Source organism: Zootoca vivipara, chromosome 2 (genome assembly GCF_965207765.1).
Source record: "Zootoca vivipara chromosome 2, rZooViv2.hap1.1, whole genome shotgun sequence".
In the NCBI taxonomy this organism is placed as follows: Eukaryota; Metazoa; Chordata; class Lepidosauria; order Squamata; family Lacertidae; genus Zootoca; species Zootoca vivipara.
The window spans coordinates 102,431,689-102,482,377 of NC_142584.1; the positions used below are offsets into that span (position 1 = coordinate 102,431,689).

The window sequence follows — 50,689 nt, forward strand, 5'->3', positions numbered from 1 at the left end:
GCTTTCGTGCAATGCCATCGAACCTCCCCAACCAACAGAGTGAAGGCTCATGAAGCAGCCAGTGCTGTCTATTCCCCCCCCCCAAAAAAAAAGTGTTCAGGATGAATGCTCAATGAACCAGCTGTTTGGAAAAGGCCCCTATTGGAGACACCAAGATGTAGATAGTGCAGCAAACCAAAGTGGCCTAGTTAGATGCTCTTTGGAAACTCACATGGCAGAGCATATCCAGCCCCTCTTGTTTATTCTGGCAATTAGAGGTTTTCTATATGTGGAAGTTCTATTCTCAACTGTTCTAGCAAATAGCCATTGATAGACCTATTTGCAATCCACTGGTTTAATATATTTTTTAAAACAAAACAAAACAAAACACTATACACAGCAGCTGTCATTACAACACCCCTTTGCCAATAATTCCATAAGCTGATTATGCAGCACATGAAGGTGCAAACAAAAACCAACTAGTCCTCAGAATGCCACCTGGCTATTTTTTCTAAACAACCTAGGATTTCCCCCCGCTTGCTTTAGGTTTTTCATTTACTACCTGGCTATTAAAGTTGCACCGTTGCCTCAACAATTAACCGGTTAAGGAAACCCCCAGTCACAATCATTTTGCACAGCAATCGCATCTCTTGCCACCTAAGGAGTCGGCTGCGAATGGAATCTGCATCCCGTTTTCCTCTTCTATATAGCTCAAATGAAAAGCTAGCTGAGCCAATTGACAACGGGTGGCACCTGCAGGATCCTGAGGATCTTTGCCGTGATTTGGATTTCTAGCTCTCATGATTAGGGAGAGCAGAATCTTTGCTCTGCGTGCAAAACCCCTTGTTCCTTTTTCCTATAGCCCCACCGCCAGAAGCCGCAGCCTCTTCCCCACATCTCAAGTTAAGGAGGAGACCAAACCAACTCCAGGAGACCAGAAGAGCAGAGCGGGAGAGCAGGGAACGAAATCCAAGTGCAGCTGGAATGCTCAGAGAAAAACAGCTGCTTTTGGGATTCCGTTGCCCGCTAACACGCTGCTGTCGTTGTCGTCATCATCATCATCGAAGAAGCTGGCTGGCTGCAGAAGGAAGGCAAGGTGGTAAAGAGGCAGGATCCATCGCTGAAGGGAAGAAGGTCACACACCGTCAACCCCCATGAGCTGAGATTTATGCAATGAGCGCGAAGACAGTTCCAAGAGCAGCTATGGGCTGGCTTCTGTGCGGAGGAGCTGCTACAAGTCCTGTAAGGAGAGAAAACCCAGCCAGGGTCAATAAGTCCTTTGGCAGATTCCTCAGCAACACAGAGCATATTTTTTCCAGAAGTCCCTCTTTAGTTCAAGTTGCTGTTGTGTCCTGACTTGGTATCAAATGCTACCTGCCTGATTTTACTTATTTGTCTGACTTTATTTGCCTGACATTACTACCTCCGCTGTTGGAGGCACTGAGTGGCTGATCCAGTGAGGTTAGTCTTATGTTCTTATATTTTCTCCTGTGCTTGTCTACAAAGGAAAATCATGGGCACCCTGACCTTTTTACACAGAAGCTAATTTAACTGCAAGTGGAACTTAAGCCCACGCAATCAAATAATGATGCCCTGGTTAAGAATGTTGGACCTTGGAGACCTCGGTTCTACGAAGCTCCCTGCATGGCCTTGGAACAGTCTCCATCTCTCAGCCTAATCCACTTCGCAGGGTTGTTGTGAGGATAAATGAGAGAGGGATGCCGCCTTGAGCTCTTTGGAGGACAAACGTATCAAATAAGATAAAAGCGTTTAGGTTCATTGAAGAGACTGCTTAAGGAGACTTGGGGGGGGGGGGGCGTGTTTAACAAATTGGGCCGGATGGCACTAAGGTTTTGCACAATGCTTGCGGTCCTTTGTGCTGTTTCTCCTGTATCATCTGCACTGATCCTGCAACTCTGTTTGAACTAAGAATATGCAAATGGGTTAGAATTATTATTATTATTATTATTATTATTATTATTAAGCAGTAAATAGATCATAGAATCATAGAGTTGGAAGAGACCACAAGGGCCATCCAGTCCAACCCCCTGCCAAGCAGGAAACACTATCAAAGCATTCCTGACATATGCCTGTCAAGCCTCCGCTTAAAGACCTCCAAAGAAGGAGACTCTACCACACTCCTTGGTAGCAAGTTCCACTGTCGAACAGCTCTTACTGTCAGGAAGTTCTTCCTAATGTTTAGGTGGAATCTTCTTTCTTGTAGCTTGAATCCATTGCTCCGTGTCCGCTTCTCTGGAGCAGCAGAAAACAACCTTTCACCCTCTTCTATATGACATCCTTTTATATATTTGAACATGGCTATCATATCACCCCTTAACCTTCTCTTCTCCAGGCTAAACATACCCAGCTCCCTAAGCCGTTCCTCATAAGGCATCGTTTCCAGGCCTTTGACCATTTTGGTTGCCCTCCTCTGGACACGTTCCAGCTTGACAGTATCCTTCTTGAACTGTGGTGCCCAGAACTGGACACAGTATTCCAGGTGAGGTGTGACCAGAGCGGAATACAGTGGTACTATTACTTCCCTTGATCTAGATGCTATACAGTACTCCTATTGATTCTGCCCAGAATTGCATTGGCTTTTTTAGCTGCTGCATCACACTGCTTACTCCTGTCAAGTTTGTGGTCTACCAAGACTCCTAGATCCTTTTCACATGTACTGCTCTCAAGCCAGGTGTCACCCATCCTGTATTTGTGCCTTTCATTATTTTTTTGCCGAAGTGTAGTACTTTACATTTCACCCTGTTAAAATTCATCTTGTTTGCTTTGGCACAGTTGTCTAATCTGTTAAGGTCATTTTGAAGTGTGATCCTCTCCTCTGGGGTATTAGCCACCCCTCCCAATTTGGTGTCATCTGCTACTATTACTAGATGTGCATTTATAGTATAAGGAGAGCACTGCGGGATCACATCAAAGTTCCATCTACAGTACTCCTAATTTCCCTTTTCTACAGTGGTGAACCAGCTACCCCTATGGAGCCCACAAGCAGTACCTGAGTGCAATAGCCCTCCGCTGCTGTTTGTCCCCACAACAACTGGTATATTCAGAGGTACACTTCCTCTGAACCTGGGGGCTCTATTTAGAAAACATGGCTCATGGCCATGGGTAGAGCACAGATTTCTTGAAAGAGAAAAATCATTTGAAAGTCCCCCATCCCACGCCAATCAGCTGATGCCACATCTCCTCTCTGCAATTTCTGTAAATTAATTAATGTGTCGTGTGAAGAAGAAGCACTTCCTTTCAGGAATCAGCCCAGCCCAGGTGAGAACAGCAAGGTGGGGGTGGAGGGGGGCAGAGAAATGAGAACACCTCCCAGCCTACAATGCACTGTGGCTTGTGAGTGCTGCTAAGCAATGCAGGAAGGTGGAAGGGAGTTGGTTGTGAATGGACCCTGCAAGGGGAGCTATGGTAGAGGAAAAGGCAAACAACAAGCAAAACCCCAACCAATTTCAACATCACTTGTGCAAACAGACTCCGCAAGGAAAGGTGGCATTCCCACCCCCACCCCTTGATCTTCCTTCTGGCTGTTGTGCCACACAACTCCCCACTGTTATTATGCCCCCTGGGATGCAGCCAGGCTTAAAGCTCAAACAAGAGGAGGTAGATTTGCCAGGGTCAAATTTCAAATCTTTTATTGTTATTCCACTTCCTTGTAACCCTTTCCTTTGCAGAGCAGATGCATGCATTGTACTCTAAGCAGAAAATTAGAGAAGGAGAGAATCAAGGTTGGGGGGGGGGGAGAGAGAGAGAGAGAGACTGTCATAGGAAAAGGGGTGGAAGGAAAAGACCAATTTGCATTAGAGTCCGGTGGATTTTGCAACCCACACCTGTTGTTCGTGCTGAAAACACGAAGGCCAACCATTAAAATAATCCGCAGAACAAACTGCCTTCTCTCGAATTTATTTATTTTTTAAAAAGAACCTCCTACAGGGTAGGGTGCCACACAGCAAACCCAGCATCTACACTGCCCACTGGTTAGACTGGACCCAGCAAAACTATTTCCCATGCATGTATTTGCCAGTTAGCAGTGCAGGAGGGAGGGAGGCTGCCCCCCACCCCACCCCTTCTGGTGATTCTGTCCTGCAACATTTCTCTCCTTCTCCTCCCTGGGGCCTTTTTGCAAGCCTCACACTCAGCTGGAGAGGAAGGGTAAGAGGTTGGTGGGTGGCGGACCCTCCCTGCTGCTGAATGTCCCCTGCAGGTATTCCTTGCCCAACAAAAGAAGAAGAAAAGTGTTGCACACAGAGACCCACATCACTCACAATTCCCATCTTTTTTCTAGGCAAATAAGCCCAGATGGACCAGCGGGGGAAATAGTAAATGGGCGCTGCCAACGAGGGCTAAAGGAACACATTCTTCTTCCCCTGCTCTGTTGCCTCTGCTGCCTCCTCTGTGCTGAATCCTAGAATGTAAGCAGCTTGGGGCAGAGACCTCTCTTCTTGTTGTCCCCCTGTAAAGGCACAGTGCACATGGATGGAACTAGCTAGCTAAATAAATAGGCAGGTGGTTTAGACCACAGCACCACCCGCGTCCCGTGGGAAGTGTAGTACAACAACACCCACAGGGTCACACAGGACACCCCCCCCATCTCTGTTCTAGCTTGCGTCTGTCAAGGCCCCTAGGCTTCCCTAGGCTTCTTCCCAGACCTCGGCCTGTGCCACAAAGACACTCCTGTCTCTAGATACTGGAAGAGATGTTAATCCCACCCAAAATGACAATGTTCTGCAAACAATCCAGCACCTTTATTCTGCAAGCAGTTAGAAAGATCATGGGCTGGCCATAACATAGAAAGGGAAATGGAAGCTGCCTCATCCATCTAGCTCCTTATTGTCTACACTAAGGGCTTCTCCACACTTAGCTTTTGCCCTGTTCTGACCAGGAGCTCTGGAGCTTTCCCCGCAAAAACCTGCTCTTTAAAGCTGAAATGCAGCCAACAGCAATTTGGGTTTTCTGCTGTTTGCTCTGATTCAACTTTAAAGAGTAAGTTTTTGTGGGGAAAGCTAGCAAAAAAAAGGGGATGGCACTCAGACACATTCTGCCACTGAGCTACGACCCTTCCGTACAACTGGCTTTAGCAGATACGACAACTGACCTTAGCAGTGGTGCCTAGTGGACATCAAAGCTGATGGGGTGACCATTGAAAATAAACACACACTTTTTTTCTGTGTAAAGGCAGTGCAGCGCTGTGGTCTTTTAAGTCAGGGCAAATGTACCTGCACCATTTATCCCATTCTCATGTGACCACTGGTAAACAGATTAAGGGAGAGTACCAAGCACGTTGGGACGCGGGTGGCGCTGTGGGTTAAACTACAGAGCCTAGGGCTTGCTGATCAGGAGGTCGGCGGTTCAAATCCCCGCAACAGGGTGAGCTCCTGTTGCTCGGTCCCAGCTCCTGCCCACCTAGCAGTTCAAAAGCACGTCAAAGTGCAAGTAGATAAATAGGGAGCGCTCCGGCGGGAAGGTAAACGGCGTTTCCATGCGCTGCTCTGGTTCTCCAGAAGCGGCCACATGACCCGGAAGCTGTACGCCGGCTCCCTTGGCCAGTAAAGTGAGATGAGCGCCGCAACCCCAGAGTCGTATGCGACTGGACCTAATGGTCAGGGGTCCCTTTACCTTACCAAGCACGTCAGCCATGCTTCTTACAGCGAATAGTTGGCGGACTCTTCCACCACCTAAGAAAAGCAACTCCCTTCCAGCCAAAGGTCCAACTTGTATTCCTCAATAAAAACTGGCCAGACTCCTTCAGGGAAAGTTTGGCAGCAGTAACTTCACTGCGCCTCCTTTTCTTTCTTCCATTTTGGACTAGAGTGATAGCCATCCCTCCCTCCATAGTCCCTAGGAAGTCAGTTTGCTTTGTGCTCTACATACAATATCTCCTGGTGGCAGGCTCTGGAGTAGGAGGTCGGCTGTCACTTTTGTACGCCAGGAGATTCTAACACCTCTGGAGCCTGCCCTGCTGATTTATATTTTTTACATTGATATCACACCTTTTTTTCTCCAAGGAGCTCAAGGCGGCATGCATGGTTCTCTCCCTCATCGTCAAATCCCCACAACAACCCTGTGAGGTTGAGAGGCAAGTGATCGCTGGCCCCAAGGTTCACCCAGTGAACTTCACGGCCGAGTGAAGGGATTTGAACCCTGGCCTCCCCCACTCTGTTGCTGTGCTGGTGCTTGCATGCTTTCAGGGGAGACGCTACCATTTGGGCCTGCCTCACAACCAAGCCCTTCCTAATTTAAGCGCTACAACGCACACCGCAAGCCTCCCTTCTGCTTCCTACTGCGCTGGAGCTGTGGTTTCCGTTGGGGGCAGGGGCGGCCTAACTCGAAGAACACAAAGGGTGCTGCAATCCTGTGCAGGGTTATTTGGGGGCGAGGCCCACTGAGCACCTCAGCCCTTTCCCCTTAAGTAAATGAGCATAGGATTAGGCTAACTAAAGTTTGTCATAGGTATGAGCTTTCGTGTGCATGCACACTTCTTCAGATGCATGCACACGAAAGCTCATACCTATGACAAACTTAGTTGGTCTCTAAGGTGCTACTGGAACGATTTTTATTTTTTTTACTACGTCAGACCAACACGGCTGCCTACCTGTAAATAGGATTAGGCTGCAAGTAGTGGGTGGGTCAGATGAGGGACAGAAAGGAACCCAGTCCTCATCTTTCCATCCACCCCTCCACCTGCAGAACCATCCGCTTGCCTCCCAAAGCCATCTCAGACAGTGCCCAAACATCTCTTTAACACCCCCAAGATCAAAAGTTAGTTTTGGCTGCGTGTGTGTTCAAGTGTAGGGGGGGGGGACTTCAGAGGGACAAAAATACACATGTCAGCAGAACAGCAAATGCCGATTCCCCATCCCCCCCATTTCCTCTTTTTTAAAATAAAAAAATGAAACCATAGCAGATCTCTAAACTGCTTTTTGAACCTGTGGAAACACAACCAACTTGTTGCAGCCATTGTCCTCAGAACCCACCAGGTCACCTCATTTTGTTGTTACAGATCGAAACCATTGGCCGCACTTCTGAAAACATAAACCACCCCGATCGGAAGTCTCGGTTGTGCCTCTGAATTCCGATTCAGAGAACCAAGCATGTGATCCAAATACAAGGGTCACACTGGACTGACTGCTGTGTAGGTTTGCCGCTTTTTGCTACAGGACTCTGGTAACCTGAACAGCCACCAGAAACTGAGGCATTGTTTAACAGGTGGCATTTCCCCTTCTTCCCCGCCCTCTCTCTCTCTCTCTCTGCTGGACATGTTTCCCCTCCTATATTCCTGTGTGCCAGCCAGCCACTGAAGGCACCAGAACAGATCCAATTAAAGCAGGGGGATCCCACGAATTCTCGTTTGGAAAAGGAGCAGCTCGCCAATATTTGAAACCCAAAGGGGTTGCTGAAAATAGTGGGGGAGAGGAATCATCTCTCTGTGTGGGGGTCCCAGCTCATCCAGTGGGGGCTTTCCCAGGAAGCAAAGCAGTCCAAACGACTAGGCAACTAAGGGTGGCCTTCAACTCTGAGCAGACACGTTGAAATGAACAGAGCTAACTTAGTCATGCTCATTAGTTTCGGTGGGTCTGCTCTGAACGAAATGATAGCTGAATCCCACCCTAATGCATCAGCCATGGCTGAAAGGATCTGCGCCATTAGCCACTGCATGCCCATGGCATGGTCCAAAGGTGCAAGAGGCAGGTCCAAGTCTGGTCAGTGACAGAGAGCATGTGGGAACCACATGTAATGCTGCCTTGGTTTCCACGGTGGAAGAAAGGCAGGAAGTAAGTAAATAAGCGACAACTTCAAACAGCGAAGCTATTAAAAACAACAACAAAGGAGCAGTAACAGCTTTCCTTGGCAAGGAAACTCCAGGGCGGGGGAAGTTTCACCTGTGGATTTCTGCCTGCTATGCAGGTGTTGAAAAGCTCCAGGACCTCAGTGCACATTTTTTTTCAAAGGACTGGTAAGTTTACCCAAATGGGGTGCAAACAGAAGCGACTTCCACCTGTAAACAGCAGAGAGGGGGATTTTTTTAGGGCCAGTCCAGGAGTTTTCCTTCAGCTACTGCTGCCCCATTCGTTCTCTTCCAGAGATTCTCTATGCTCTGAAAATCCTAATAGGAGAGCTGCAACGACACCACAGAAAAGCTCCGGATTTGTTTACCCGAGAACAAAAAGAGTGGAACAGCAATACTTGGAGAAGGGCACATGAAAGAGGCACAAGAGGTTCACAATCCACAATAAGCCTGCGGTGTGGATGGGGCCCTGAGTTATTCTAGGCTTCAATGTAATTTCAAGATTACTGTGCTGTGCAGGAAGTTGGACTTCATCCCCTCCACGGAGCACCTCTAAAATTATGGTTCTTCTGAAAGGGCAAACCTCCTCTTTCCCCCCATTTCTGGTTCAGATCCCCACCATCCCTCAAAGAATGCCGAGAAAGAAATATAGAAAACCTGATCATCCGACTCACAACATATTGTTTGGCCCTCAACCCTGAAAATTATGGAACAAAGAGGACTATTTTTGGAGGGGGGGGGGGTGTACCTTCAGTTCTTGCAGAAATTCAGACTTAGCCCAGAATATTTTTCCTGCTAATTTAGATACCTTGGAACATCTTGCGCCATGGGGGAATAAGAGTTGTAGGAACATTTCCTTCTTCCAGTCATCTTTTCCTCAAACCCATTGCCATTATCCCCAGTTTTACAGATGGATAGACGGGGGGGGGGGGGGGGAGCAGGACCAAAAGGTTGTGGGCTGCCTGAGACCACCCAGCAAGCTCCTGGCAAAATTGGGATCTCCTTGTTCCTGCTCTCCCATTCTTGGCACCAGTTTGGGTTAGGGAGGGAAATATTTTGTGGCGTGGAGAAATGCAAGGTTCTTGGGAGGAAACTGCCCCCCTTGCTTCCTAGCCACCACACCCAATTCCCGAGGAAAGGTGATTTGCAGTTGGGGAAACCTGGCTTGATGGAACCAGAGGCAGTGACAAGGTAAAGGAGCTACCTGTTGCATTTCTGCCTGTTGCATCTCTTAAAAGCACAGTATACCCAGTGGGGGGGGCAGAAGGTGGTGGCAGCATACTGGGTCTTTGGCCCGGATGAAATAAGGCCTAGTTTCGCCTCTGCTTTCGCTTGGATCCTGCTCTCTTCCTAGTTCTTTGGCCTCGTTCCTTTCCACCGTGTGCACTGCTTCCTTAGCACAGGCCACACCCTATCTGTGGGGTTCAAGGCAACTGCTTTCTTCCACTCGCACCCCCCCCCGCCCCCGATCAGCCACACCATCCTGTTACCTGTGTATTTCTGGCCTGACCATTATAACGTTATGATGAATGTGCAAGTCTTTTGAGTTCCTCCGGCTAAGAATAATGTGTGGAGACACTCCAGTGGAGTTTAACCATACACACACCTGTGCAGAAACAGGTGTGAGGTGCCAGCCCTCCTGATGCCCGCTCTCTCCCACCCAGGCGCCCACCCACCTCTCACCTGCCAGTCTGTGGAAGCGGGGCGACCAAGTGCCCTCGCTCAGCTTTGCGTGCCGCGGATCCAGACCACGGCACAAGAGCCAGGCACGTCGGGAGGGAGCGAGCCTGCCTGCCTGCCTGCCCGCCTAATGGGCAAGTCGAGGCCCGGCCCGGCCAGGATGCGTGGGCACAGCTCTGGAAAGCGTGCCAGCCTGTGCGCCCCGGTCCTTTCTGCGCTGCTCCTCGCGGAGCTTACTTTATGCAGAGAGGACCAGCGAATTGCCTCCTTCCTTCCTCTCCTGGGAAGGCCGCCGCAGCCAATCAGGGCTCGGGAAAGCCTGGAATCCCCCCCTCCCCGCGCGCGCACACACACTCGCCTCCTCCAAACGAACTTCTCCTTTCCTCGCGCTGCTGCTCCCGCAGCCGCCGAGCCACTTTCGCTTTTGGTCTTGCTATGGCTAAATCCCTCCCGGGCCGAGCCTGTTGCTTGCTCCGCCTCAAGTGCAACTCTTTCTTTCTTTCTTTCTTTCTTTCTTTCTTTCTTTCTTTCTTTCTTTCTTTCTTTCTTTCTTTCTTTCTTTCTTTCTTTCTTTCTTTCTTTCTTTCTCTCTCTCTCTCTCTCTCTCTCTCTCTCTCTCTCTCTCTCTCTCTCTCTCTCTCTCTCTCTCTCTCTCTCTCTCTCTCTCTCTCTCTCTCTCTCTCTCTCTCTCTCCCCTTCCTTCCTTCCTTCCTTCCTTCCTTCCTTCCTTCCTTCCTTCCTTCCTTTCCGGGGTGAGCTCCAGAGTAGGACAGACACTCAGACACGCGCGCAAACACACTCCGTCCCCAAGACTTCTGGCACTTCCTGCATACCTACCTGTGTCAAAAGTTGTCTTGTGCCCAAGTTCTTCTGATACAAACCAATCCAAGAAGCACCGCGCCCCCCTCCCCCGAAATAATAACTGGAATCGCAAACCATTTGCTAGTTGCTCGTGGTTGTGTGGTGGTTGTCAAGACTAGGGACTGGGTTCAAATCCACACTCGGCCACGAAGGTCAATGGGTGGGGCTCGGTTGGACCTCTTTCTCAGCCTAACCTACCCCACAGGGTTGTTGTGAATATAAAACAGAGCGGGAGAATAATGAAAGGCACCGTATAAATTGTAATAATAATTGAAAATCGTAATGGTAAGGCCTGCCGTGCTTCGGAGCAAACCTCAGACAGTTTGTGCCAGAGGATTATGCCTCTGTCTGTCAGGTTACAATGTTATGTCCCTGTGACTGAGAGTGAGCCCCGTTGAACTCAGCAGGACTCGCTTCTCTGGAGGCATACACAGGATCGCCGCAGTGTTAGTCACTTTGCCATGCAGTGGGAGTAAGCTGGAGCAAGAGAAAATGGTAACAAATGTATTAAAAGGCCTTATTTAAGACACAGTCCTATCCACACACCAGGAAGTACGGCCCACTGAGCAGTGTCTGTTCCTGGGAATGGTAGTTCACCTCTTACAGAGCTATGGTTCCCAGCACCCTTAGCAAACTACATTTCCCAGGATTCTTTGCGGAAAGCCATGTCCTTTAAATGCATGGCAGCCATAGCTGCCAAGTTTTCGCTTTTCTCGCGAGGAAGCCTATTCAGCATAAGGGAAAATCCCTGTAAAAAAGGGATAACTTGGCAGCTATGATGGCAGCCTGTGACTGTGGCTGTCGGTGTGCAAAGTCAAATGGCAAATTCAAGTTCAAGGGCACGGTCTGGCCTGGACATTGGGCTCGGCTGCTTTCGTCAAGCTGGTGTATAGGTTACTGGGCTGTGGTTGCCTCAGTTTGTGACCAGCTCCTAGCGGTGTGTCCCGTCCCCTCCCACCACCGCCCAATTTATTATCCCTTTGGTGTCTGGGGTGCCATACGATCCTTATTCCACGCAATGGTTTCCTTCTTCCACATCCCTGGGTTTCAGACATCGCAGCTGCAGGGAATCGGAGCAGGCACAACAAAACAGAGCTCCCCGCTCTCACAAACACACACACACCCATCCATACTGAATACAATACAGCAGACCCCAAATAAATTAGCGGAGGGGGTGGGGTGGGGGGCTCTGGTTAATTGCAGCTCCTGGTTGTAGGTGGGGCAGTTCGGCAACAAAGCCTGTATGTGGGGGGGGGGGCGCGGGGAGAAGAGGCGGAGACGAGAGGCGCCGAAGTGACTTCAGCGCCCAGATGAGGCCAGATGGCTTCAAACGATGCCAAGTGGGGGAACAGAAGGCCTGCGCGTCCTTCCCACCCTATTAACATAGAGAAGGAGGGAACCCAAGACCCTCTCCAAGCAGCTTATCGGGGTTGGGTTTCACCTGTAGCTCTGACTCAACATGCAGGTGTGCAGGCTGCTGCCTCCCCACCCGATCAGAGATTTGTTTTGGGGTTGTTGTTTTTAAGCCTGCAAGAGGGATTAAACAGCAAACCTGGGAGATGTGTGTCCTCATCATCAACATCAAGCGATACCATGTTATCACTTGAGCTGTTCTCCCTGCGCAAAAAAATCCCACTGGGAAGGAATATTCTTGCTTGTGTACTTCCCAGGTCTTGAAGCCCGAACACCCCATTGCCCACTTTTATGTACCTATATGGCTTAGAGAGGCAAATAATTAAGCAGCATATAAATGTGTTAAAACAAAACAAACAAACAACAACAACAACATATAATAATAATAATAATAATAATAATAATAATAATAATAATAATAATAATAATAGGGTTTGAGGACAGTTCACAAAGTTGCTTGTGTGGGGGGTACTAAAATCGTATGTTGCCAAATTAGTGTTTTATGTTGTGCCTTCCTTTTTAAAAAATTGGGCACTGCTCCTTTTCAAGGTCCTTATTTCATTATTCATTTCTAAGTATCCTAATAACCATGCCCTTCAGTTTAAAGCAAAACTTCTAGCGCCGACAGGGTGGCTTATTCCTGATGCAGTTAGACTACAACTCCCATGATTCCGGACCATGGATCAAGCTGGGGCTGATGGGAACTGGAGTCCAACAGCACCTGGAGGGGACCCGGTTGGATATCTCTGTTCTAGAGGGGGACTAACAGTACAGAAATTAAAACAATTTCAAAACAGCAACACAAAAATTACAAAAAAAAATGGCTACTAACCAACTGTGCAGGATACTGTATACAGATAGCAGGTAAAGGTAAAGGGACCCCTGACCATTAGGTCCAGTCGTGACCGACTCTGGGGTTGCGCGCTCATCTTGCATTATTGGCCGAGGGAGCTGGCGTATAGCTTCCAGGTCATGTGGCCAGCATGACAAAGCCGCTTCTGGCAAACCAGAGCAGCACATGGAAACGCTGTTTACCTTCCCGCTGTAGCGGTTCCTATTTATCTACTTGCATTTTGACATGCTTTCGAACTGCTAGGTTGGCAGGAGCTGGGACCAAGCAACGGGAGCTCACCCCGTCACAGGGATTCGAACCGCTGACCTTCTGATCAGCAAGCCCTAGGCTCAGTGGTTTAACCACAGCGCCACCTGGGTCCCTCACAGATAGCAGGAGCCATGTTTAAATCTGAAAACAGATGAAAGGGTATTTCCCCACGTTAGGCATTCAGTGTGAAAGTGCTGTGCTTCGTGTACTTGATTTTTTTTTTACAGGGCATCTGCACATCGGCAACATCAAGTCATCCTGTAACTCTCCTGTGATTCTTCTGTCTTTTTTTGGGCTGTGGTTTTTTAAAAGCACAGAAAAATAGAGCGATCTCCATAGGTGTTAGGTGCCTTTACCATTACTCTCCTGTCTCAAACTGCATAGGGCAGCAGCTGGTGGGTGGCCCTCTAGATCAGGCATAGGCAAACTGCGGCCCTCCAGATCTTTTGGGACTACAACTCCCATGATCCCTAGCTAACAGGACCAGTGGTCAGGGATGATGGGAACTGTAGTCCCAAAACATATGGAGGGCCAAGTTTGCCTATGGCTGCTCTAGATATTGTTGGACTCCAACTCCCATCAGCACCAGTCAGCATGACCCCTGGTCAGGGATGATGGGAGTTGGTAGTCCGGCAACTTCTGGAGAGCTACAGGTCCCCTACCACAGGGGTGGCCAACTCTCAAGAAGTCTGGTGACTTCTGTTTCAGTGTATCTGAAGAAGTGTGCATGCACACAAAAGCTCATACCAATGACAAACTTAGTTGGTCTCTAAGGTGCTACTGGAAGGAATTTTTTATTTTTATTTTTGTTTTGACTACGTCAGACCAACACGGCTACCTACCTGTAACTAACAACTCCCAAGAGACTGCGATCTACTCACAGAGTTAAAAACTGGCAGTAATCTACCCCTTTTTTTAGGGGTTTGGGTCAAAGTTGTTGAGATTTTTTAAGGAAGGCCCATTTCTAAGGGGTTCAGGTCAAAGTTGTTGAGCATTTTTGAGACAGGTGGAAAACCCCGTTTTTTTGGGGGGGGGGTGAAGAGCTAAACTTTTGAGCCTTTTGGGGCAGGGCCAAAGTTGTTGAGCTTCTTTGGGGGGAGCCAGTGATCTACCAGAGATCTACCACAGACGTCCAGTGATCTACCACTAGATTGCGATCTGCCTGTTGGATGTGCCTGCCCTACCGCATACGGCTTTAACCAGAACTTCAAATTGTACTCGGATCTTACAGCTGTTTGTGTTTTAGTATTACCAAAAAAACAAATTCAGCAGTTCTGACAAATCATTGTGGCTACTGGCTGGGGGGGTAAGGGCAAGCAGGAAGCATCATTGGGGTCAAAGAGAGATTGCAGTTGGCCCTCGAACCTTCAGTTGTTTCTCCCTGTTTTGATCTTCTGATGCTAGGAACGTCCCCGCAAACACGAGATCACACACAGGTGGGTTTCAGAGTCGGAACAGACATAGATTCAGGTGGGAGGGGGAAGGCTTTAGGAGGAATTGGCTCTGGTGAGGGGCTCTGTCTTGTCTCCGGGACACATGCAAGTTCACGGGCTTGAATTTCTTGCCCACCCCTCCCCTTTGCTGATACCTGGCACCTCCCCTGCCCCTCGAAACATACCCTTTGGCACCTGTTTTCCCTCCCCTCCTTCCAACTTGAGCCAGAATGGCTGGAAAACACCGGTCTTTGGGGACATTGGGGTATTTCCACAAGCACCTGCATGTTAATTGGTGAGATACCAGCAGATTTCCCCACCCTGCCCAGTGGCAGATGGGCAGGATCATATTTGCCAAACCGCAAGGGAATGGCATCCTTTTGCCACCCTAGGGCTAAGAACAGACTCTGTGAGTGTGTGGCTACGTGCGTCTTGCCATTAATCAAAGGCACCAAGCCAAATATAACCCAAAATGTGTCAAATTAATAGCCAGAGTCCTGTTTGCTTGTGCGGCAGGTGATTCCATTAAAACATCAAACCTAGAGAGACATTTTTCATCTTCACATATACTGTACAGTATATGGAACCATAGAATTGTAGAGTTGGGAAGGATCCCAAAAATCACAGCTAAATGATCTCTGGCAGAATGGCCACCCAACCTTTGTTTAGATACCTTCAGTGTCAAATAGCTCATTAAATTTAATATAATTTTAAAGATAATTTCCCCAAGTTTAATGATCTGTTTTTCAAAATGGCATTTTACATGTGAGTAAAACAACCAGAAGCATCACATGCAAGATAACTCAGAACATCTCTATTCCACCTCCCTAAAATTCAGATAAAGACCTCTCCAAGAAAACAGACAATAGGTTAATGACCCTTCATTGTATTGGTAGTTCTGCTTTCTCATTCGCTGAACTGACAATTAATTTTATGCTAGGAGCAAGATCGGTTGTGCGTGTTACATTGGTCACAAAACACATACTCCACCCAAATAAAAAAAATCTACGTAGTTTAACTTTATTCTCTTCTTTGAGTTTCTTAGCATTAAGAAAGTGTGGTTGGACGCTACCCCAAATGTGTTTTCATGTATATCATTTGAACCTCTTTTAGGATTGCAATAATAAGCAGAGGATGGGTGGACATCTGCCATGGATGCTTTAACTGAGATTCCGACATTGCCGGGGGTTGGACTAGATGACCCTCTGGGTCCCTTCCAACTCTATGATTCTGATTCTTCCTGAGAGTTTCATAATTATTATGCCTATTATGCAATCAATGTAGGGGATATTAGAAAGTTTCACAAAAAGAGATGGGTCCCTGCTCCCCAGAAGTTCACAATCTGAAAGGCAAGTCAAACAAGCTATTGCTTTTAACAGAAACATAATATATGTCTTGATATATTTGGGCTAATTATCAGTAGACTTCAACTTTGGTATGTTTTAGGAAAGTGTAGAATTTGTATTTCTCCACTATGCCCCACTTTTTCTTGAAGCATGAGCAGTAGAAACGCCTCCCAACGTCCTCTCAGATGCATGATAATAATAATAATAATAATAATAATAATAATAATAATAATAATAATTTATTTATTTATACCCCACCCATCTGGCTGGGCTTCCCCAGCCACTCTGGGCGGCTTCCAACAGAACATTAAAATACAAAAATCTATTAAACATTAAAAGCTTCCCTAAACAGGGCTGCCTTCAGATGTCTCCTAAAAGTCTGGTAGTTGTTTTCCTCTTTGACACCTGGTGAGAGGGCGTTCCACAGGACGTGTGCCACTACCGAGAAGGCCCTCTGCTTGGTTCCCTGTAACTCAGCTTCTCGCAGTGAGGGAACTGCCAGAAGGCCCCCGGCGCTGGATCTCAGTGTCCGGGCAGAACGATGGGGGTGGAGATGCTCCTTCAGGTATACTGGACTGAAACATAAAAAAACATGCACATCCAGACTGCCTCTCCTTAGCTAGACTGACTAGGTGGGCATACATAGAGCAGGCAAGAGGAACCTTTCTGACTCTTAAGTACCACTTCCTGATCAGGATCTCCATCACAGACCAAATGTGACAGGTGGTCAACATCCCATCAGACTTATTAGGGAAGAGGGGGAGAAGCCAGTTCCGCTGTAATTCTAAAGTGAGGGTGAGGAGACTGAAACTCCCAAAGACCTTTGAGAGCATTTGGAAGTCTTCACAGACCACACCAAGATTGGGTTTAAGATTCCCACCTCCCTCGTTATGCTTTATCTTGTTGCAATCTTACAAGCGGGGAAACTCACCAAAGCCTTGGGGAGTCTCCATCTCTAAGATCGCAGCAAGATGGGGCTTTAAAGGGAAGGAGAGAGACTTCTCCGCTTCCTTTTTAGTGCTGAGTTTGGGTGCACCCACAGAGCTCCCGAAAGAGTTTCCTCTCCCTTCATACGTGAAGGGGTGTGTGTGATTCTGCTCAGCGCCAATTCCTGCAGCGCTTTGAAGGTTCCTGGCAAACCAGCAGTTTGTCGGGGGCTTTGCAGACTGTTTCTATTGTCATATTTCATGTTGCTTTATTGTTTTGTGAAGCGCCTCGGGCGTTATTTGGAACGGAAGGCAGCATACAATTGGTTTTAAGTAGTAGTGCAAAATAAAACCAGCCGCCTGTCAGCATGGTCATATGTGATAGGCGTTGGAGTCCAGGATTAGAAGGTCCCTAGGTCTCCTCCTCTATTTTATAGGGATGAAACAGAAAGCTGGTTTTTCTTAGATGCGCCATGCTTTGGCTTGTAATGCAGACTTGAACCCTCAAAGACTAAACCATAGAATCATGGAGATGGAAGGGGCCGCAAGGCTCATCCAGCCCAACCCCCTGAAATACAGGAATCTCAACTAAAATAAAATAAAAAACGAAGAGAAGACAATTTTTATGTATGGTAAAGCCGAAACCCCTTACTCAGAGTAAACCCCATGGGCCTTATATCTGCATAGGAGTGTGGTTTCTGTCTAATAAAGTGACTATCAACTCGCTCGCAAAGACTGTGGCATCATAGAATTGTAGAGTTGGAAGGGGTCCCTCGGGTCATCTAGACCAACCCGCTGCAATCCAGGAATCTTTTGCCCAACAGAGGTTGCATGATGCCTCCTGTTCATTGATCCTCCCACCTGGAAAGGAAAAAAATTGTGAGCCTATTATACTTCTGGTCCCATCACCTTCTGGCAAATAGAAGGGGAAGAAATGGAGGCAGTGAGAGATTTTACTTTCTTGGGCTCCTTGATCACTGCAGATGGTGACAGCAGTCACGAAATTAAAAGACGCCTGATTCTTGAGAGAAAAGCAATGACAAATCTAGACAGCATATTAAAAAGCAGAGACATCACCTTGCCAACAAAGGTCCATACTGTATAGTTAAAGCTATGGTTTTCCCCAGTACAGTAGTGATGTATGGAAGTGAGAGCTGGACCATGAAGAAGGCTGATCGCCTAAGGATTGATGCTTTTGAATTATGGTGTTGGAGGAGACTCTTGAGAGTCCCATGGACTGCAAGAAGATCAAACCTATCCATCCTGAAGGAAATCAGCCCTGAGTGCTCACTGGAAGGACAGATCCTGAAGCTGAGGCTCCAATAGTTTGGCCACCTCATGAGAAGAGAAGACTCCCTGGAAAAGATGGAAAAGATGTTGGGAAAGATGGAGGGCACTAGGAGAAGGGGACGACAGAGGACGAGACGGTTGGACAGTGTCATAGAAGCCACCAACATGACCAAACTGCGGGAGGCAGTGCAAGACAGGAGTGCCTGGCGTGCTATGGTCCATGGAGTCACGAAAAGTCGGACACGACTGAACGACTAAACAACATTACTGTATACACTTGTCACCATCTAGTGGCGATTTTCCGCAGCGCAGTTTTATATCACCGGCTGTGCTCTCTCTCCCTCCCTTCCTTCCCACCAGGCAACCTCCGGCTCCTCCTCTTCTGGGTCCGCTTGCCGGAGTTCCGCTGGCGTCGCTCTGGGTCAGGCGCGCGCTTTCTTGCTTTGCAAAGGGCGCCGCGGTTTGCGCCGCTTCTTCCTCCTCCACGAATGGCTCCGCTCAGGCTGCTTGGGCCAGCGCTGGGCTGGAGGCTCGCTACTGCTGCGAGGCCCGTCTATCTCAGCAGGTAAGCTGCAACGGCAAGCGGGATCTACACCTATGACCGTGACCTGTGGTTCGGGGCTGCCCGCCTCCTTCGCCGTGACTTGGGTTTCGTGCCAAGCAGAAAGAAATCCAACTGGTCAAGCCTATCCCTTCACAGCATCTTCGGGTGGGGGGCAGGGGGGAACTAAAGCTGCTGAGTTTCCGCCTGGCGTGAAGCTTTTAACTGCACCGCTTTCCTGCCAGTAAGAAAAAACTGAGCAAGGAAGCAAGCCCTACTTCTTAATGTTTTATGTTAGTGAGCCTTGAAGTGGGGTGTCTTGGGACGCAGCGGTCACCATCTCTGACCATTGGCTGGGACCTTTTGCCCGTTCTGCACTTTCACCACCCTGGTGACTTCCGGATGTTTTGTTTTAATTTTAAACAAAGTAATTATAATAAATAAAAGTGTGCACCCCACTCCCACCCTTCAGACCACTCCACCCAACTTCCCAAAATTTCAACACCTCTTGTGATGGTTTGACCCCTTTCCTTTTTAGCAATACAAATACTATAAATTCCTTCCATATCTCCTCAAAGTAATTTCTCCTCCCTATTCCCCATCTTACCTTGATAGCACACATTGATTTATCATTAATAGCCATATCCCACACCTCTTTGAACTATTTTTCCGTTTTATATTCATCCTAGCCTTTCCAGATGTTTTGGACTACAACTCCCATCAGGCTGCCTGAGCTTGGTCTAGCTTATGTTTAATAATAATGATGATGACGATGATGATGTGCCCTTAAGTACGTGCAGAGTATATTTTTAATCTGCACGATTAATTTCTGAAACCACTGAGTTGCTGTGTCCAGCTCAAGCATACCCATGAGTGCTATGTTTGGAAGCCAAGAGCAAGAACAGGAATATTTCTGCAAAGCAGCTGCTTTTAACCAAGCTTTTGAAATGGGATGACTTCTGTATTGTTATGATCTTGTGTTCTGTAAGCCTTCTTGAGTTCCCTTCTTGAAATAAGGTGGGGTATATGCTTTTCAAGTACCGTAAATAAAAACGTGGGAAGGGGCCCAAAACATTCAGCAACTGACTTTACTACATTTAAAACATTTAGCAACTGACTTTTGGTTAGCCCCAGCCACTCTGGGTGGCTTCCAATATATATAAAAACATAATAGAACGTCAAACGTTTAAATCTTCCCGATACAGGTGTCTTCTAAAAGTTGTGTATTTCTTTACCTCCTTGGCATCTGACTGGAGGGTGTTCCACATAGAAGGCACCATTGCCAAGAAGGCCCTCTTGCCCGATTCCCTGTAGCTTCACTTCTCGCAGTGAGGGAACTGCTAGAAGACCCTCGGAGCTGGACCTCAGTGTCCAGGCTGAATGATAAGGGTGGAGATGCACTTAAACAGGGCTGAGGCCGTTTAAGGCTTTTAAAAGACAACGCCAACACTTTGAATTGTGCTCGGAAACATATAATTTTATTGAAACTTTTCAGCGTGCAAGGAAAACCAAACTAATCCAAATAAAGAGGAAAAGGGGAAACAAAAAAGAAAAGAAAACGAGAGACAGCGGGAGGGAAGAGAGAGAGCTTAACCCTTATATCGCACAGGAGGTGTACCCTCTGAGCTCTCGCCTCCTCCCAGCAGTGATCCTGAGCAGTGATCCTGTGATTTAGTGATCCCGTGATTTAGAAACAGTTTCCAAGTGCCGCCTTCTCCATACCTCCACCTCCAGGCCACCCCAGCGAGGCCACCGCCTGACACCTTCAGATGACGAGCTCTACCAGAAGACCACCATCCAGCGCTTGGAGAAGGAATCCGAAGACATGATGTTCATAGAAGGCTACAATGAACGAGGATTCACCGTCAGCAGCAACAAGGTGGTGGGGCCTTGCGCAGTCTTGCCACGAGCCATCCTACAGTGGAACGTGAGTTTGGGGGTGGGGTGGGGTCTTTCGATTCCTCAAGTCAACATCCACCCCGATGCTTGGAAATGCGGGCCGTGGTGCTAGGAAGGAGGTTCCCTTATCTGCAGACCCAGCCCAGGGCTGTCAACCTTGGAAGACATCTTTCCAAGTCTTGAGATCCTTTGTTAGATCATTGATGTCACAACCACATCCTGAGCTGTGTAGTGTATTTTTCCTCTTATAAAGTAATTACAGGACTTCCTCTTTTTCTCCCGTCCTTTCCTCTCCTTCCTTTCCAGGTTGGCACACATAAGGACATCACTGCTGAAAGCCTCGTCTTGTTCCGCCTGCTGGAGCCTCGAATAGGTATAAGTGCTCGAATTTCCCTTACGACTGGCATGGAGAACCTCTGGAACCTGCCAATGTTGTTGGATTTTATATCCGATCATCCCCGACTTTTAGCTATGCTGGCTGGGGCTGAGGGGGGAGTTCTTCTGATCCAGCAATATCTAGATGGCCGCAGGTCAGCCAACCCCCACTTACTGTGCTCTTGTAGGGATGGGAAGGAAGCAAATCGCTGGGACGACGGTTTGTGAGCAACCTGGTTGTAATCATCCAGTTTTACACCTGGATATTGCCCCAAAACATGCTTCAAGCTTGTTGCCTGCTCTTCCTCTGAAGAGCAACTTGCCTTGGGTTCCCAGGCGATGTACACAGTCTGCCTGACTTGCCTTGAGCAGTAGACCCCTGGGAAGCCCCAGGAGAGATGGCAGGACTCCTGCAAGGGAGAGGAAGTCCCATTGTGCAGGAAAATGAAGTTTCATTGCACAAATGGAAGCCCTTGCACTAATGGGACTTTTTTTTTCAAATTTCATTTATACTTTTCAGATATACACATTTCACTGATTTTACATTCATTTTAACATTTTAAAACTTGACTTCCTTTCCCCCCCTTCTGCGTTTCCTTAAATTTATTTTTATTACCTTCTGCATATCTAAATTAACTTAACTTGCTCATTTATTTATCGTAGATGATATATATGACACACACACACACACACACACACACACTTATATAGCTGCAGGTTATAACAATAATCCTGCCAGTGTTTTTATCTGTTTACAATTTATGTGTAAATATTCAACAAACCATTTCCATTCTTTTATAAAAAGAAGTTTGTTATCTTGATTTCTTATTCTGCCATTTCTGCATATTCCCTAAGTTTTTGTATCCATTCTTCCTTTGCTGCGATAATGGGACAACTTCACTGGGGGGAAAAACCCATCGTGTTTTTATTAAATGATGAAATTAAACTTAAGAGTGGCAAACGGAATTTCCCACCCCTCTCTAAGAAGCTGAGAGCATCTTGCTGCTTTGACTTGTATAATAATTATTTTTTTTAAGTGTTTGGTGTTGGCTTTCATTACTAGGGGGAAAAAACGGCATTAAATCATTTCAGGGAAATTGTTTTTTAAAAAGGGGGGAAATGGAATTGAGACGGCAAATAGATTTCCTAGCAGCTCATCAGAGCCAAATGATGCAGCTGTCCGCTGGCATGCCAGTCACAATGGATCATCTTTGCCTCTCAGAGCCCATACTGTAGGCTCAGGCCCCGAGGCCTATGGCAGGAAGGCTTCTCAAGGACCACAGACGCAGTCATTGGAGAAATAGAAAATAAGTTTATTGCTGGCAGCAATAAGCACAGCGGAATAATTTCGCAAGGCTGAGCATGGGGCATCAGTGCTCTGGATTTATATACACTTTTCAGGCAGCATTAGGCATTACATATTCATATACTGCAGCAAAGTTAAGCCAATAAGCTTGGACACAACCCTGGCTTTGTCCTTATAAGATTACTTCTCCTTTTTCTTGCCAAAGCTTAGCATTTCTGTTATATATCAATATAAGGCACTTCCTTTTTTTAAAAAAATCATTTTTATTAGTTTTCCAATACAAACAGCCAATTAACATATAAGCCTATTCCAATTGAAAACAACAAACTAAAAAAAGGAGCCAAATTGTAGTCCAAATTATTCATTATTATTTTTTCCCCGAGCTTCCCATAGTCTGGATCTCCTGAATAGCATTCTCATGTCTTGTTCCTGCTTCTTCTTGCCGTTCTCCTATTTTCCACATTCCGATTTTACCACTTTAAAGTTCTCCGCCCCTGGCTTTGTGATTCTCAATCATGTCAAAAGTCATATATCCTTACATCCATCAAGTACAGCTTTATTATTTTTCCAACTGTCTATTTACCAGCGCAGCCCCTCCTGACCTCATTCCACTTCCAATCCAGGCTGTTGTCCAAGTCCTCATTTAAGATTTAATGGTGCAGCAACTCCCGTGTTATTAAGTTAAGTTACTCCCATCCAGGCTGTTATCCAAGCTTGATGAAAGGCATACTTTTTGGATCTTGTACTATAAGTAAACTGTATTCCACAGATGTAAAACATTTGACTATCAATTGGCTTTTGGAGACCACACATTCCCCCCTCCTGGGCCCTAGGAGAGGGGCTGCTAGACATCCATTCAGCCTTCTCTCTTGCACTTAATGAAGAAACTCTGCAAACAGCTGCTCTGCATGTTATCCCACATTATTGTCTCAAATCACTACAAAATCAGCCAACAAGCATCTCCTCTTCCTTCGAAACGGAGGAACTCGCATTTTTCTGTGCTGCGTCATTAATGAGCGCCATCTTGTTTCTTCCTTTCTTTATCAAGTCTTTCAAGCCAAATAAGGCCGCGCAGTTGAATATCCAATTATAAATAATCCATCTGTACTCCTCAAAATAAATTAGGTTTCTTAATGAGGCTTTGCAGAAAAACCAATTGTAAGTATTGTGAAGAAAAAAAGATCGTACGATACCTCCTTAATCCAAACACCACGACGAGAATCTCTTTGAAGTTCAAGCCTTGAAGTCCTACCCCCAAATCAGCCCTGAATTACTGAAGTCCTTACCCCCAAATCAGCCCTGAATTACTGGCACGGTTGGGGTCCTATCGTATGGGAGTCAGCCATTTCCCACTGCCGGAAACAGGAAGCCATATAAGGCACTTCCTAGGTACGATGGTAAGTGTTAATAAAGCAAAAAAATCCCCTTTCTTATCAGACATCCTGCTGGGCGACTGTAGAACATCCTGACATCCTGTTGTACAAACGTCTTGTCTTGTGACTATGATGCCCAGAACATTCCTTCTAACAAATTGCAAACTGCAAACACAGCTAAAATATATTGCAAACATCAGCACTAAAGCAAGGCAAGTAAGGCACAGAGAAATGTGACTTTCTAATAAGGCACATTGGCAACAATTAGGCACATTAATGACAACCTCTATTGCCTGCTTGCCACAATACCACTGAAGAATGCTCAGGAGGAAGGTTGAATTGGTGTCCGTTCTAATCGCTTTCTGTGGTTTCATCTGTTGGCTATCCTAGAAATCCTGGTCCTGGGGACGGGAAGCAAGGTGGAGAGGTTGGACCCCGCTATCCTGAAGTTAATGCGTCAGTGTGGGATTGCTGTGGAGGTACAAGATACGGTAAGGCCCAATAATGGGGAAGAGAAGCAAAAGATACCATCTCCTCCCTCAGTTCTAGTGCTTGCTTCATTTGGATCTCTCGCCTTTGTATTTGAAGGCTCTGCATTTAGAATCTGGAGCTGGACAGGATATGCTAGCAGCATGGTGTCGTAGGCTTAGGAATCAGATTTGGACCTAATGTCCCCAGTCCTGCGTGGCAAAGAAATGTTGGCAATATCTGCCAACAACTTAAGGAAGAAGAGTTTGGATCTGATATCCTGCTTTATCACTACCCTAAGGCGTCTCAAAGCGGCTAACATTTTCCTTTCCCTTCCTCCCCCACCACAAACACTCTGTGAGGTGAGTGAGGCTGAGAGACTTCAGAGAAGTGTGACTAGCCCAAGGTCACCCAGCAGCTGCATGTGGAGGAGGGGGGAAGCGAACCCGGTTCACCAGATTACGAGTCCACTGCTCTTAACCACTACACCACACTGAAATTGTATGGAGATTTACTTTATCTGGGGCAAATCTTATCTCCAGAGCTCCTTAGCTGTTTGTTCTTTCCAGCACCAGGTTTCTGGCTGCGAGGCCTCTGGTATATTGGTGTGGGTATTTTTTACCCCTTAAGAGTAGGAACTTCTAGGTATTGATCACTACACTGGTGACATGAGCAGCTTGCTGCAGTGAGATACACTCTCTGTTCATACTGGCTGTTTTTGTTGAGATACACTCTCTTGTTGTTAATTTGCACTCTGCCTTGATCCATTCCCTCCCCAACCCAAACTTCTTCTAGCTCAGTCAGTACAGGCATGAGACTCTTAACTGCAGGGTCATGGGTTTGAGTCCGACATTGGACAGAAGATTCCTGCATTGCAGCGGATTGGGAGATCCCTCACAGTCCCTTCAAACTCTACAGTTCTGATTCTTTTTTCGTCTCATTGCTTTCGCAGCCCAATGCCTGTGCAACATTCAACTTCTTGACAAGTGAGCGGCGTATGACTGCTGCCGGCCTTATCCCACCTCCCGGTGTAACACGTGGCTGAATCTCTGAGGGTAAGATCCAGGGGAAGGAAGAGTTCTTGGCAGGGCAGAGAAAGGGACGCTGTTGTAATGCCCGCCATGTTCTTCGTTGCTGCGTTTGAAGGACCTGTTTGAAGGACCTGTTTGAAAGCAACACAAGCCTTTATGCCCCAAGGCGTATCTCTCAACGTGTATGAATGAGTGACAAGTCTTTTTTTAAAAAATACAAGCACCCCAGCATGGCTAATTCTAGAGACAGCTTACTTAACACTCACTTTTGGGATGGGGCCCTGGGGTCCAGAAATGTAAAAAAAAAAAAGAGAACCGCCTTCAGTTTCATCCACATGCTAAATTAATTAACTTCATGCGGCAACCTGGATTTGAAGATAGAGAGGCAGTCTTTCTTGTGGGGAAAAAATCTAGCACTGTGGAGTTTGCACATTAGATCAGCTGATAAATGGAGATTGTTAGTTTCCTATATTGCGGTCTAGATACTATACTACCAATGAGTGCTGGATATAGCAAGATTTTCAATTATAGCACTCCTCAGTGTCTTATTATGGTCTGCCTGCTTTGAGGGCTACAGACTCCCTCCCCAAATAGTTGGAAGGAATAATTGGATATTCACACAAAAAACAAAACCCTGCAATAATTGAAAAGTAGAAGTTCAGGAACTTAGGAAAGAATGGAAACAGGGAATTAGAATGTATTGTGCAACCTAAGCAATAGAAAATATATTGGAATATATGCAGAATCTTACTTAGATTTGAGATCGATTCAGCAAAAATTGGCATTTTGGATATACAGGTACTGGACTCCACAACTACTCTACAAGAAGGTGCTGTCTAACTCAGATGGACATTTGAAGTGTATTGCTGGAAATATCTGCTTAAGGCATGATATGGGATTGTCCAATGCAACTGGACTTTCTGAAGTGGTTGTATGTAACAAGTTTCCATTAGCAAAATCCTTGATATTCATGGATGTTCATGTACTTTTAAATTATGTTCCAGTTGTATGGGATTAAAGCAGGACAACAAAAATTGATTTTGCAAGCCTTTAGAGAGTCACCGAGTGATTTATACTTCAAGCCTGGAAGGGTAAATACTCACCACCTATTACACAGTTGTCTGAATCCCTTGCTACATCTGAACATACTTTCTAGAAACATCAATTTCATTTGATATATGCTACCGAACCAACCAAGTGGATATCCAGTCTCTATATAAATCACAGCAGATGTAATTGATGCAGGCCGACAGGTGTTCCTCCTCCTTTTTGTCTCCCCTCCCCCCCTTAATAATCTTGCAATAAAAATCAGTAAGAACGAACACAGGACAAGCCAATGACAAAACTTTGGCGATATGGATGGCATCCTTGAGCGAAGTGTGTAATCTTAGCATTTGAGCGTGGACTAGCCCAGAGTGGCGAAGATCCAGAATATACTTGAAACAGAATAACCTGGAACTATATGTGTGTGTGTGTGTGTTTCCCAGTCTGTATAAAGGGATAAGGACCCAGCTGTTATGTGACTCTTTTAAGAAGCAGCTTCTACTGTCTTTTATGGGTTGGAAATTTCTGCTCAAAGGGAAGAAATGGCCATCTTCAAGCCCTGTTGTGTAGGCTTTGAGCCAGCCACCCAGCCTCTCCTCACATTGTGTGCTTTAATAATAATAATATTAATAATAATAATTTATTTATACCCAGCCACTCTGGGCGGCTTTCAACAGAAAAATGAAATAAAATAATCCATTAAACATTAAAAGCCTCCCTAAACAGGGCTGCCTTCAGATGTCTTCTAAAAATCTGGTAGATGTTTTTCTCTTTGACATCTGATGGGAGGGTGTTCCACAGGGCAGGCGCCACCACCGAGAAGGCCCTCTGCCTGGTTCCCTGCAACTTGGCTTCTCGCAGTGAGGGAACCGCCAGAAGGCCCTTGGCGCTGGACCTCAGTGTCCAGGCAGAACGATGGGGGTGGAGACGCTCCTTCAGGTATACTGGACCAAGGCCATTTAGGGCTTTAAAGGTCAGCACCAACACTTTGAACTGTGCTTGGAAACGTACTGGGAGCCAGTGTAGATCTTTTAAGACCGGTGTTAAGTGGTCTCGGCGGCCGCACCCAGTCACCAGTCAAAGGTAGCCCCACGTAGAGCGCATTGCAGTAAGAAGCGTTTTGTGTGGAACCAGCAGCGAATTGCATTTCTGTAGCCCACCTTCCAAGATGCTACAAAACTGGCAGGCGTGCTTTTAAAAACTATTCTCACAACAACCTTATGAGGTGGGGCAGCTATATTATTTGAACCCGGGTTTTCTCCAATCCACCCCCCCCCCGGTTTCTGAACACATCCACCACCCAGAATTTTATGAAGGAAACTTGACAAAGTGTAAGCCCAATAACCTTGCACTAGTATGGTGTTTGTGTGTGTGTGAAATGAATGTGGAAACCAGGGGAAGGGAGGGAAATGGTGCGACCATTAGACTCAAAGGAGATCTTGTGGCCATTTCAGGCACACACACCTCTCACAAGTTGAAATACGTCACAAAGGGGAAAGGAAACACTTATGCCAGCTGTTCTCTGCAGAGCCGGCGCTCTTGATATGTCATGTCTTAGTCCCAGCAGCTCCCTTGCATGTTGAAATTCTCTTCCCCCAGATGAAACATGCAAACCCACTGGGCATGTTGCAGTAGAAGCAGGCAAGAGGAGCAGAAATTCCTTCTCTCAACGATGCATTCTCTGAATATGAGGGCCCTTTGCTTGTTTTGGTTTATTCACCAGAAACTGCAGGTCCTCTTTACTAAATATTATAAGCAGAGGGAAAAGAGGTTTAACCTCCTTGAACTGGGTATTTGCTTCTCTGTAAGGGGCCTTCCCGGAAAGATTAGAGTGGCTGTGCTTCCTTAAAAGGCTTGACATCTAAGCATCATTGCCTCTGAACAGGTGGCCCCTTTAAACAAGCCGCAGATCTTTCCACAAGTTTTGGCAAGAGCAGCCCCGTTCTCCTAAAAGGTCATCTTGCGTGCTCAAAGGCTTGGCAAAAGCACACGAGTCTAACTTTACTCGCCCCCTTTACAGTGGGGGTGGTCATTCAGCAGTTATTGAACTACAACTCCCATCCTCCCCAATTATTGCCCTGCTGGGCAGGAGTACAAGAACAGTTGGGGGATGGGCAAAGGTTAGCCACACCTGTTTTAAATGCCAGCTACGTTTGGGGCAGGAATGGAGAATTATTAAGCCATAATTCTGAAACTATAGTTTGAGGAATGTATTAAAGGCATTGTTTTCTGACCTGTTCATCTGGATAGAAGCAGCAAGTGGAATGTGACTTTAGCAGAGAAATCATGTGTGGCACAGCACAGGCTGGGGTGGGCTTCTAAGAATAAAAAGCTATGTCTGGATGTACCTGCGTAGAGGCTCCGCAGCACACAGTTGGAAGGATATCTGCTCTAATCCATGACTGCCAAAAGAAAAGACGCCGAACCCTGTAGTTGCACAAGGAAGAAGTTGGAAGAGGCCCTCTTGCCTCTTTGTTTTATTGTAAAAAAGAAATACACAGAGACATACACAGGACCCCTCTCCAGAGCCTCGTTCAGCTGACACTTCTGGAATAGGCTGATGTGTTTTACCTTCAGCCCCTTGGTCAAAGCGGCTGATAAAGCAAAGGGGGAGCAGCAGGCAGCTCCACCCCTCCGGCAAAATGGCACTTCTGTGAAGGGAGCAGTTTGTGACCATGGCAGCAAAGGTCAGGCACCACAGGGCAAAATGAGGCTCGGGAAAAGTGCAAGGGACTTTCATCAGAAAAGGCGTTTTTCATACCTAGGCATGAGAAGGAAAAGAAAGCTGAAGTTGCGCGCTGTTCACCGGAAGGAACAAATTATTGCTCTCTTTTACCAAATGGAATTAGATAGGGGTGTCCACTTTAATTCACGACCTCAGGAGCCCTTTTAAAGTAAAGGGAGAAGTGGGCAGCGTTCTGGCCCTTGTCCTCAACTCTCCATTCACAATGTTAGCTTGAACCCAATGATTTTTAAATTCATTTTCTACTCGGAACTAATTCCTGCCATGGGCTCCATTCCAGAGCAGAAGCATGCTCCGGATTCAGACCCTGTAGCTGCAGCTGCTGCAAAAGAAAGAACCCCACTGTTTTTACTACCACAAATTTGCATGGTCGCAGCATGACTGTAGGCTTGTTTTAGTGCAATGAACTTTGACTGTGTCTTCATGTGGTCTCCACCTCCAATTACGTACTAGTATAGGGTGTAAGAAGGAACACCCTCAAGACCCGTAAACCACTTACAGTGGTACCTTGGTTTGCAACCGTTTTGCATTACAACCACGTCAAACCAGGAAGTGCATGTCCCCCCTTTTTTATTACAACCCATTTTTTTTGGAATACAAGCCATTTTTTTTGGAGACCCCATTAGCGAAAGCGTGCCTTGGGTTACAACCTGTTTTGGTTTACAACTGGAACTCCAGAACAGATTATGGTTGTAAGCCAAGGTACCACTGTATAGTGCAGTTAGAAGTACAGCGGTACCTTGGTTCTCGAACTTAATCCATTCCGGGAGTCTCTTTCGACTCCCGAAACCATTCAAAAACCAAGGCACGGCTTCTGATTGGCTGCAGGAGCTTCCTGCGCTCAAGCGAAAGCCACGTCGGATGTTCAGCTTCCGAAAAACGTTTGCGAGCTGGAACACTTACTTCCGGGTTTGCGGTATCCGGGAGCCGATTTGTTCGACAACTAAGCCGCTCGAGAACCAAGGTACCATTATACTCCACAATTCTAAAAAAATCCAAACATAACAAGGGCCCAGCCTCAAGAGGAAAGAGACTATCTGGCCCTCTCTGACCAGTTCAGGGTGTTTGTTAGAAAACGCAGCCTCTTGATCTTTTCTGCTTTGATATTTGTCCGTAGACGCAAACACGGCCTTGTGCTAGTCCTGCTTCAGAAGGTATTAAGAAGCAGCAGAACTGAAAGCAATTGTTGGGCTGTCCCTTCTTGGAAGTATCTAATGCACCTCAGCCACTTCCCTGCACTCAGGATCCTTTGGGATCCTAATTGGTTCTGGCCACAGGCTGCTTTCACGCTGGCAGCCAGGAGACACACTTCCCTGCTTGCTAAGTGCTCTGCTTACTCAAGATGTATCAGTTGCACATAAAAACTTACGAATGGAGGCCATGAATCCCTCCTTCTACTTGGGCAGATGCCGTCCTCTTTTCAAATTTCAGCTCTCCAGAATACATCATGGCCCTGGCGATGAAAGTCAAGAGAAGGGTGAGAGTGTATTCCTGTTCCCCCAATAAGAGCCGCAGTCTTGCAACAATACAGGATGGGAAGCATGGTGTGGGCTGACCAACCCATGGAAGTGAGGGGCAGGCATGGTCTGCCTGGTAGATTGTGTGTTGGCTTCCTCACATTTCTTCAGCATACATTATCCCAAAGTATACAAGATTGGCTTGTTGGGGAGGGGAGGGGGAGGCGTGGGGTGCTGAAAGCTCTCACCTCACTTGCGTTAGACTCTTGGCTCCGATATCCTGGCAGGAGTGCTGGATGCCAGCAATCAGGTACGGCATGAACTTGTGAATGGAGCCCTTGTCTTGCACAGCGCCGGAGACCCCCTGTGCCACTTTAATTTTATCTGTCTCGCTGAGAATCACAACAAAGAACAGGAAAAGGCTCGTGAGAAACGCAGAACCGGGCTTCCAAGCTTTTTCCAAAGAGGCGGAGAAATAAATGTTTGTGGTGAAAACAAGGAAGGGTGCACTGCAAGTCCTCCGCCTAAGTCGCCAGATGCCCGCCCCAGATAGAAAAATCTGTGCTTGCTTCTGAAACGCATCGAAGCGAGAGTGTGAAAAGCCTCCAGTGGGAGAAAATTCCATGGAAAATTCCACTGGAGAAAATTCCAGTGGAGGTGAAGCGGCAGCGGCGAATGCCTGTTTTTATTATCTTCCACAATCTGCATGCATTATTTTGCTCATGCAGCCCAGCCTGGTGCCAATTCAAGCAAGTCTCCCTGTTAAGGATACACATCTCCTACCTGAAGTATCTATTCTGGCTGCCCAGGTTCTTGTCCATGGCATCGAGTGACCCCATGCCCCGGTACTTCTTCAGCCTGATCCCATCAGAAAAGAAATACTCCCCAGGGGCTTCCGTTGTGGCGGCCAGAAGGGAGCCCATCATCACTAAAGCCAACAAAGAGAGCAAAAGCAGTGGTGAGACGTTCTAAGGGGAATGGGCTTGCACTTCCAGTCTGCTCTAGAGGGGTTGGGGGGGTAAACTTTGGTGCTGGCTAGGTAAAACATTCATGTGATCTAGCCCCTTCGTGTGTGTGTGTGTGTGTGTGGTTTTGGACAGAGCTGGGGATCCAACATAACAACCTCCACTTCCTTTATGTACTTAAGGAGATGCTACATGCACCACAAGCCAACTTGGCCCCGATCCAGCCTCCCACTAGCTCCCAAGGGAATGGGGCTTCCTTCGCCGAGGAAAGCCCACTCTGAGCAATGTTGAAACACTGCTGCTGCCTAGGACACATCCGCATGGCAGCTACCTGTGCTATTTAGAGCAGGCATCCCCAAACTGCGGCCCTCCAGATGTTTTGGCCTACAACTCCCATGATCCCTAGCTAACAGGACCAGTGGTCAGGGATGATGGGAATTGTAGTCCAAAACATCTGGAGGGCCGAAGTTTGGGGATGCCTGATTTAGAGTATTACAGCTCTAAACTGAAGCTGCTTGTGTGAACTACATGGCTGCTGCCGCTGCCGGCTCTACTGCCATTTTTGAAACCTTTCTACAGCTTTATCAGGCAGGGCTGGGAACCTGTGGCCCCCCAGATGTTTCTGGCATCCTAATCCCAGCCCATCTGGCTTGGCCAATGGTCAGGGATGACAGCAGCTGTAATCCTGCAACATCTGGAGGGCAACACATGCCTTAAGGCATTACAATCACTGGAGGAAACTTTTTAAGTGTCGCACAAGCCTCTCTCTCTTTTTTATTTATCACCTGCCCTTCACTCTAACATCCCGGGTGGACCTTATACGGCCATTCACACACCTCCAAGCACCGGGAAATCTTGCCCAATCTGGTTCCCCAGAGGTACGCCAGTATTCCCCACAGCAGTGCATTAATGCAACACAACCTATAGCTGTTTCACCTGCTCTACCTAGTAACCACTTGCCCCATGCAGGACAGATGTGTCTGGCACAGCACATCTGGAGATACCACTGTGGCAGAGTTCCCTGGTGCACAACCAAGTGTTGCAAGCTCTCAGTGAAATCCAAGTCGACCGCCATCGCCATCTCACCTGTGGAAGCGCCAAGCGCCAGAGCCTTGGCGATGTGCCCAACAGTCTGGATGCCGCCATCCGCAATCACCGGCACGCCAAACCTCCGGGCGTACTCGGACACTTTGTAGACTGCTGTGGCCTGAGGCCTTCCACATGCCAGGACTAAATCCAGAGAGACAGAAAAAGAAGAAGCAGAAGAACAATCAAGAGTCTGGCCAGAGGCAGGCCCTTGGACGGAATCCCCATCTTCAGCACGCAAAGTTTTAGAAAGGCACATGGCTTCTTTCAGCTACTGCCTTTGAGTATGAGGCAGAGTAAAGCAAGTCAGCCTGCAGGGGAAGCACCCTCCAGATCTTCCTCCCAGAATGCAACTAAAATTGAGATGCGAAGGCATGGGGGGGGGGAACCCTCACGCAACTAAACTATGGTTAGTTAATCTGGTGAACCGGGTTCACTTCCCCGCTCCTCCACATGCAGCTGCTGGGTGATCTTGGGCTAGTCACACTTCTCTGAAGTCTCTTAGCCTCACTCACCTCACAGAGTGTTTGTTGTGGGGGAGGAAGGGAAAGGAGAATGTTAGCCGCTTTGAGACTCCTTAGGGTAGTGATAAAGCGGGATATCAAATCCAAACTCTTCTTCTATGGAGCACATGTGTGCTGCTCCAATGGCTAGGGAAGGCTTCTGGAACAGCCCACAGGGCGACAGCCCACAGAGCAGATAAAAATCCATGCAGTCTTGAGTCCCACTGACCTTGCATGCGTGTGACATCCAATCGGAATACTAGAAGAATTCGGAATATAACAAAAGCCCTGTTTATGCTTGGTGGAGGGGACATGGGAGCTCACATGGGAGTTATTATCAAGCCAGCTATCCCCTGGCACACAGGGCGGTTGTGTATAGGCCTCACTGTTTCCATCTAAAGCACAAGATGGTACAGGAAGTGAACATTCCTCAAATGAGGGTTTCCTGCAGAACACACCCTGTGTCTCAATAGGAGCTCTTCTGTGCTCAATTTCATCAATTTGTCCCGGATTTGCTAGCTGTTTCCACCCATGTGCCGCTTTGGATGTGCATTCTGGAAGCAATGCATACTGCACAGCCAAGGACATGCAAAAACTCTTGCCAGAAGTGTACCACCCTTTCTTCCAAAGAGGGCTTCCTCCCCCCCCCCACTTCACAAATAACTGGGAGGCTTTTCTTTGCCATGATTAGAATAGTGTACCAGATGAGATTGTGACCATGCAAGATTAGTCAAAGAGTGCAAACTTCCTGTTGAATGCAGGGTTTCAGGGTTGCTATCTGCACCGCCAAAGCTAACTCAGTGCTTTACCAAGAAACCGAGCCAGACACAAGCCACTTTTTGCACCAGCTCATCTGTCGTTTCATCCATCCCCCTTCACTTTCTAGGGCTCAGTACAAGCAGCCCGGAAAGGGAATCTCGTCCGTTCTAGGAAATGCGAGTTTCAAATTCACTGAAATCAACTGCATTGAACTGGAACTCAAATCAATCATGAAATGGGCTGCCAAAAAGATGAAACGGTGTTAGTGCTAAAGAGGTGGTCTCACTTTTGCCGAGGCTGCTTAATGTTGAGAGCAGCGTTTCCATTTTATGACCAATAAGCCGATGAAGCAATTTGTTCCATACATAAACACCCACTCTGGTCACAGGAACCAGGTCATGTGCGTAACTGACCTTTGCAACAATGGTGTACAGAACTGTACACTGAGACCAGCCCTTTATGAATTAACATGTTGGCACCAGGGAGCAAGACACAGTCCTACAACCTAGTGCCTTGCACAGGTGTTGACTTCCAAAGCAGGGTTTGAAATTTGCCGTAAAAATTTTGGTACGGTAACGTCGCTGCCATTCTGAGTTCCACAGAATAAGAGATAAAACTGGTCTTTTATTAGACAAACTCATCATTGTCGTAAAGCAGGGGTGGGCAACGTTTTTGAAGTCGAGGACCATAATCCCTTGGAGGAAGAGTTCCAGGACCACATACTGGTTGGGATCAGGCCTAAAGCAGATGCAAACACCCCTTTTCTCGCTCTCCCCTTGAAGCTTGCCACCTTGCTTAAGAGAGTTGCCTGGGAATATATGCTCGCAGACTCTTACTGCATTTAAGAGCCATAACAGATTAAAATGAGATTGGTAACCCTGTTAGATAGCTAATTATATTATCTTAAGGCTGGACCTTTCCTACCATTTGTTGTCTATTATTATTAGAATTTATATACCGCCCTATACCCGGAGGTCTACACTGACCGGTAGCAGTTTTCCAGGGTCTCAGGAAAAGGTTCTTCCTAGCTCAGCTTCTCAAAGCTCCTTTAATACAGAGATATCAGGATTGCAATTGGAACCTACAATATGACGGTTCTGCTACTGCAACTAGCAACTTCGTTGTATAGCTATTGCTCCGTATCATGAACTTTGACAGTTACAATAACGCAAAAGCAATTGCGGATTTGCGGAATGCTCACCCGGGGTGGCGTGGGGGTTGCTTGCCTGGAGCCTTCATTACATCTTTGGGCACCAGGTGAAAATGTTCCTCTTCAACCAGGCCATTGGCCGATTAACATTCCATGACCTTGTAAATGTGTTTGTGGGAGGGTGTGTGTTTGTTATTGGTCTGTTTCTGTTTCATTATGTACAGTGGTGCCTCGCAAGACGAAAGTAATTTGTTCCGCGAGTCGCTTCGTCTTGCGATAATTTCGTCTTGCGAAGCGCGGTTTGGCGCGGCAAAAAAAAAACGTCTTGCGAAGCGCCAAAAAGATCACAAAAGGCTTTCATCTTGCGAGTTTTTCGTTGCGCGAGGCATTCGTCTTGCAAGGTACCACTGTACATTGTGTTCTCATTTTGTATTTTTATGTTGTGAACCGCCCTGTGATCTTCGGATGGAGGGGTGGTATACAAATTCAATAAATAAATACAATTAACAAATTGTCACTTTCTGGGCATGTGAAGTGGACACGAATGTTTAAACCGTCACAAAAAATATATATAGTGGCTTTAAGGCACTACAAGTCTCTCTGCCGCCTTCACGTTTGTCAAAGTATCCAACTTGGAAGCAGGTTAATATTACACCATGCATATATCAGACATTTGTTGCCGTACTGGCCTTAAAGAGATAAGAGGTCAAGAGTGGGCAATGCTGAATTTTTATTGGACTAACCTGCCCACAGCCCTGATTGCAACTCTGTCAAAAACATCAAAGAGACATGTAAGGGATATAAAGTCCATAACTGTGTTGACTACCGCAGCTGAGATCCAAAAAAAAGTACACATGCACATGGAAAAGAAACCTGAAAATGCATGTGGGAAGCTGTGGTTGCTGTCTGTCAGGTGAGCAGAGATCATAGTTCTTGGGCTGTTACAGAAATCTGGCACCAAATGCTCCCCCCCCCCCAAATCAGGCGAATACCTGAAATGACTTGTTTTTACTTTTAAAAACAGCAACTTTGGACTTCGTAACAGATATAGCTCTCTGAAAGAGAATGAGCTAGTTCTGGATGGGACAAGAAAGTGTCCCAAGTCTTCTCATGGCAACCAATTGCAAGGAAAAATGAGCATATCTTCCCTATGGATCGCCTAGCAAATGGCTACTGGCATTCCCTGTGGCAAGCAAACAGAAGAGCAGCCAGTGTTCCGGGGGAAAGGCTATTCCCACTTCCCATGGGGAATCTCCATGCTCAAAAAGGAAGCTCTCATTCATCTGTGTGGAACGGTAGCTAAAGCCCTTTTCCACATGGCTACTTTGGGGGCACTTTAAAGCTGCATGGACAAGCCTGTAAGTTGGGAAAAAACAGCTACCATGGACTAAGAATGGGGAACATACAGGGCAGGGACTGTGGTTTTCAAATACTTAAGAACAGGCACCCCCAAATTTCGGCCCTCCAGATGTTTTGGACTACAATTCCCATCATCCCTGACCACTGGTCCTGTTAGCTAGGGATCATGGGAGTTGTAGGCCAAAACATCTGGAGGGCCGCAGTTTGGGGATGCCTGCTTAAGAAGCTGCCTAGAAATGATCACCCAATTTACTCACAATAAAAGCTTAGAATTACCTAAAGTAAGCTGAAATCGAGCATCGTTAAAAAGGTTTCCTAGCCATTATGCTGCAATATGGATATGGTCAGTGTACAACAAGTGACCATCTTTATAAAGGAAAATACTCAGGCAAGCTCAGGCTACCCTGCATGAAACTGGGGGCTTCCTAGTAAATGTAAACAATCCCCACCAACCCTGCTGGTAACAGCAGTCAATCCAATTAAACACCCGAAAATTACAATTTACCTATTTTGTATATCTGGTTGGAATTTAGTTAATTCAACTTGTAGAGTCACAGCGGCTGCCACATGTGCCGTTTAATTACGGCACCTTTGCCCACCGAGAGAAAGGAAGCAGGCAAGGTAATTAAAAAAAAAAAAAATCCGTACAGTCCTGGATTTAAGAGGAGAGAAAGAACTCCAGCTAGTACCATTAAGGGCAACTTTGAAACCCTGCTTTAGGAAAGGCTCAGAATCAAAAGAGTGTCTCAGCTTTAACAACCAGTATCCAAAGCCACAAAACCCCAAGTGCGTCTACAACTAGATTATTCTCAAAACAAGCAGGGGGGGGCGGGGGCGGGGCAATGGGCAGCCAATCAAAGCCTTGCTCCAAGGCACAAAATTAAGGGGTGAGGGGAAGGGGGGGCAATGACTTACTATAGGTGCCAGTGATTGTGGAAGGGCATTTGGGGCTGTGGGACTTTAGGTCTGGAGGGATCTTTGGAGCAGCTGAACAAGACAAAAACACATAACAGTTTAGAGGTAAGAGGAAAGCAGATCAAGAACCAGGACGACGCCCTGAAGAGCTGACACAATGCCGGCATGCTGGCCCTGTGCAGTCGGGCTGCGCTCCATTAGTACAAAATGGGCCCTGGGCCTGGCAGCCCAACACATCTCTCCTCTCTGTTCCATTGGTGACAATTAATCTGCTGCATGCTCAGAGTCACAACTCCTCTGTGCTGGTTGCTCACAGGGGCAGCCTCTGTACTACTGGCATGGCAAAAGGGCAAAAGCCCACCTCAGTATCGGAACGACTCAGAGGACCGGATACAATCCCCCTCCTTTCCAGGCACTGTACAGATTCTGGGCTAGTGCTTCGGGGGGGGGGGGGCAGAGCTAGGATTAGGTTCCTTAAACAAGGCACTGGGGAAGAGAATGTGTTAATGATCTGCAGTGGGAATTGAATACCTTCCTGCGTGATGCAGATCGAGCCGCTTCCCATGCCAACCCTCAGGGCATCGGCCCCGGCGTCAATCAAGTTCTTCGCCTGAGCCGCCGTCACCACTAGGAAAAGGAGGGAAACATGAAACGGGGGAAGGGAGGGGGAAGAGATAGGAAACTGGTCTCCGTCACCCTGCGCTTGCGACAATGACGTTTCCCCTTCCAAACAGATGGGACCGGCTTCGCACAGAGGAAGCCGCTGCAATCTCAGCTGAAAAGGGCAGGCTCAGATTCCAATTCTTACTGGCCGGCCTTGGGCCAACTCACCAATGTGAAGGTGTTAACAAGAGAAGGGAACAACCTGAACAACCAAAGTGCCTTCTTTTGTTAATTCAGAGGAGGAGGTAAGTAGTTAGGGCATGCCAGGTGTTTGACCTCTGGGTACACCACAGGTTTTGTCTGGTGTGAAAAGTGTGTCTTGTTTTTATTTGTGGCATTCTAGCAAGTTTAGGATTTGGAGATGTCAGTGGTTGCACTCATGACTTTAAAGAAAGGGCTTGGAGCCTATTCTTCTGCCAAGGGCTGCAATTCCTCAGGGGCTGAATGACAGCAGAGAGTTGCCCCAGAGCCAAAAGTGAATGGGGAACCCCCTTTTTTTGTCTCTCTATCACTGCCAGCCCATGGGCTATTAGAGAAAGCCCTTAATCTCTCCTCTGCCAGCCTCCAGCCAGCTGGTGGTTTCTTTTTGGGGGGGGGGAGGGAGAGCAAAAAAAGCTAGAAACTTCTGTAGATTTATTTACAAGTCTGTTCCACAACCCAAAGAACATGACCGCATTTCAATGTTTATATTAGCAAGCATCTTCTTACCGTTGCCTCCAATGACCTGCAGCTCAGGGTATTTCTCCTTGATGTATTTGATCATGTTGATTTGGAAGATGGAATTCCCCTGAGAGGAATCCTGGGATTGAAAAGAAGAGGAATGAGGTCTAGAAGCTTGCTCTTCATCAGAGTAAACGTCAGTGATCATAGAGAGATGTAACAGCTACAGCAGGCATCCCCAAACTTCGGCCCTCCAGATGTTTTAGACTACAATTCCCATCATCCCTGACCACTGGTCCTGTTAGCTAGGGATCATGGGAGTTGTAGGCCAAAACATCTGGAGGGCCGCAGTTTGGGGATGCCTGAGCTACAGTCATACTTTGGGTTAAGTACGCTTCAGGTTGAGTACTTTCAAGTTAAGTATTCCGTGGACCTGTCTGGAACAGATTAATCCACTTTCCATTACTTTCAATGGGAAAGTTCGCTTCAGGTTAAGTATGCTTCAGGTTAAGTACGGACTTCCGGAACCAATTAAGCACTTAACCTGAGATAGCACTGTACATTGATTATTGCCTTCATTTTATGGATCAATGGTCTCATTAGACAGTAAAATTCGTGTTAAATTGCTGTTTTAGGGGGTGTTTTTCATCGTCTAGAACAGATTAATCCACTTTCCATTACTTTCAATGGGAAAGTTCACTTCAGGTTAAGTACGCTTCAGGTTAAGTACGGACTTCTGGAACCAATTAAGTACTTAACCTGAGGTTACCACTGTATTGAGATTTCTAGACAATACCCCCCTCTGCACACACTCAAACGCAATCAGCTCCACATAGAAAAGTCCAGATTCCACCAACAAGGCATCACCCCTACTGCATACCAACAAAACTCGCTTATCACCCCTAGGACTCACCAGCACAACAACATCCACACCAGCTTGCACCAGTAAGTCGAGACGGTACTTGTCATCTTCATGGGTCCCTATGGCAGCCCCACAGAGCAGCTGCTTCTTGGCATCTTTTGACGCAAGCGGGTAGTCCCGATTCTTCTTGAGGTCCGTGCGTGCAATTATGGCCACCAACTCCCCCTTCTCGTTAACAATGGGCAGTTTTCCTGGAAGCAAACAGGAATGCCGAAAGTTATCTCTTGAGTTGAAATTTTAACTCTTCTCGAAGGTTTTTCACCTGCTTTTGTTTTTTCATTCTCCTCGATTCTTCAGCAGCAAAAATAACAATCAAAGTAAACTGGAACAATAAATAAATACAAAACCTGAAGTCCAAAAGCCCATTAATCGGTCTGCTTTTTCAGGCACCAATTCACAAAATATTCAAATGGACCAAAATACAGAAAGAGAAAAGGGAAAATGCTGCCCCTTATTGAGAATCCAAGCCGGAAGAGGTCATGACTTAAACAAGGCTCTTGAACAAGTCCACTGCGGAATAAGGGTTTAAGCCTGGAAGCTGCAAGCTCTTTACAACTAACCATACTGACGTTTTGATTTCCCCCCACAAGGGGAAAGACAATTTTTTGAGCCTTTGATCTTCTCCACTTAAACCAAACTGGGCTTAGCTCAACGTACTTGGAGACACCTCTGGATCACATTATAAGCCTTTGCTCAAGACACTGGTAAAATTCATGCCCTAGGAGTGGAAAGTAATTGTGCCATTACCATTGGCACATCAAATTATGAGGTTAAAACATGGGATGAGCAACATGTTCGCTGATTTAGCATAGTATGCACAGAATACCACACATCTATTCCCACTGACCTTTTTTACTCCTCTGCAGGATTTCATTAGCTTCTTTTAACGTAACTCCTGCAGGTGCTACAACAAGGTCTTCCCGGTTGGTCATGATCTAGGAAAAACCAAAGAGCAAAGTAAAGACACTGTCCTCTGCGCCTGGGCCAAACTGAGCCGTTCTGAGTAGCAGATGAACAAATGTTCAGCTGGGGTCTCAAGGAGCGAAGAGAGCTGCAGGAGAGTCTCAAGCAGCAGCAGAATTTTAATTTTGTTCACAATTAAAGGAGGGTTGACAGCATGCTGATCAGACTAGGCACAAATTGCTAGAGGGGGAAGGGCAGTGGTACTTGAGAACATCATAGTGCAGGTCAGAAATATTATTTATTATTGTTTAAAGCAGGCATCCCCAAACTGCGGCCCTCCAGATGTTTTGGCCTACAACTCCCATGATCCCTAGCTAACAGGGCCAGTGGTCGGGGAAGATGGGAATTGTAGTCCAAAACATCTGGAGGGCCGAAGTTTGGGGATGCCTGGTTTAAAGCATTTGTATCCCATGTAATAACCATGTTCTCTGGGCAGCTTACAACAATAAAGCATTTAAATACGGTATCAAACAACCACCTAAAAGCAACGTAATGTCAGTGGCAGCAAATAAAAATGTGTTTTTTTTAAACCAACCAGTTTTATTACTATGTTATTAAAGCTTTCCCTGGTATTATTGTAGCAGTGTGTTTTTATGCTCTGCCCTGCCTTGTTGTATTTTCCATGAAAGTGTGGTTTATAAATATTTAAAGAAAGTAAATCACACAATCCCCCAACTGTAGTCTGAAAACACTACAACCCACAAACATTTGCAACCTCAGTGGCTCATGTGCCCTACGTTTGCCAGGGGTCAGCAAACCTTTTCAGCAGGGGGCCGCTCCACTGTCCCTCAGACCTTGTGGGGGGCCGGACTATATTTTGGAAAAAAATATGAACGAATTCCTATGCCCCACAAAAAACCCAGAGATGCATTTTAAGTAAAAGGACACATTCTACTCATGTAAAAACACCAGGAAGGCCCCACAAATAACCCAGAGATGCATTTTAAATAAAAGGACACATTCTACTCATGTAAAAACATGCTGATTCCCGGACCGTCTGCGGGCCGGATTTAGAAGGCGACTGGGCCGCATCCAGCCCCCGGGCCTTAGTTTGGGAACCCCCCTGGTTTAAAGTATGAGTGGTTGCACTATCTGCCATTAAGACTCAACAATTATTTTCTAGGCTTAACTGTATTTGTGATCCCAAGGCAAGTCCAGTCCTCAAACTACATCCTATCAACTTCCACACATGAGTAAGAAATCTGAGAAGAGTGGCCTTAAAGTGCCTCTCACAACACTGAACCCAGACAGGAGCAACAGAAAACCAAAGATTCCACCCTTGCTCAGCATCTCTCCCCGTCTCTGAAGTTCACATCTCTCCAGAGCTCTTTTCATGTCACTCGCAACTCCCACTTGAGGATAATCAGAGATGATTTAAAGGCCGCTCTTGGGCAGCATGCATACTGCTGGTTGTGCCAGCAGAGCCTAAAGATAGCGCAGGAGAGCAGAATGGGCTCCAAGGCACTGCGGAATGTTGCACTGCTGAAATACGATGCCCAGCTATATACAGTGGTTACACTAATGCTAGCTCTAGAAGGCTTTCATTATGCAACGCGAGGGGAAATGGGCCAAGCGAACAGGAAAAGTTGCAGGGGAAAAACCTGTGCTATGCTCTAGTGCTCCAAGACATTAAACATAAATTCCTTTGACCAGTGCAAAAATAACAATAACGCTAGAGGTCCACACACTGCCCCAGCACAAGTTCTAGTCCTGCTTACTGATCCCAGAATAACCCCACTGACCTCGCTGAGAGGCAGGTCATGCTCTTCTTCCTTCAAAAAGTCGATGTCTCGGGATGAGATAATCCCCACCAGTTGGCTGCCCATCTTCCCATTATCTGTTATAGGGATGCCGCAGAACCCATGGCGGGCTTTCGCTTCGAAAACATCTCGCACGCGATCTTTGGGGCTCAGCACTACTGGGTCCGTGATAAATCCTTGTTCATATTTCTGGAGCAACACACGAATTCAGAAGGAGAATTTTGAGCCGCATACAAAATAGTTACATAAAGATATGCAGTGCGGGAGCAGATGTCTGGACTCTCTCGGGGAATGGCCATCAGTAAACTGCAGCAGGGTAGTGCTGTGGCTTTCAAACATGATTAGGGGCTCATCCAGACAGCTGCAAGTACAGAAATAAAGAATAAGACAGGTAGCTTGCTATGCCCAGTTCATCCGAATGAGAGAGATCCAGGAGACCAAAGCATCTTGCCTGAATGTACCGAGGGTGTCAACAGCTACTATGGGCTAATGCTAAAACACCAGTCAGAACTTTCTGTATCCCTCAAATGCAATAGGACCATCTTTTAAGCAGCCAAGATTCTTAGTGAACGAACAGCACGGATTTCGAAGCATGGCTACAAAGTGAACTCTGTTCCACATTAATCACCATGAACGTGGGCACAAATGCAACTACTGTATTAACATAATTAGAACCAAGGGAGGTGACGGGGACTTGTACACAAGAGGGGAGAGGGCGTGTAATCATACAGCCATACGTTTGTGGTAAAGGCACAAGTGAGTAGACGTAAACTATGTCTACAGCAGAATACCCACCTCACGAAACAGTGCTGGGCAATACCCAAACCTGTTATCACACCCTTCTCCCCAGGGACACTTGAATACACAGAAACATTGGTTGAAATGTTGGTTTTACCTTAACTTTCCGTACTTCGTTGGCCTGGAATTCTGGGGTACAATTATGATGAATGAATCCAATTCCACCTGTGAGCTGAGAATATATAGAACGACGCTTAAGTTGGAACAGAATAATACAGTGGTATCTTGGTTTAAGAACAGCTTAGTTTATGAACAACTTGGATTAAGAACGCTGCAAACCCGGAAGTAGGTGTTTTGGTTTGTGAACTTTTCCTTGGAAGCAGAACATGTTCCGCTTCCTGTTGAGTGTGTTCCATTTGTAAATTGAGTCCCCTGCTGCTATGGGAAAGCACGCCTTGGTTTAAGAACGCTTTGGTTTAGGAATGGACTTCTGGAACGGATTAAGTTGGTAAACCAAGTACCATTGTACTTCTTTGCTGCCTTTGACCAAGGGCAGAGAGGAGGTTAGCAGGCATGGCTCACAAGCCAAACTGTTGTTTTTGTTGTTGTTGTTGGGTAGCATAAGGCTTTGCATTAAAAAACAAAACAAAACTCAAAAAAACCCCAGCAAAGAACTGATATACTAAGAATTTTAAATACTGTAGGGAATAAGCATAAAAGCAGAAATGGAAGGGACTACTACTTCTCTGGCTAATATTAAAAAACTGATTACAGGCACGGCCATATGTTTTTAATAGCACAATGCCATGCATGTTTAATAAGAAGTAAGCCTTACTGTGTTCAACAGGCCTCACTCCTAAGCATGTGTGTTTAGGACTGCAGATGAAATGTTTTAAAGAAAAATGCTCTTGATACCCCATAGGGATTTACCAAGATACCAAGCAGTATTACACACACACACACACACACACACACACACACACACACATACCGCACTGTAAACTAAGGTAAGCTCTCTCTCCCTTCTTCCCTGGTTTCTTACCGCCATTGCAATGGCCATGCAGGCCTCTGTTACAGTGTCCATAGGGGAGGATACCAAGGGAGTCTTCAGGGTTATCTTCTTGGTCAGAGCAGAAGTCAGGTCCTTAAAATAAAGAGAGTTTGGCTGAAACAGCAGGCTGCTTTATTTGCGATCTTTGCAAGCACTATTGTCATCGTACCTTCACACACTTAGTGACCCACCAGAATTAAAACTGCAGAACTAACACTGCAGATTCCAAAACGCTCAGTTAGTACTATAAAAAGAGGCAAACAGAAAGGAACCTCCTACAGTGCAGAAAGCACTTGCTTCATGACATTGATTTTATATATTAATTATACAAACTTTAGTCTCATACTCACCACTTGGCCTGCAGTAAAGTCTATGTAGCCAGGGAGTATAAGAAAATCGCTGAATAACAAAGGAAAGAAAAATGATATTTTTAGAAGCCTAAAATGGAACTTTGCTGAGATAAATAACGTATGTGCCTGTGTGTGAGGTATTCAACTAAGTTTTATTCAGAGCAAACCCACTGGAATTAATGGAACTAACTTAGTCATGGTCATTAATTTCAGTGGGTCTTCTCTTGAGAAAAGTTCAGTTGAATACCACCCAGGGAACCTCCTGAAGTTCTGTGATTGGAACCCCCAACAAAATTTCCTCCTTTAAGAAACAGTGCCTTCAAGGGGAAGATTTGGATCAGGAACATGGCTCAGGGAAGAGAAAGGGTTTTAAAAGTGTAGGAAACATTTGGGCCTCCCAATGTTGATGAACTACATCTCCCATCACCCAAGAACATTTGACAATGCTTGCCAGGGCTGATGGGAGTTGTAGTTCAGCAACTGATCTGTCGAGCCAAAGGTCCCCCACACCTGGTTTAAACCTTTACCCCCAAGGCAAGGCAATTCCTCAAATCTCTCCCAAGCTACTTTTAAATTTGTAGGAGAAAACATACGGTCACAATTTTAGTGTTAATATGGTTTCCCTTCCACATCCAACAGCACTCTTGGGAGGTTAAGGGATTTGAGTCAGGGCTTTGGTGCAGAGGGGAAACATCAGACTGCCCTTGCTCCTGTGCCCCTACCTCATTGGCTTCATTTTTCAGAGGGAAATCAAGTGGAAAGTTCTAGTCATACAACTTCACATAATACACACCTCTGGGATGGCTATGAGTGGGCAGAGGTAAAGTGGTTTGATTGCACCAATTGCCTTCTGCTTGAACTTACTGCTTCTCCCAACCAAGTCTATAACCTCGTTTAAGAGGTTTAAGAGAGGGTCTTGTAGCACAGCAAAACGTTTCTGATTCACTGCCAGGAACCACCTCATTAACAGAGTATTGGGTTGCAGAGATGGGCAAAATGTCTTGCTTGAGACCCTGGGAGAGCTACTACCAGAGAGTAAATAGGACTGAGTGAGACAGACCAGAGGTCTGACAATGTAAGATACTTTTGCACGTGCAAACCAAAAGCAGGAATCTTCCACAAAGGTTTGAACCTTTGGCATCTCCTAAGTTTTAGAAGTTAGAAGAACCCCCACCACATGCATGCCCAGCTGTATTTAGCTTCTCCCACCCCCCAGAAAGTCTCCAAGAAAGCAAAGTTGTGAAACTCCCGAGCAAAATGTTCTACAGGAAAAAGTTAGCTGATGTTTAACGAATGCCATGTCCCCAACTTGGAAACCTTCCAGGAGACCTGTGAAAACCTTCCTACTGCATTGACTACCTCTCTATCAACAGCTATTAAGTCATGAAATCTAAATGGAATTTCCACATACCAGGGACATGAGACAATGCTGTTGCCCTCATGCCTTGTTTGCAAGCCCCCCCAAAAGCTTGCTGCTGTTGGAAACGGAATGCTGGATGAGATGGGACTCTTGGTCTGATCCTGAAACATGATTCTTATGTCCCTATGTTGGTGGACCCGAGACACAGTTTAAAGGCATCGGTACAGTATATGTGTGCATTAGCTTGTACCATTTTATTTTTCCAGAAATTGACTTTCAGGAAATGGGAAGAGCCATAAACTCAGTAGCAGAGCATCTAATTTGCACGCAGGAGGACTCTGGTTCAATCCCTAGTATCTCCAGCTAGGGCTAGGAGAGAGACCCTAGTTTGAAATGCTGGAGAACTGCTGCCCCATAACAAACAGACAATCACGGAAACAATTGCCAAACACAGAATAAGCAAAACCATGAAAACAATGAAAAATATGGAATATATTGTAACAAAAATTAGCATAAGACAATCATTTAAATGGCTGTAGCCTGTGGCATACATTCCAAGGAGAATCAACCCTAAAGTGCAAAAGTTCACTCAAAAATCCTGTATGGTGATATGGTGATTTGTACAATAAACACTCATGGATTTGATGTTTAGAACAAAGTTCCTCAGTTGTCCTCGTCTGTCCAATGGGTTGCTAGCTGGAAGTCTTCCCGTTTCACTGGTTGGACCCCAGTTTCTTCAAAGGAACGGACTCTATCTTCAATAACAATTGAAGATTGTCCTTATGAGCCCTAGCTTTGGCGAAGGGGTGTAGCTCAGTGGTAGAGCGTCCGCCTTGCATACCAAATGCCCCAGATTCAATCCCTAGTATCTCCCAAGTTGGGAAAGACTCCTAACTGAAACCAGGGAGAGCCACTGTTAGTGTTGGCAATGCTGGCCTAGATAGTACAAGGCAGAACCACCCACTCCATCTTGCCAAGATTCAAATTGAGTTTGTTTACCCTCTAGTTACAGGTAGGTAGCCGTGTTGGTCTGACGCAGTCAAAACAAAATAAAAAAAATCCTTCCAGTAGCACCTTAGAGACCAACTAAGTTTGTCATAGGTGTGAGCTTTCGTGTGCATGCACACTTCTTCAGATGCCCTCATCCTTTATGGCATACTTCACTGGGTAGGTGACCGCTCGTGTTCCTCCTTAAAAAAAAAAAAAAGCTGCTTCTTCAACTGCAAAGTTTGTTTCCAAACAGAAATAATTTATTTATAGATTGCTGTTCTCTAAAAGGGGAGGGGTGAGGGGTTGTGGCTGGTAAAAAGAGGGTCAGCTTTCCTGTGCAGGAATTATTTCCAAGTAAGTTTCTCAGATGGTTCATATTGCACGTCGAGTTAGGGAGGAACTCGTGAAGCCTGTGTGCAACCACACACACCACAGATCATTTGGCATCACGCGAGTCTCCACATGGATAGGGAGAGACTGAGCGGAGGAAGAGACAGAAAAATGGAAATAAAAAGCTGGCCTTTCTTTTGCCAAAACTCAAGGTATACAACTCTAACAAGATAGCAACTTTATACTGCCAATTCATGTTCTTAAGAGGTTGGATCAGGGGTACAATCTATGCTGCTCAAGGCTTTCTTCTTATAGAAGGATTATGACTAAATACGCTCAGACTTGTCATATGGACCAGCAGGTGGTTTAGGAACATACACTGATACACAAGTGTAATCAGAGAATCTGTTACATGATATTCTGGCTCCATGGTCTCTTGCAAGGGCTGGAATCATCTGCGCAGTTACTAGATAAAAAACACAAAAGGTCTTGCTGGGTGTGGGATTCAACATACCCTGAGGAGGACTGACTATTCTGCGGAATTATGTCAAAGGTGAAGAGTAAGAAAAGCAAGGGCCAAGGAGGGGAGGGAGAGGAGCAGAAAGGATTCTCAAACATGAGCTTTCAGGGAATGTCTCGCACAGGAAGAGGGATACTTGGCAACAGTTCTACTTATGCAGTACTAGCCAGCAGACACATTCCACTCACCCAATGAAGAACTGAGAAAGGTGATCTCATATAGAATCAAAGAACTGTAGAGTCGGAAGGGACCCTGAGGATCATCTAGCCCAACCCCCTGCAATGCAGGAATCCTTCATCCAACATGGGGCTTGAACCCACAACCCTGAGATTGAGAGTCTCATGGTCTTACCGACTGAGCTATCTGCACTACAATGCAAAAAGAAATCAACCCCAGGAGATTGTTAGGGAAGTTCCAGAGGGGGAAAAAGTAAGGCCTGCATGTTCAGGCCCAGGGTTCTGCCTCTCAGGGCTCTCTTTCTGAAGTTGCAGGCCGAGAATCTGTGCTTCTCCATAGGGAACAATGGGCAGAAGGACATTTGCTCCTACTACTGGAACCAGCATCACCCTCGGCTTCAAAAAAGAAAACGTGTGGGGGTGGCGACAGAGGGGGAGGAATCGCCCAGGGGCTCGGCAAATCCTTTTTCAAAGACCCAGAGGAACCCCTGGGGTGAAAAGGTTAACTCGAGAATTCATTTGCGCACCCCAACCCCACTTTCCTTCACCCCGTGCCAAAGCCATCATTATAACCTTCACTTCCCTCGGGTTATAATAGCATGCCGCGGGTGCAATACACACACACGCACCCCTCCCCCAAATTCCGCGTGCGGGGTCCAGAGGGGCATCCAATGCCGCCCGTCGTCCCCCAAAATTAAAAGAAAAATAACCTGTGGCAATTCCTCGAGGCGGATTTCCTGCGGGTGGAGACACAGCGCCGACCACCCAACCCCACACTACCACCCGCACCCCCACCCCCACGGCCTTCCCAGGCGCCTCCTCACTTGTAGGTGAGCCCATCTCCGCAGTTGAGCATCTGCTGCGCCGTGAGCCCGTCGTCGGGCACGTAGCCGGTGCCGCCGCTGATCAGGTAATCGGCCATGGATAGATAACGCGCGCGCGCGCCGCGTGTGCTGCTTCTTCTTCCCTCGCGGCCTCAGAAGCAGAAAGCGCACGAGGCTCCCTTCGCGCACCGGCCTGCCTCTTCGCCACGCGCTCTAGCCGACAGAGAGTCAAGCGTCGGCGCCGCCGGGTACAAGAACGCGGAGCTCGAGGAAACCCCGCCCCCAGACGACGACGACGACGCGTCCTTGCGTCACGCGGCTCCTTCCCTCCGTCCGCGAAGCGTAAAATCCCTTGTCGGAGGGGTGGGGTGGGGACGGGCTACGGCGGCCGCGCGGGCTCATGCGCGGCAGGCTGGACGGGCTTCGCCTCCTTCCTTCCTCTTACCCCTCCCCCTCTCACCTCGCTTCTTGCCCGAAGTAACGAGTTAAGAGCGGGAAAACGGAAGACGTTCTTTTTCCCACTCATTTTCTTCGATTCTATGAGGTCATTTGGGCAGAACAAGTTTAGTAGCCCCTTTTGTCTTTTTAAAAGAGCCCCTCTTTTTAGCTGCGCTGTGTGCAGAGAAGTGGGCCAGGCCCCCAACAGGTGTGGGTGTGGCAGTGTCGGTTTTACGTATAAGCTAAAAAAAAAGCTATAGCTTAGGGCCCCGCTCTCTTGGCCCCCCCCCCAAAAAAAATTAAAGGGGAAAAAACTGGATGTACATTTCCAAAATATAAGATAAAAAACAAAACCTACACACAGCAACACTGTTTTGTGTTGTGTAGGCGCCTATGATGTAAGTAATTATGGACCCCGCCTGCTAGCCTGCTCCCTAAAATATCACTAGTTAGATACAGTACCTATTATGTCCATAAATTACCATATAGCATATATTCAACACAAAAAAACAGCGACAATTTGTTGTTGACAAAGGAGAGCTGGACATATAAAGGGACCCATGACCTTCAGTAGCTTAGGGCCTCACCAAACCTAAATCTGGCCCATGTTTGGTGGTGGGGCACCGGCTTCTGAGGAATGGTGGTTAAATTACTTATTTTATTTTTTTAAAAAACCAAGGCGAGAGATTCTCGAAAAAAACTGCCATGGGGTGCCACATGTCAAGCAAGCTGTGCCAACTTGCCTTGGCAGCAGAGCGCAGGCGCCAATGCTCAGCCACTAGCTGCCTCCTTCCCTTCAAACTGGGGAGAGGGAGGGTATCCACTTCGCTTCGCCATTACTCCACTCCGACTTTGGTCCAGAGGCAACCTCGAGAAGTCTTGAAGTAATCCAATACTGTGAACAGCTTTGATGAGCTGTTTTGATGGATGGCCGGGGGTGGGGGAGAGAGATTTAGTGGAAAACCAATTTGCAGTTTATCGAGGTAACAGTACTTGGCACTTTAAAAAAAAAGAAAAAGAAAAAGGAAAGGCTGCTGGGAGGGAGAAGGGAACCACCAGGAGTGTTTTGTTGCTGTTGCTTGAGTGTAATAGCCCCCCTTTCCACATGGCTCCAGATAGCCTACAGGGCTCTCTTCCCATTTTGCCCTCGCAACTGCCCTCAAAGTAGGCTAGGCTAAGAGTGAATGGTGCAAGGTCACCCAGGGATTTCCATTGCTGGGTGATGTGAAAACCCTGGTCTCACAGTTCTTCCTCGAACAGGCAAAACACTACTCCAGCCTGTCTCACAGTTCTGGTACTGAAAGCCAAATTCCTGGCCAGAGTTGTGCTCAGAATTAAGGAACAAAGCATGTCCAAACACTGTTATGTAATTATTTTGGCTCACCTTAGCATTCTTGAAAAAGCAAGCAGCTTACAAAAGCCTATACCCTTGGTAAATTTGTTATGTCATTTAAAATTCCACAACTCATTCTCTCAACCCCCCCCCCCCCGAAAAATACTCTGGTCCAGAAAAGAACCTCAGCATCAAAACTTACCATATTGAAGCTGTAAGGAATTTTATTTTTCTCATATGCTTCCACAAGCAGCTCACATTTCCTTTCATCATTAACCACTTTGAGGTGAGCTGAAAAACCATGGGCTTCATATTCTCTTCCCCACACCCGACCCCTAGCTAGATACACCAGTGAAGTATGAAACAGGTCTTCAGAGTTCTCATGAGGAAGTGTAGTACAGATCTATATATTATTATTGTTTATTTATTTATACCCCACCCATCTGGCTGAGTTTTCCCCGCCACTCTGGGCAGCTTCCAACAAATACCAAAATACTTTAAAATATCACAATTAAAAACTTCCCTAAACTGTGCTGCATTAAAATCTACCCCAACTACCTTCATTTGCTTGCATTTACATAATGTACTATATTCTATAGCCCAGTTGAATTGTGAAATTTGATATGCAAGCATGCCTACATAAATTATGTTGCTCTAAAGTTCAGGGAATGAGATCAGGCAGCACTTAGAAATTACTTACCCCTTTTCTAAATTCAGGGATTAGAGGTGCTGTTGAAATAGCGTCCATAACAAAGGGTATGTACAGTAGTTTGAAAGCACATCAGTGTAAGTAGATAGGTAGCACT

General features: G+C 46.6%; 2 protein-coding genes and 1 long non-coding RNA gene across 11 annotated transcripts; 1 reads left to right on the top strand and 2 right to left on the bottom strand.

Moving 5' to 3' along the window:
- Window positions 1-318: 318 nt before the first annotated feature.
- Window positions 319-9,738, bottom strand: LOC148686988 (uncharacterized). Its single transcript, XR_015948299.1, has 2 exons — window positions 9,464-9,738; window positions 319-1,219 (listed from the first exon to the last, which is right to left on the bottom strand). It is a non-coding gene; the product is annotated as an uncharacterized LOC148686988 (long non-coding RNA).
- An 8,490-nt stretch (window positions 9,739-18,228) lies between these two features.
- NDUFAF3 (NADH:ubiquinone oxidoreductase complex assembly factor 3) lies at window positions 18,229-25,873 on the top strand. Of its 2 annotated transcripts, XM_035106833.3 has the most exons (6): window positions 18,229-18,396; window positions 20,107-20,299; window positions 20,578-20,644; window positions 23,716-23,816; window positions 24,746-24,848; window positions 25,623-25,873. In XM_035106833.3, the coding sequence occupies exons 1-5, from the start codon at window positions 18,320-18,322 to the stop codon at window positions 24,836-24,838; spliced, it is 531 nt and encodes a 176-aa protein (XP_034962724.1). In that variant the 5' UTR covers window positions 18,229-18,319; the 3' UTR covers window positions 24,839-24,848; window positions 25,623-25,873. The 2 variants fall into 2 exon arrangements, with proteins under 2 accessions (XP_034962724.1, XP_034962723.1); XM_035106832.3 differs by having other exon boundaries at window positions 24,746-25,873.
- Window positions 25,874-28,301: 2,428 nt separating this feature from the next.
- Window positions 28,302-48,340, bottom strand: IMPDH2 (inosine monophosphate dehydrogenase 2). Of its 8 annotated transcripts, XM_088662599.1 has the most exons (17): window positions 48,113-48,340; window positions 47,005-47,058; window positions 46,272-46,462; window positions 43,913-43,961; window positions 43,554-43,655; window positions 42,669-42,743; window positions 41,756-41,962; window positions 39,898-39,985; window positions 39,042-39,241; window positions 38,177-38,267; window positions 37,337-37,432; window positions 36,806-36,877; window positions 32,120-32,263; window positions 30,852-30,996; window positions 30,317-30,460; window positions 29,981-30,064; window positions 28,302-28,629 (listed from the first exon to the last, which is right to left on the bottom strand). In XM_088662599.1, the coding sequence occupies exons 3-17, from the start codon at window positions 46,415-46,417 to the stop codon at window positions 28,608-28,610; spliced, it is 1,665 nt and encodes a 554-aa protein (XP_088518725.1). In that variant the 5' UTR covers window positions 46,418-46,462; window positions 47,005-47,058; window positions 48,113-48,340; the 3' UTR covers window positions 28,302-28,607. The 8 variants fall into 8 exon arrangements, with proteins under 8 accessions (XP_088518725.1, XP_034962726.1, XP_034962725.1 ...); XM_035106835.3 differs by lacking the exon at window positions 47,005-47,058; XM_035106834.3 differs by lacking the exon at window positions 46,272-46,462.
- Window positions 48,341-50,689: the final 2,349 nt, after the last annotated feature.

Bases quoted from the DNA above. Each gene is read 5' to 3' on its own strand.
- NDUFAF3 (XM_035106832.3), top strand. From the start codon at position 18,320: ATGGCTCCGCTCAGGCTGCTTGGGCCAGCGCTGGGCTGGAGGCTCGCT. The intron at 18,397-20,106 runs GTAAGCTGCAAC...CTCCACCTCCAG, and splicing joins AGGCCCGTCTATCTCAGCAG to GCCACCCCAGCGAGGCCACC. The intron at 20,300-20,577 runs GTGAGTTTGGGG...CTTCCTTTCCAG, and splicing joins GAGCCATCCTACAGTGGAAC to GTTGGCACACATAAGGACAT.
- IMPDH2 (XM_035106834.3), bottom strand. From the start codon at position 48,210: ATGGCCGATTACCTGATCAGCGGCGGCACCGGCTACGTGCCCGACGAC. The intron at 42,744-43,553 runs GTAAGAAACCAG...ATATATTCTCAG, and splicing joins GCATGGCCATTGCAATGGCG to CTCACAGGTGGAATTGGATT. The intron at 39,242-39,897 runs GTCAGTGGGAAT...GTTTGCTTCCAG, and splicing joins CCTGCAGAGGAGTAAAAAAG to GAAAACTGCCCATTGTTAAC.